Below are 72,089 nucleotides of genomic sequence, written 5' to 3' on the forward strand. Positions count from 1 at the left end.
GAACTTCGATAAATCATAACTTCCTCATACGAAGTCAGATTTGGGCGTTCTATATATATTCGGAAACCTCGTTTCGACTACTACAACATTAACCAAAGATATTAAGTTTATTTTACACTTAAATTTTGACGCTTATTTTTTTATTCTTAATTAATCAGACCACATAATTAAGCAATTAAGCACAAAACACATAATACTCAAATAATACATTCTTATTATTTCAAAACGGGTTACAAAGGTTAACCTAGACTATTATATTGCTAAATATGGCAAGCCCGGAAACACAGGCGTTACAGTACGCAGGGCGTTCGCTTGCGTCACTGCTTACCGCATCCTCGGGCGAAGTGTCTGGTCGACGTGGGCTATCCGGAGCCTAGTATCCGAGTACGCTGGGCGTACGAGGGTACGCAGGGCGTACTCCTTCGGATAAGACTTTGAAGTGCATGCCAAGAACTTCTAAAATGCGTAACTTTCGCATACGAGCTCCGTTTTTGACGTTCTTTATATCCACGCGAAGGTGAGAAAATACTCTACAACTTTCACTTAGACTCTGTCGGCTAATTTTGACTTTATTTTTAATTATATTTTAATTAATAGGTCGAGACACGATATCTTCGTTAAAAATCCATAATTTCTTCATCCGACGTCCGTTTTCGTCAGACTTTTTATTGTTATACTCCTATTGTCGGGCTCTCCAACTTTTGTTTAGGTTGTGTCGGCTAAAGATCGCTCGATCTCCATTTCGAGTTTTTAGCTGTCTACTTCTAGGTTAGAAACTTCGAAAAATCATAACTTCCTCATACGAAGTCAGATTTGGGCGTTCTTTTTACGCATGATCACGGTTTAACGTAATCTACAACTTTAATTTAGGTACCTAAGGCTAAAAATTATTGTAACGAAATTTTGCGTTTTACGTCTATCAACGTTGCCGGTTTTTGCCGCGAATCTTAGATTGGTCATAACTTCTTCGTTATAACTTGGATTTTAGTGTTCTTTATATGTACGAAAACCTTGATACGATTTCTACTACTTTATTTAACCCAAATAAGATTTTTAGGAAAGTTAAATTTTGGCTTAAGTTTGACTGGTGTTTCATTATATTGACTCAAAATGTCGGGTTGTCACAATATGCGTACATCATACCATCCATAGACGGATGACCAGAGCGAAAGAATGATACAAACTCCGGAAGACATGCTTTGCGCTTGTGTGATAGACTTTGATAATGTATGAGATACTAACTTACCACTAGTGAGGTTTATATAACAATAGTTATCATAGTGGCATAAAGGCTGCCCCATTCAAGGCCTTGTATGGACGTAGATGTCGTTCTTCGATGTGTTGTGAAGAAGTTGGATATACTCAGTTAGCTATAAGGCATGTTGGAGATACTCTACACAATGGTCCTGAGATCATTCATGAAACAATATGAGAATATCGTTCAGATAAAAGAATGAATAAATATCACACGTAGTTGTTAGAAAATCTACGCTAACACAAGATGTCGACCCTTAGAATTCAAAGTAAGAGAGTGTGTCCTACTAAAGGTCGTAGTATGGAAGGGTGTCATTCGAATTGGAAAACAAGGTATACTAAACCCCCATCATATCGGACCTTTTGAAATCCTATCAAGGGTCGATTTGGTGGCTTACAAACTGAACTTACCTCAAGAACTCAACAAAGTTCACCATACCTCCCACGGGTTTAATCTTAAGAAGTGTCTCTCTAATGAAAACCTTGTCTTTCCTTTCGATGAGATCAAGGTCAACACTAAACTTCACTTCATGCAAGAGCTGATGGAGATAATGGATCTAAAAATCAAAAGCATCAAACAAAGCCACATACCTATAGTAAACTCCCGATGGAACTCTCGTAGAGGGCCGGAGTTTACTTGGGAACGCAAGGATCAAATGAAACAAAAGTATCCACAATTTTTCAGCAGTTCTCCCTCCATCGGTGGAAGGAAATGATATGGGAACAAAATATTCTAGAACATAATAATTTTGGGATGAAATTCCCTTGACGGGGAGATAATGTGACATCCCGGAATTTAGGTTAAAGACAGAACGGTCAAGTTCACAGTAAATCTCTTTGTAATTTTACTCATTGAGTTTTAGTGCATCTTATCTGAAATAAATGAGTTCATTTCAACTATTACTTCCAAATATGTAAGCTGGCAAACAAATCAAATAGCTCAAACTGCAACCCCAGGAATGTGGGTGAAAAAATGAAATCACGTATTAAACTGTTGCGAGAAAAACAAACACTCTAGTTTCGTAGTACATGTTTCTCTATTTTCGAAAATATAAAGAATGTCCAAAATGTAGTTTGTATGCAAAAGATACGACCATTTCAAAAATACAAACAAGTATAATACTGATTTTCTTAAAATCACTAAAACCATTTCTATCCATTGAGCGACTTGCATACCGTAGATGGAATTTCCAAGAACGTTTTTGGACTCAAGTCATAGTCTGTTATTTAATTTCATACTTGAAATATTTTTAGTAAAAATATTTATAAAAAAATAAAAAAAATCAAACGTTTTGGAATCAGTTAATCGCAAGACCCTAAACTATTGATTTCGACATGATTTCTATTATTGGTAAGGTATTCTAAAAATGATGTAAATGTCCAATACGATGGATGTGAAATTTAACTATGGAAACAACATAATATTTCAAAAATCGTGTGCACCTATTAATACAGGGGTGAGAGACATAGTTTATAAACAATTATAGATAACGACTATAATTTCTATAAAAGACACATTATTTGACAAATGGTCATCAAATAACAAAATGTTTATAAGTTGTGTAATGACAAGGTTATTATATATACATATATATTTTTGGTGTTTTATGCGACTTTAAATGGTCCAAATTAATCATGTATAATAAATGTGATTTCCCCTTACATGAAATTCTCAAGTTTTCTATATGAAATTCTCAAGTTTTCTATATAATACTCACACAAATAAAATTAGTTAATATTAAAGTATATGAGAAAAATGGATATAAATGATTTCTTAAAGTCTCAAACAATCACCACTTGACTATAATTCTATTAGAAGTCTAAATGGTACTTAAGAATGACAAGTTACTATTCTTTCTAGTACCATACTCGACCATGACTTCCCACACAGGCATTCAAAATGATTCAACAACTTACATTGTGGATGTATATTTCCTATTACCATCTAAATTGTACAGCCAAAGATCAAGTTAAAATCAAATCAAATCCTAAATTGTACACCAAAAATAATGTTAAAATCAAATCGAATCTAAGGAGATCAGATTATATAAACAATTCCAAGTTAAATGCACAATGAAATAGCCTCCCTCACCCATCTTTCCCTCGGTGAAGACCTCCCACCGGAGATGTCATCCTCTGGCCAAATAGAGAAGCCACAGCTCTCCTTCCTGTCAATCAAACCACCGAAAACCCCCCTGAGGATCATTGTTGTTGCTGCCTTGTTCCTTCATAAATTGCTGCTAGAAACACCGAACCGAAGGTGTTGTTTTCTCCCAGTGAACAAGGAAGCAGCAGCCTCGTAATTTTTGCCCTCGCCTGTTTCTGTCAATCACCATAGGGGCAACCCTTCTCACCGCTCGTTGTTGCCTTCGTTCCTTCCCCCTTTTTGAACAACTAGAACCACCGGCGATGTTTCCCTGATTAACCCACTTCCCGTTACCTCCTCATGTGCACGTTCAAGTCCCCTTCTTCTCTTTCGTGAATCTCAACAGCCAAACACCCCCACCCCTTCGCACCTTTCCCTCACCGGAGTTGCTGTCGCAGCTTGTCTGTTTCCCTCGGATATGCCTGCCTTCCCTCTCCTTCGCAGATCAATGCTTAAGCAGCCCTTGCTGTTGTTCTGATCTTCTTCGACCTCTACGAATTAGTGAAGCACCGAAGATGCTCCTCCCTCCCGAAGACTGATACACCGATCACCAGAGGCATCTGATTTGCCTTCGTTTGTTACTCTTTTCTCGATCGAACCCCACCAGAGCTTCCCATTTTACCTTTCGTTCATCCGTTCCTTTTCTCGATTAGGAGAAGATGCCGACGACGACTGATGTCGACTCCCACCCTCTGGACTTGTGAATCACCATCGGGCCATCTCTTACTTGTTCATATTGCGTTCCCGTTCCAATCGCTTTTGCTTCGTTCATCTTTCTTTTTCCCTTTGCCCGATCAACAGATGACGAGGGCACCAACACAAATAGCCCTAAGTCCTTTTGAATTAAGAAATGACAAAATGACCCCCTTGTTGAAGCTTTCATTTAAAATAAGCACTTATTTCCCAAATATTGGTTTATTTAAAACAAAACATCCCCCATGGAGATTTCTTAACAAGATCAGTGGAATCCCCGATTATTGATTCCATTTATTCAAAACAACCCCTCCTTTGGTATTTTTTTTTTTTACCAAAACAGGGCTATTCATTTAAATAAATTACCCAACAGCCCCCAGTAGTTTAAATTTGTTACGAAACGGTCCCTAAATATTTCAAAGTTCAAGAAACGTGACTTTGCGGTTTCTCATGTCAATCTTCCCAGAAATAAATGAACTTTGAACAACTCGAACTCATGCTTCAAGGGTGGGTGCTCATGACCCCTTATAATATTATAATTATTTTGGGGGAAATACATGTGCATATATACCTTGTTTATACAAATATATTATCCTTTATGTGAAAATACAATAAATCTAGTTATAAAAATGTTATATAACAATTTAACATATTGTTACAAATAAATTATTATAAACTTTTTGTATACGTATTATGTTTATTTTATCGTGAAATAACTAATCCACACAACAAATGCTACATTATACAAAAATATAGAGTTTTTAAGGGACATTGTATATTATAACAAACACGTCATAAAACTTTGTAGTATTTCAAGGATTGAAGCTATTACTATTCATGTATATTTTTATGTCTAAATACATAAAGTTTATACATTTACATATGTTCATTAATTTGAATCATAAATCTTTATAAAAGCAGGTATATTACACTTTTACATACATACCAAGCATAATCGGCTTTTATAAACTTTATACGATGAAATTCATTATGTCTAGTGACATAACCACAATTAATTTAGGACTGAGAGTTATTCACATACTTTGATTAAGGGCTTTTTAGTGAGACTATATTCATTAACTGAGTCTAAACACTTAGCATACCCACACTACTATAACTGTTAATCTTCGAAGCGGGATACATATGTATAGATCAATAGGGGTTGATATCCCCACCTGCGATTGGTAGCTATAACCTCAACTGATCAATCGAAGCGGGTCATAAGTGTCTATAATTGTTACTACAACGTCCAATGAAGCGTTGTAGGGGGTACATTCAGCCACACAGCTCGCTTATAGGCCTTACTATAAGCATTAACTGGAATTTCTCTCTCTCTCTCTCTCTCACACACACACTAAAAACCATGGGGTTAGTTGCTTTCAAAACTATTTTAAGTACGGAATTACTTATGTAACATTACAGTTTGGTTTTCAAGGATATTCAAAGATTCATTACAAACATAGTTTAAGCATGGATTTACTTATACAAATGATACATTTTGACTTTCAAAGATTCTTTACAAACACGATTATAAGTATCGATTACTTATACAAAGATATATTTTGGCTTTCAAAGACTCTGTGCATACATAGTTTTTACAATTGTTATACATACAAAGATAATACCTTTTAGACTTTTTAATAGTATTATAGATGTTAGCAGAAAACCTATAACTCTCACCAACCTTGTGTTGACCCTCCAAATTACATGTATTCTAACAAACATTCAAGATGGATTGGATTACATGTGACCTAGTTTACTTGCTGTTGTATTATATGCCTATCTGTTAAGGCAATTCATGTACTATTATTATCCATAAAAACCTTGTTTACATGTGACCAATGGGTTGTCAGCAATTCTGCAGACAATTAGTAGTCCTGGAGTTATCGGAAACATATATAACAATAATTAGCAAATAAGACTCAGCTGGCCGAGAATGTATACACTATGATATAGGTAATACAATGAGAAGACTCACTATTGCATATTGGCCCTCATGCAGTACTCTACATCATGATTGGTAGATCACTAATGAATGCATAGCTATATGTAAATATATGTGAGATAGATAGTAGAATAGGTGCTAGAGCCACAACCAAACAAGGAACATGCAAGAAAGCCTAGATCAAGAGTTCTCATGCTATCCTACATGACTGCATACAACCCCTAGGGAATTCAACGAGATGGTCACCAACCTTCTGGTAGTCTAATCAGCATATCACTACTCATATACCCTATCATATAAGGACATACATTGTAACACATAGTATAGTGAGGAAACTCACATGAATCAAAGACTTAAGGAAACACAGCAACACCCTCACACCCTGTATCGATCACTCCCATGAACTGACTAGCACCAAATGAAGAGGAATCCTTAATCAATAACCCATGTCCTTTAATTTTCACCCTAAGTCAAGCTAGTCAACAGTCAACAGTAACACAAAAGTCAACCCTTACCGTGACATGGGTATCCCTTGGCCATGTCGTGGGCATGTTAGGATAAAAAGTCAACATACAGGACACCAACACATCGTTGCAAGCGCATGGCCACGTCGTGGTTTCTAGTAAAATTCCATATTCTTCATTAAGAGCTTAATCCTTATAGATTTGAATTCATAACTTCAGATATAGTCATTTTTAACGGCTTAAAGAATAAACTTTCGAATTTTATCCATTTGGACCTCATCCCAAGGAAAGATCTAATACCTTAAGTCCATTAAGTCCTTAATATGACCAAAAATTGAGCATGGATACTATATAACTCCAAATATGACTCTTTTCTCAATCACTAGAAGTTTAGAGACCATAAAAAGACCATAACAAGCTTTGGAGTTCCTCAAAATCCAAGATCATCCATGGAAGGTACCAAAACCCTACAAAATGACCCCAAACTTAAATCTATAAGAAGAGATGCCAAGGTAAGAAATATATACCTCAAATAACTCATAAATAAGAAGAAGATGTTGGATCCAAGCTTGCTCCTTAGTTCCTTGAACCAAAATGAACTTCCTTCTTCATTAAGTTTCACTAAATTCCAAAGAATAAGCTTACAATCAAGCAAACAAGCCATCAATCATGCATGGAGGCTAGGGTTTCATATTGAAGTGTTAGAGGAAAAATAGGATGCCCTAAACCTTGAGTTTAGGTTCTAAAATATGGAAGAAGCCCTAAGAATCATGGGCTTAGGCTACAGCAGCTGCCACGTCGTGGAGGCCATCAGATGCATGTTTCTTGAAATTATCATGCCACATCGTGGTACTCCATTCACCACATCGTGGCACAAGGATTTTCCTAAAAACCTTACATTTAATCCCTCAAGTCCTCAACTAATATATTCTAGAAAACAGATGTTACAAGTTCTTCCTTCAAATCATTTTTCTCATCCATCACCCTTTCCAGTATTCCTTCCTAATAACATCCTTAGCCGTCAGCTCCTTCGACTTTGATGCAAACTTTTTTTTCTTCTTTTTCAACTCTTGATCAGACTGCTTCTTCATAACCTTTAGACCCATCTTCAACTCCTTTGTACCTATCAGCTTTGAGGTAGTAGCCTAACCTAAATACTAATTTAAATAAAACACTACTAAAGATCTAGAAAGAAAAAGTAGAGACTTATAGACTGAACCAACATGATCACTTTCTGCTTCACTTCAAAAGAATTCAACCCCTCAAATGATTGTTGGCACATCTCAAAAGTGACTTTCATATTCTTACATTGAAGCACGAGAATTCTTAGTTTTCACAACAGGATCCGAAGACAAGAAATCATCAACATTTAAGGAAGAGCTAAGAAGAACACCTGATCGATTTAATCTTGGACATAAATAAAATAAGTTTTATTAGCTCACGTAGAAATCATCAAGTTAAAGAATAAATATACATGTAGACATGTTGATTGATTCAAAATCCTTGACCACCGCAAAAGTACTAAGATCCTCAGAAGGACAATCTACCACTACTCCAAAACTTCTCTTTTCTATAGGAAGCCTCATGAATTCTTGGGTCTTTGCCTTGGTATCCTTATGGGGAGGGCAGAGCTCTACAAACTTTAGAATTGTCCAAGATAGAAGCGTAGAGCTAGAATCTAAGGATAATGTAAAGAAGAAGAGGCCTAGATACATAAGCCTTACCCTCTGTCACCCAATCTTGAGAAAGATGATCCTGTCCATGAGAACTAGTCTTAACAAAGAAATATATATTTTCCAGTCACGATCCAAAGGAGAACTTTTCAAAAAATAATAAGGTTCCTAGTTTTTATCCGGTGGATAGCACCCAAAGGTGTAATGATTGTAACAACTTGCAATTTTAGATAATCAAAGATCCAGACCTTCAGAGTTATTTATGTAACATCTCGATGATAAGGTATTTTCAGTTTTAACCCTATGCACGAAAAAATATTGCATTTTGGCCCTTGTATATGAGAAAGATTGCAGAATTACCCATAGTGGCATTTTCTTAATTTTGGGCCAAATGTTAGTATGTTGGCATACGTCGTGTACATTGGGCGTACATCGCATATGCAGGGCTTACATGCGAGGGTTTCAAACCCTAAAATTTAGTTTTTGGACCCTATTTAAGCATCTTTATGGCCTCCAACCTCATCTCTTATCAGCCTCCAACATCTCCATATGATTTTGGCAAACCCTAATCCACTTTTGAGCACTATTGAGCTTTGTGTGTTTTATTCACTTTGAAATAGAAAGTAAGAAGAGAAGATCATCTTGAAGGTGTATGACTCTTCGGATCCAACATCTCATCAACATTTGTCATCACTTTGAGGTAAAAAGCTCTGATCTTGATGAAGTTTTGCATAGATCTAAGTTAGTCATGAAGTTTGTGGCCTTTTGTTCCCACTAGTTGGGTATTTTGAGTATGAGTTACTCCAATCCATATATGTTGTCCTTTCAAGCATTGTGAAGTGTTTAGAAGCATAAAAATGTAGTCTTGATCATTTCTTCCCTTCCATGCATGTCCTATAAGGTCTTAATGGGTTGATAAGATAAGGGTTTTAGTGTTGAGCACTTTTTGGCCATGAAAAACCATAAAGTTGGAAACTTTATGGTTAAAGATGACATTTTTGTACTTGGATTTGCATTTTGGACGTAAAAGATCAAGATTTAAGCACTTAACACATTAAGAATGAAGCCTATTGCGTACGCTAGGCGTACCAAATGGTACACTGCACATAGGAAGGTTGAGCCCCGATGCCTCGGACCTTGAGTACATCTCGTGTGCATCTGAAGTATTCCTGCATACGAAGCCCGAGTTGACTCAGCTGGGTTGACTCGATCGATCTGTTGATTTTGACTAGTTTTAACCAAGGGTATTTTTAGAAATTTGTTATTAATTTAGAATGGGAAATATTTTGATATTTAGGAGTCAGGTACAGCCAGTTATCAGAGCGGGGATTTATTCAGACTGTATTTAGACTGAAAGGTTAGTTTCCTCACTGTACCATGGGTCGAAGGCACCAATGTTGGCCCACTAGTTTGTGTATCCTGGTTATAGGATAGTGATATACTAGTATATGATTTATTGATAGAAATTTATGATTATTTGTATGTGCTGCTTCTATGTTTACGTTATATGTTACATATGTTGATATATTGTGTTGCGTTGAGGCGGCCCTGCTTTGTCTTGTAGGCCAAGACACATGGGGACGACCGGATAGGTTGTAGGCCCTGCGAGGTGGTCCAGTCAGGCTTGCGGCCTGTAGAACGGTTCATGTCACACCCCAAAACCGGAACGGCGGAAACGTTCGGGGGTGGAGGACGTCATGTCAAGTATCACGAGGTATGTATATGGTAAGCAAGTAATAAACAAACATTTCATTTAGAAAGAAAGTTTTACAATGTGTGTTCACAAAACATAGAAGTCATAAACAAATAACAAAACAAGACTTGAAGCTATAATGCTCCATCTTTTAAGTCCCCAACACAAGCACCTGTATAATAGTCTCCTGAGAATACAAGTTATTTTGAAAGAGTTGATCAGCAATTAAGTTGGTGAGTTCATAAGATTTTAGTGATGTGAGTAAGCTGTAAAATGTGGTTGAAAATGTATATGCACAAGTGATGTAAGCTGTAAGTTCTGTTTTGAAAAGTTCGCCTGTTCCTCTAGAAAATCCTATATTTCCTACTTGAATGAAAGTTAAGTAAAATGGCACTACAAGCCTTTCTATGCATACTAAGTGGGTACAAGTTATATATACTCAGAGTAAATAGACAATCGATTGTACGCATCTGCCCTAAGCTCACAACCCAACGGGGAACAGAAAGTAAGGCGGATAGCACACATTCCATTGGTTATTAGATCCTTGTCATATATAACCCTGGTGTAATCACTTGTAACTCATGGAATTATTTGTAATGTTTCCTTTATATCTAACGAAAAGTTCTTTTAAGAAAACCTATATTTCTTATAGTAAAATATTGACTACAGTGACTACTTTTATAATAGATTTGTTTATACTTCTATATATAATCTGATATCAGGTAGAAAGTTAATTGGGTGAATTTGCCCTAAGTCCACAGTCCAACGGGAAAAAGAAGTAAGGCGTAAAACACACATTTAACTATCTATTGGATATAAGTTTTATATATAAACATGGTGTATAAACTAAGGTGTTATAGAGTTACTCACCTAAAGTCTCTAAAACTGTATTGGCTTAATAAAATGGATTAAGCCCTTATCTGGGAAATCTCTAGTTTTGTATACCAAAAGTACTGACTTTGAAAAGTTAGTTTTGTACTAGAAAAACTTTGTGTTGACTCTGTGTCCTATGACCTGATCCATACCTGGTACCCTTATGATGACTTAATGTATACTAAGCATAGGTATATATATATATATATATATATATATATATATATATATATATATATATATATATAGATTCAGGTAGATAATAGATTGGGTGACCTCATTCCAAGCCCACAATCCAACGAGAACAGGAAGTGAAACGAAGAGCACACATCCTATTAGCTGTCGGAATCTATTAGTATATATGTATCCTATAGTGTATACATTAAGGAATCATAAGATTAGCATTATGGTCCTAACTTTTAAAAGTAGCCTTCCACCAAGACTCGACTGTTTTGAAAGTAGCCTTCTACCAAGACCCGACTATACGACTATTAATAACATTGACACTGGAATTTTATATCCTTCTGTAATTGTCGTAATGACAGTGTAAGTACTGTAGTATTTGTAATAAGCGACTACTTTAAGTACCATTTTTCCTTAATTGAGGGTTAAGGCATAATGTGATGGCTAGATCCTATGCTAAACGCTCCCTTGTCAAGAGATTCTAGGAACTACACGCGACCCCTGCATGAGCGCAAGCCGCGAACATCCACATTACTATGATCATGTATACCCAATATAACTATCACAATGCGTTCAGATTCATTGGTATAGTTAGATCCTGAAAATGTTCCATACTATAGCACCTTACTATGTTCTGTTATGTCATCGTATATTGATATCGTATCTATGTAAACGTATTGCGTTATTATAGACTCATGAACTGGACTGACTCTTTGTGTGCTTCATTGTACTAGAAGTAATGAATAGCAATCTCCTAAACTATACCTATAAGGGAGGAAGGAGTCCATCCCTTCCAACCCACTGCCACATCAGCGCCACATCAGATTTTCTCTTTCTTTTCTCTTCTAACCCTCCCAACCCACATCACATAGAAATCATATCTTTCTCAACCCACTAAATTTTGAATTTTAAAATATATACACACTAATTAAAATCATTCAAAAATAATTAACAAAAATATATAAAAGTAATTCATAAACTAATAAAAGACATACAAACACAAACTGATACAAGTTTTTTTGCTTGAGGTACCATTAAGTAATACAAACAATTATACATGTTCTTGTATTGTTTTAATAATAATAATAATAATAATAATAATAATAATAATAATAATAATAATAATAAAGAAAGGGACGTAAAACAAAAAGTGGCAACTTTAATCATTCATAATTCACTTCACTATGTTTGAAATGAAAATAAAATAGCACTGTGATATATTTTCGATGCATTATTCACAAAAGGATGGGTGGGTTCACCAAACCACCAACATGCAATAAACAATCTAACCCGTTGGAACCGCACGTGCAAGGTATCGTATCTATGCTTTACCTTTGGTACAGCCGAGTCCTAGGTCCCAAACCACTTGTGACTCCGTCCTCCCTAATAGTTTACTAATGCTCTACTTGGACTGTTACTGAAAAGACTCGTTTCTCTACTAAGTTATGCATGTACTTTAAAAACGAAGTTTTGTATAACTATAAAGTAACATAACCTTTAAAAGAGCTTTGAAATGTTTTGGCAACTTATAAATAACATAACTAACATTTTGAAAGATGTATATAACAAACATTTACACAATTATCATTGTGTTCTACTTGTATCCCCCCTTAAAACAGTTAAAATATATAAAAGATTCATTACGGGGTATGAACTCACCTGATGTGGGTGATTCGAACGGGTATGCGTGTAAGGATGAGAAGTTCCACGAATGAAGTCCCGAGACACAATAAGTCCTAAATGATATATCAGGACACATTTTGACATGAATATAGTGTTTATAAACAACTATATGAAAGGAAACACCTTCCGGGACAAGAAAAGACCTTGACCAAGTGTTGGAATCACATGTGATTCAACAAAGGAAGGTAGAATGGCACTCACATGAGTTTACTACCATGGGTTTACAGCCCAAGGGAGTTTGTGGTCGTAAACTCGTGGTTACTCATGTGTAAGTCCAACTTTGAAGGCTATAGATGTTTTAAGGACCTTAGCTCTACCCTAGGATGAGGAAGACCACTTTCTTTGAAGCTTTTGGGGTGTTCACGGCCCTAATGAGTTTACAACCGTAAAATCATGGCCATTTATGTTTATGAGGGTTGTTTAAGGTCCTAAAAGTCATAATGAAGCATCCTAACTTCAAGTCTAAGCCTTAGGAAGTGTTTGTGGCATCAAAACACCCCTAAATTGAGTTTTCGGCCCATGGACCATTTTGGCATGTGTTTGCGGCTGTAATCACCTATGGGTGATGGTATTTTGATTTCTTTGAGTCCTAAACACATCAAGGTAAAGTGCTAGGCTAGTTTCTAGGCTTAAGGAAGGAATTTGGGGCCTCTTTGCACCATAAAAGAGAGTTCACGGCCCAAGAACATCTTTGGCCGTGAACTCTCTTCTAACCCTTGTTTCTTGATGTTTCTAAGGTCTAGACATGTGTAACCTAGTGTACAACAAGTTAGAAGAAGAGTGCTTACGATATAGGAGCTTGAACTAGTCGATTTGGCCAAGAACACTAGTGTGTGTTCTTGGTGTTTCTTGAGTATCTAAACAAACATGATTTTCATGGATGAAATCAAAGTAAGAAGCTAGTTAATAGTATGTGTTAACTAATCAAGGGATAGAATACTCACTCTTTTGAAGATCTGAGGAAGAAGGTTGGATGATAGTTGAGAGAGAACCAAGGAGAATTGTCCAGGGAATGAGAGAAATGACTTAAAATGACCATTTGCCTTATATATGCTCTTGATTTTATGGCCACATGAGTTTACAGCCTTAAAATCATGGTCTTGTGGCCATGAACTCACTTAGATGAGGTTAGGGTTCGTTTTGCTACATTGTGGTTCTAGCGGGTACTTTCTAACACTTATTCCTTAAGTTTATTAGGCTCAAAACTCCTTAGAACGACCTGTAACCATGCTAGAAATTTGTACTAATGATTTTGACACTTAGTTGAGTTGACTGACTGAGCTTATAAAATAAAAAAATTTCGGGTTGTCACAGTTCAGATAAGTTGTAGGCCCTTCGAGGCATTCCAATCATGTTGAAGACTCGTAGAGCGGTCCAAATAGGTTGTAGGCGCTGTGAGGCGGTCTAGTCAGGCTGGCTGCTCATATTTGTATGCTTATATGTTATGTTATGTGTTGGTACATTGGGGGAACTCACTAAGCTTTGTCTTACAGTTTTAGTTTATGATTTCAGGTACTTCAGAGGATCGTGGGAAAGTGAAGTCGTGATCGTGCATAGCTTCCTGCTTATTGTCATTGGGTCTTGGGAAAAACTCTTATTTTGAAATAATGTTTTTAAAACAATGACTCTTTTTGTAAACAATATTGGTTAATGGTTGGTTTTGAAAGTTTTAAACTTCTTTGATTTTTGGAGTGTTACAAGTTAGTATCAGAGCCTTGGTTTGAGAGAATTGGATGAACATTTGTGTGAATCCAGACTCAAACTAGGGAACTGCAAAAAAATTTAAAATGGTTTTCAAAATTGTTTTCAAAATAACCAAGGAAGGATGTGATGTGTACGATCAGCCGGAGCAAGAAAGTATACCCCAAGTTACCCACACCATTATTTGATATTATGTTTATGTTAGAACAACATGCTAGTTGTAGGATAGGGATCTTCATGAATTGTATGATAGAATTTTCTGATATAGGATGCCTTATTTCCTATAGAATTTCCTGCTAATTTATTGTATGACTCTTTCGGGTGTGAATTAACTATTAATTGAATACGTTAAGTAGCATGCCGCATGGGTTAAATAAATTTAGAGTGAAGAATTTGGTCCTATTGTGCTGCTCTTGTTTGAGTATAATCGTTGTAGGGCTGAATCTTTTAATCTAAGATTATTTAAGTTATGTTGCATGTGATTGTATTTATGTTGTAGTTAACTGGCACCAATAGGGTTTGTTTGGTAGTTTATGGTAGGGTGAGGTATGGAATCTAGGATAGCCTAGGGAGTATATAGTACTCATGATGCGTTTACTTGCAAGTGTTGTAAGTTCCATGGACGGGTTATGTGTAAGCAGTCGGCCAGCTGAGTAATGTCTAGCTTTTCTATAGGGAGTGAGAATAGGATGTATGTGTATTCTAGTATGTGTTGTTGGGGTTGTTGTGATGATCTTCTGGGACAAATACAGGTATATGCGGAAGGTAGTATGGCCCTATACTACCGGAAGCACAAGACCCGTATGCGTAACATGGAAGTCACAACCCCTAGAGTTTCATTATTTAGAATAGCTCATATGGTATGAAATACGCGTTATCTGATAATTTATGGTTTATTTTCAGTATGGTGTTCACGAGGGGATCCGGATCAGGAGGTGGAGCGAGTGGCCAGGATTGGCCGTGGTTGACTGAGGACGAGGTTAGGGCATTGATTTCTACTAAGGTTGCGACTGTCATTCGGGGACAGATACTGGAGTTGTTCGGGTCTATCAAGACCGTCATGATTGAGTACTTTCATGGCCGTTATGCTGTAATTTATGAGGTTGTTGTTTCAGCTACCACGATCGTTGCGGCCTCTGGGGTTTGTGGAGAGAGAGCCTTCCAGTACCAGGACTTTGACAATATGAAGCTCCCGATGTTCGATGGGGTTCATAATCGGATCATTGCTATGAGATGGTTGTCCGAGGTTGAAGGATGTTTCTTTATTTACTCCTGCCCAGCTCAGCAGAAGCTCAAGTGCGCCCTGAACCATCTCAGGTTGGGGCAAAGGACTGGTGAAGGTTGGTTGCTAGCTATTATACTCCAGAGCCAAGGTTTGTTGTATCATAGAAGCACTTCTCTGAGATGTTTCGCACGATATATGTTCCATTAGTTGAGAGGGAGAGGTTGGACAAGGAGTATCTGGACTTGAGGCATGGGACTGAGTCGGTGAAGGAGATCACCAAGATGTTTACTGAGAGAGCATTGTTTTGTCCTGACTTTGTTGCATTTGAGCAAGCTCATATCACCTGGTACTTGGGTATGCTCAAGACGGTCATCCTCTGAGGGAGCGGAGTCAGGCCCCAAGGCAGACACAGGCTACTGCAAAGCAGTTCAAGGCCGTTGATATGAGATCTAGGACAAAGAGGGAATGCACTTTAGGAAAGTGCGGCAAGGTTCACCAGGTTTCTTGTCGATCTTCTTTTGGGTGCCACAGATTTGGCAAGGATAGGCATTATGCTAAGGACTGTCTCCAGCAGGTTCCTGCACCGACCACCAGGATCTGTTATCATTGTGAGCAGGTTGTCCATATTAAGGCCAATTGTCCAGCGCCATCTACTTTAGGATCACCATTAGGCGCCAAGGTAGGGCGGAGCCCCCGAGGGCTTGAGGTCACACTTTTTAGCTCATGGCAGAAGAGGCCAGGGCGGTGCCATACGTCGTTACTGGTATGTTTCCATTTATCATCGTGTCAATTATTTTATGGTATGCTTATGTTTATGTTTCTTATTGGTACATTATTAGTGAATTCTTTGCATGCCCTTGTGTTATTCGACTCGGGCGCGAGTCGGTCCTTTGTATCTCAGTCTTTTAGTGGGGATATGACCCTTGGTGAGCTGGAGTGTCTATTGCGGGTTTCTATCGCCAACGAACATGGGATTTATGCATCCAAAGTGTATCAAGGTTTTGTATTGGAGATCTTTAGGGTGCCTTATCCGATTGATTTGATTCCTATCCCCATGGGGGATGTATGCATGATAGTAGGGATGGATTGGCTCGGTAGTATATTCAACATTGTTGTATGGGTTATCTTGTCTATGTGGTTGAAACACAGGTTGGAGAGCAGGCATCAGTTTTGGATGTGCCATTTGTTAGGGAGTTTGCTGATGTGTTTCCGGAGAAGTTACTCGGTGTGCCTCCCAAGAGGCAGGTTGAGTTCACCATTGACTTAGTTCCATGTGTGGCTCTAATTACCAAGGTGCCATACCGTTTGACACTGCCTAAGATACAAGAGTTGTCCTCTTAGCTTCAGGAGTTGTTAGGCAAGCAGTTCATCCGACCGAGCAGTTCGTCATGGGAAGCACTGATATTGTTCATCAAGAAGAAGGATGGTTCACGCCGGATATGGATTGATTACCAGGAGTTGAACAAGTTGACGGTGAAGAACCGTTATCCCCTTCCATAGATTGATGACCTCTTTGATCAGTTAAAGGGTGCATCTTGGTTCTCCAAGATCAATTTGAGGTCAGGGTACTATTAGGTGAGGGTTAGAGAATAGGACATGGAGAATATTACGTTTCAGACTCATTATGGTCATTACGAGTTCGTGGTGATGCCATTTAGGCTCACCAATGTGCATGCGGTATTTATGGACTTGATGATTCGGGTGTGCAGGTTGATGCCTGATCAATTAGTTATTTTTTTATTGATGATATCTTGGTGTATTCCAAGACCAAAGAGCAGCATGATGAGCACCTTCGATAGATTTTAGGAGTGTTGAGGCGAGAACGTTTGTATACCAAGTTCTAGAAGTGTGAGTTTTGGTTACGATAGGTCCAGTTCCTGGGGCATCTCGTTAACCAAAACAGGATTTTGGTTGATCTGGTCAAGATTGAGGTTGTGACACAGTGGGAGGTTCCAAAGTCTCTCTCAGAGATCAGGAGTTTTTTGGGTTTAGTAGGATATTATCGGAGATTTATCCGGTATTTCTCCAACATTTTTGTACCCCTCACACATCTGAAGATGAAGGGTGTGGACTTTTGATGGGTCCCTGAGAAGCAGTCAGCATTTGAGACACTACGACAAAGGTTATGCAAGGCCCTAGTGTTGACCATTCCGGAGGGTGTCGAGGATTTAATTGTATTTTGTGATGCATTCATCACTGGTTCGGGGGCAGTTCTTATGCAGAGGGGGTGAGTGATTGCATATGCTTCTTGACAGATGAATCAGCATGAGGCATGATATCCTAACCATGATCTGGAGTTGGGGCAGTAGTGTTTGCTCTCAAGATTTGGCGGTACTACTTGTGTAGGATTAAGTATCTACACGGATCACAAGAGTTTACGATATCTTATGGACCAGTCGAACCTGAACAAGAGATAGTGTAGGTGGCTTGACGTGGTCAAGGATTATAATTGCGATACCCTTTACTATATAGGTAAAGCGAATGTAGTCGCGGATGCTTTGAGCCGCAAGTCGGTTGGGTTTTCGGCTAGGGTATATGTATGAGGATATCCATTGATTCTCCACTTTTGGGTTTGATCAGAGGGGCACAGGAAAAAGGAGTCAAGAAGAAGAATTGGAAATAGGAGAGTATCAGGGGCGAGATCGACAGATTTGTCACCGATAGTCGGGGATTATTGACCCGGTGTGGTCGCGTATCGGTTTCGGTTTCTAGCGTGGTCAAATAGACAGTTTTGGCGGAGGCACATAAGTCTTGCTTTTCGATACACCCAGGAGCCACCAAGATGTATCGAGATTTGAGACTAAATTATTGGTGGTGGTGCATGAAAAGAGAGATAGCTTAATACGTTGAGAGGTGCTTAACCTGTAGGATGGTCAAGGCCGAGCACTAGAGGCCGCATGGCAAGCTTCAGCCTTTGGAGGTTCCCATGTGGAAGTGCAAACATATCAACATGGATTTTATCACCAAGCTGCCAAAGACTGACAAGGGTTTTGATGTTATCTAGGTCACCGTGGATCAGTTGACCAACAGTGCCCACTTTGTGGCCCTCCGAGAGAGCTCATCAGGGGAGAAATTGGTCGATGTGTATGTTCATGAGATTGTTTCTCGTCATAGGGTCCCAGTTTCCATTACATCAGACCGAGATGTTTGGTTCACTTCACGATTCTGGCAGAAATTCCATGAGGAACTGGGTATGAAGTTGCATTTTTGCACTGCTTATCATTTGCAGACTGACGGCCACAGTGAGCAGACCATCCAAACACTTCAGGTTTGTTCGGGATTTCAGGAATACCCAGATGTTTTCTCGGAGGAGTTGTCAATAGTTCCTTTGGAGAGGCAGGTGGAGTTTTGGGTTGACTTGGTTCCAAGTGCTAATTTGAGAGCCAAAGCACTTTATCGGTTAGCACCTCCAGAGATGCAGGAGCAGTCTACGCAACTACAAGAGCTGCTAGACAAGGGATTTATTCGGTCTAGTAGTTCACCGTAGGGGGTGCCGATCTTATTTGTGAAGAAAAATGATGGGACGCATCAGATGTGTATTGACTACTGGGAGTTGAATAAGCTAACGGTAAAGATCCATTACCTACTCCCGAGGATCGACAATTTATTTGATCAGCTTCATGTCACATCTTGGTTCTCCAAGATCAACTTGCATTCGGGTTATCACCAGATGAGGGTCAAAGAGGAGGGTATCCATAAGACGGCTTTCCGAACTCGTTATGGTCGTTACGAGCTCATGGTGATGCCTTTTTGGCTTACCAATGCTCCAGCCGCATTCATGGACCTCATGAATCGCGTATGTAGACCCATGTTGGATCGGTTTTGTGATTGTGTTTATTGATGACATCTTGGTCTTTTCCAAGACCAAGGACCAACATGAGGAGTACCTGAGGGAGGTATTGGAGACACTGAGGAGGGAGAGATTGTATGTGAAGTTCTCAAAGTGTGAGCTCTATTTGGGCGAGGCGCAGTTTCTAGGGCACCTTGTCAACCAGAACGACATTCTAGCCGATCCAACCAATATTGATCCAGTGATGAGGTGGGAGGTTCTGAGGTCTCCATCTGAGATTCGAAGTTTCCTTGTATTGGCGGGTTACTATTGGAGATTAATTCAGGAATTCTCCAAGATAACGGTTCCCTTGACCAGGCTGACAAAGAAGACTGATACATTTCGTTGGGGGCTTGAGCAGCAGACCACTTTTGAGACCATGAGATAGAAATTGTGTGAGGCACCGATTCTAACCCTACCATAAAGCATGAAAGACATTATAGTATATTGTGATGCTTCGATAATGGTTTTAGGTGTAGTGTTGATGCAACGGGGTCATGAGATTGCGTATGCGTCGAGGCATCTGAAGCCTCATGAGGTGAATTACCTTACACACGATATGGAGTTAGGGGAAGTGGGTTTTTTCCTCAAGATTTGGAGACATTACCTCTATGGGGTCCGTTGTACTATCTACACAAATCACAAGAGCTTGAGGGTTTGATGGATCATCCAAATCTTAACATGAGGCAACGCAGATGGTTGGATGTTGTGAAGGATTATGATTATGAGATCCTTTATCTCTTAGGGAAGGACAACATGGTGGTCGATGCTCTCTGCCGCAAGGCAGTCACGGCTTCGATCAGGGATGTATGTTTAAGGATGATAGTGGTTACCTCTTTATAGAGCATATTCGAGAGGCTCGAACTAAGGCTATGAGGGAAGAGCATCGGAAGAGAGAGCATATTTTGGGACATGTGGCTTCCATCGATTATGATAGCCAGGGGTTATTGACCCTTCATCGAAGGGTGTGGGTTCCACACTGCGGTGGTGTTTGGCAGATTTTGATGGAAGAGGTGCACAATTCAAGATTCTTTATTCATACCAGAGCAAAAAAGATGTATACAGATCTTAGGCTTGATTATTGGTAACCATGTATAAAGCGATATGTGGCATCGTATATGTAGAGATGTTTGACTTGCAGGAAATTTAAGGTTGAGCATCAGTGACCCCATGCAAAAATGGAGTCGTTGGATATTCGCGTTTGGAAATGGGAAGAGATTACGATCGATATTATCACTAAGTTTCCTCGGATGGTGTGTGGAGTGGATTCGATATGGGTCATCATGGATCGGTTTAGCAAGAGTGCACATTTTATCCCGATCCAGGAGACTATCTATGCGAGAATTTGGCAAACATCTACATTCGGTAGGTTGTGTCACGCCATGGGCAACCGGTTTTTGTGGTCTCAGATAGGGATGTTCGGTTTACTTCCAGGTTTTAGAAGAGGTTCACGAGAATTTGGGTACTCGTTTTCACTTCAGCATGGCTTTTCACCCACAAACTGATGGTCTAAATGAGCGGACCATCCAAAAATTTGAAGATATGATGCGGGCATGCATTCTGGATTTCGGTGGTAGTTGGAATATGTTTCTTCCATTACCAAAATTTTGGTATAACAACAGTTATCATGCCAACACTGATCGACCTCCTTTTGAGATGCTCTATGGGAGGAAGTGTAAGACCCCGATATGTTGGGGTGATCTCAGTCAGCGGGTCGTGGGGAGTACTGAGGTGGTACTTAAGATGACCGAGATGATTTAGCAGGTTCAGGGTAGACTTCGGATAGGGTAGAGTCGGCAGAAGAGCTACGTAGACAAAAGTCGGTCAAACTTGGAGTTCTAGGTCACGAATATGGTACTCCTGAAGGTGTCACATTGGGAAGGTGTCATCCGGTTCAACAAGGGAGGTAAGCTGGGCCCCAGGTATATTGGTCCTTTCAAGATTGTAGCCCGAGTAGGCAGAGTAGCATATCAATTAGATCTTCCGGAGGAGCTCGGTCAGATTCACAGTACTTTTGACGTCTCTCAGTTGCAGAAGTGTTAGGTTGATGATTATGCAGTGGATCCATTGGAGGATATTCAGGTGAATGATTGCCTGAACTATATTGAGAGAACGGTGGCGATCCTTAACCAGATGATGAAAAACTTGAGGAACAAAGTTGTGGGGTTGGTGAAGGTACAGTGGCAGCACCAAAAGGGTTCCGAGTGGATGTAGGATCGTGGAGAGGAGATGAGGGAGCATTATCCAGGGTTATTTGCGACAGCAGACTTCGAGGATGAAGTTTGATTCAAGTGGAGGAGAATTGTAATGCCCGAATCGCCAAGTCAAAACTTGTGAAATCATTTTTTTATTATTCATGGACTAGACCTGAGTACGATGGGCATACACAAGGTACGCACCGTGTACTCCCATGCAAGAATGAATCGAGGGTCTCCCCTGCGTATGCGGGACGTACACGAGCTAGGGGAAAACCCTAATTTTAGGGTTTGAACCGTATTTAAACACATTAAGTCCTTCACCTCTTTCACCTTATCAGCCTCCTTCGCCTCTTGAGCCATATATCGAAACCTTAATCCATTTTCCTTAAAGTTTGAGCTTGTGTGTATGTGTGTTTTTTTGTGTGTGGTGCTTAGTGATGAAGAAGAAGATTTGTGAAGAAGCATTGGACTAGAAAGAGCATGTAGATCTAGAGGTTTCTCATCATTTGTAGCTTACTGGAGGTAAAAAGCTCCTACCATGATGACTCCATGTGTTAGTTTGAGTTTAGGGCTTATATTCTTCATATTATGGTCCTTAAGGTGATTCTTAAGAGTATAAGCTACTCCAGAAGAAAATAATGTTAGATCATAGTGTCTCTGATCTCCCATGAGCATAAATATGGATTCTTGATGGGTTAAGTTCAACCATGCAAGGGTTGAAGGTGGTTTCATGAAGTTAGTGCAATATAGTTCAAGATTTGACCCTTTTAAGGCATGCAAAAACATAAAGTTTGCAACATTATGGCTTAATAAACTTTAATAACCTTGGGTCTAAAATTGGATGTCAAAAGCTTTATGTGTTAAGACAATTCAAGAAGGTTGGTTTTCCAACCAGTACGTCGGGCATACTCAAAAGTACGCTGCGAGTACTGGTCCAGCACCTCGCTTCCGGATCAGTGACTTATGTCAGGCGTACAAGTCACGTATGTCATGTGGACATCCGTCTGTGAGCTTGGGAGTTTTGGGCAAAGAATTCGATGGGCTTTTTTCCATGATTAAGCTTGGGCCTTAGGTTTAGTTGTGGTATCAGGTCATTAGTGGTTTTTAGGCAATCATGGGAGATATTGGGCCCATGTTGGGCCTTAGGGTCCTTTTAGTTGGACTTAGAATTCCTTTAGGGCTAGTTAGGACTTAGGCCTTGGTGGGGTAGTGTAACACTCGGTTCCTAGTACGCATTTAATTCTAAGTATTATTGTATTTACCCCGGGACTCAACGAGTTGAAGGCCTAACTCATCGAGTAGACTTGGCTATACGCGCGAATTTTAAGTGACCTACTCGACGAGTCGAGAGACCGACTCGGCGAGTAGGAACTGTCTGAGTGAAACCCTAAATTTGAGGGTTTGCACCCTATTTAAACAACTTATCTCCTCCCATATCATCCTCCATCGTCCCTTACACTTCTAAAAGACCTTAAAATGAAACCCTAGCCTTGTTTGAGTGCTCTTAAGCCATTTTTGTTTATTTTTGGAGGTTGTGAAGCTTGAGAAGAAGAAAGGAGCTTGGGAGTTCAAGTTGAAGCTAGAAGATCCAGATATTGTGTTCCATTTCCAACTCATTTAAGGTAAAAAAAACTTTAATCTCGGCTTTCCATGTGTTTAATCAACTTTAGGGCTTGGATTTAGGTATCTTTAGGGCATTTCTAAGCTATTTTCAGGTTGTGGGGTGTAATGTGGAGTTATGGCTTCAAATCTTGGACTTTGGAAGGTTCTTCTGGCATAAAGGTGCCGACTCTATGGCCATGAGAGCCCCATGCATCTTGTAGGTCTCATTTTTGGTTCTTTTGAGCTTAAAGACCCATGCATGGACGTAAAGTTTGTGACTTTACATGTTGTATCGACCCTCAGAGGTTAGATCTACCCTTTGGATGAGATGAGCTCAACAGAAATCGAGTTTATGGACATGGACTTTAGGAGACTCGGCGAGTCGTTCTTGGGAGGCGGCGAGTCGAGCGTTGGTTCCCCAAACTTTTGTTTCTGAGGAATCTAGTTGAGTCCAGAAGGGGGACTCAACAGAGAAGGACGTGATTATAGACCTGGAAATCATGGGACTCGACGAGTGTATGAACAAACTCGGCGGGTCCAAGGAAATCTCCCAAACCATGAAGATGGACTCGACGAGTTGTTCATACAACTCGGCGAGTCATAGACTGAACATATTCTTATGAGGGAGATGAACTCAACGAGTTCAAGGGGAACTCGACGATTTGATTGAAGATGGTCCTGATTTTATGGTTGAAGGAGGACCCGTCGAGTTGTTGCTTGACTCGACGAGTGGAGTCGGGGGTTGGATCATTTTGAAGGAGTAGGGACTCGACAAGTTGGTACCAACTCGGCGATTCAAGTCAGCTGGAGGTTGACTTTGACCAAAGTTGACTTTGACCAGGACTTGGGTTGACCCCTTGTAAAGGTTGTGAGTACGAATTGATAATTTAATAAGATTTGTCATGTAGGTATTGAGGAGTCGAGGAAAGTTAATTTTCACACCGGGGTCAATGCAGACACTACACGATATTGAGATGAGTTACCTTCCAATAGAAGTGGGTCTAAGGCACCAGGGCTGACCCACTAGTAATTGATTACAGTTGAGATGATTGTCTTTGTGATAATTATCTGGTTGCTATTACTTGATGTGTTCTATGTGCTAGTATGTTATGTTCTATGTGATAGTGGTATTAGGAGGGAATAGTCCCCCGATCGGTTGTTAGGACCGAATGGTAGGTCGGACACCCCAGATATGTCTGACAACATGTTTATGATATGTTATTATGTGATACTACTAGGGGTGAAATAGTCCCCGTGACCGGGTGAGATAGACCGGAGGGTAGGCAGGCACTCCAGAATGGCCTGACATTGGTAGTCGGCACCCCAGAATGGCCTGACATGGGTAGTCGGCACCCCAGAATGGCTTGACACGGGTAGTCAGCACCCTGGAATGGCTTGACATGGGTAGGTCAGGCACCCCATAATTGTCCGGCAGCATGTATGATTGTATAGTATGTGATATGATGGGGGAACTCCCTAATCTTTGTTTTTATAGTTTCAGTTTTGGTTTCAGGTACCTCTTCATCCAAGAGGAAGGAGTCGGCGGCGTAGCAGCGCATCACACACATGATTCCGCAATGAGTTTTCTAGGATTGTATTTTGATTTTTTTTAATAATGTTCGATATTTTGATTTTGAGACATGTTCATGATGGTTTACGGATTGATATGATATCGACAATGTTTTCAGTAAACGATTTTATAAATTACTTAATTAAAAACAAAAATTTTGGACTTGAAATTTGGGATGTTACAAGTTGGTATCAGAGCCTTGGTTTGAGGGATCCGGACACACCCTCGGGGGTGTCTGGACTCAAATCGAGGGCTTGAAAGATTTTCACAAGAAAATAGTTTTCTAAAATCTAAGTTAATGAATTTTGAGAAAGAACAAGGTGTGTGATGCGTGCGACCAGCCAAGCGCGAGTAAGTTTTCCCCAAGATATCCATACTTGTTATGTTATGTTATATGATATGATTATGAGAACTGCATGCTAGATTAGGGCTAAGGATCTTGGGGATGCCTTGTATGCTTGTTATATGATTCTGAGAACTGCATGCTAGATTATGGCTAAGCATCTAGGAGACACTACTAGAAAAACAGCCTTTTATGACGCGAAAATTACGACACTCATTGATTTATGTTACGCAAAAGAGAGTTACATTAAAAAAGTGTCATCTCTTCAAAAAATTTAAGGATTTAGGTCACGCATTATTGCGTGCCCTTAAATTAATGTCTCATGTAAAAAAATTAAAAACACAGAGGGCACTTTATCTAAAATGTGCGTCCTCTGTGAATGTCGCTTTATATTTTTTTTAAGAAACGCGCGTCTCCTTCGACTTAGAGGGAAAATGAAATCCCCAAATTTTTTATACCCCTACCTTCTTCTCCCTCGTCTCCACCCCTCACCCACGTCCACTGCCTTCAATCCTCGTTGCCTCGGACTATGCAGATTAACAACTACGATTCATCAACCATCAATCGAAGCTACCAATTAAACAAGCCCTAATCGACACCTCCACCTTCTCGTCTCTCCTTCTCCACCAGGTTTTATCGTAACTCTATCCTCCTCCTTCTAGTCTCTCCTTCTCCATTGACGACACCTACACCGTTGTCACGATCTATTCCAACACCCACCACAGTCGAAATTGATGAAACCATACCTCATCCTGCTTCTAACGCCTCAAAATGGATTGTATATGTCGATGCTTCTTGTTTTTATATATTATCCCATTTCTTTCAAAATCAAATCGACCCAAAACCCTAGTTCTTGTTTTTCAAATCAATTTCAATTGTGAACCTCCGACTTCATTGGTTTGAAGAAAAATATATTGGAAACAGTGTATCAGAATCCAGTAGTAGCGGTAAATGGTGAGAACGGTTCATGGATGAGAACTCAACAATCTTAGATATTACACAAAAATGGCTACACGAAGACCGGAACCATCCCAGTCACCCCGCCCCACCGTGTCGCCATCGTCTATGTTTCTAGGTAATCATATTGTCACACCTTAATTTTTACCTCTCATGTATCTGTGCGACTTTGATTACTTCCTTGGATCATTTGAGGTTCCTTTTTTATCCTTCTTTTCCCCCAATGTTTCAATACACATGTGATTAAATTACACACGGGATCTCATTGTTTATTCATTTAATTGGAAGGTATGGTAAGGGTTAGAATCTCTCAAGTAAATTATTCCCCTGTAAAGCTATTGGTGTGAAATTTCATTGGTTTTGTTTCAGATCATTTATAAATACTTCTGAAAGATACTCTACACAAACTCAAAATGCAGGGCCTTTGTCTATATTAACAAAGAAGTTAAGTAGTTGGAATGTGTATTATGAATGGAGAGGCATCCCTTTAGATTCTCATGTTGCTCTGCGTCTTCAATGGGTAATGTAATTTCATATACTTCATACAATGTTTGTATTAGATTTAGTGTATATGGTTACATACTTATATTTTTGTGTTTTTCTCATTTAAGCCATAAAATTTTACTATTTTGGTTTTATTTCCAACCATTGACCATATATCAAGCAATTCAGATTGCTTCCGTGAACAGTTGATCCCTGAAACTACTGATGAACTACGCACACACTACCTAGGTATTTTCATCACTTTCAAAACCTAATTTAGCTTATTGCATATAGATTTTTTTGGACCTGCTGTTCCACATGCATATAGATTTTGTTGGTAGGTTCTAGTAACAAAATACAACTACATTTACATATCCCGAAGCTCATCATCAGCAATTAAGTATCTCTTTTTGTTCTATATATTTATGTTACTTTCTAGTTCTTATCATGCTGACTTTAGTGAGGTCAAAAAGCACAGTGGTTGTTCTTCCTGGAGATATTCATACATATACCTCATCCTCATCATTGAAAGTAGTGCTTGTTTACTTACTTTTTTTTTAATTGATTGATGCAGTGGGTTCATCAGAGGGCCTGGAGAGGACCCGAAGCCTCTAACATTTTCATTCCATGACAAGTACAAACAGGGGCCCCTGTTATCAATTGTAAGTAATGTATTTCTAGCACCTATTTTATCAATTTAGCCACTCATACTCAACTATTATTAAAATAATCATAACTAATTAATTAATAAATAATGTTTGTAATTATGCAATGCAGGTATGGAGCACTGGAAGTTGTGTCACCTACCCCCTCCTGATTCATTCCCATTTCCTTGATTAGCTTAAGCCCAACCCCACCCACCTATTTTCAATTGTCTTCACCTGTACACTTTCTCTCCAGCTTTGCAATAATCACGGGCATTTGATTTGTAGAATATTATCAGAAGGAATGGAATCTGTGTCAAAGGATTTACTTATATATATATATATATATATATATATATATATATATATATATATATATATATATATGATGGGATATTTTGGCATTTTAACAAATCTATTAATATTCTATCAATTTAACCCCTCGTCTGGTAAGTATCCTATCTTTATTCTTGTAACACCATAAAAATTCGACCAATTTTTCACTTTTCAAAAACATAATAATTCATTCATAATTACTTTCATAAACAATATATCAATATTATCTTAAAACAAAATCCCAAGATCATATCATAATAAACTCCGATGGGTGTGTACGAATCATGTCGGCGCCTTCCCGTGCTCCTCACTAGTACCTGAAACACATAACACAAAACACTGTAAGCACGAGGCTTAGTGAGTTCCTCAAATACCACGCATAACACATACTAGCCAGTCGAGGCCATAACTCTGTGGGCCCTTGGGCCCCGAACTCTGTGGACCCTCTGGTCCTAGCTCTGTGAACCTTCCGGTTCTAACTCTAATATACTCTGATATACATATGGCATAAATCACATAGAAATAATGCAGTGCAACACATCACATAAATAGCATACAATAACTCTGTCACATAACTCTAATTACCACTCAAGGTAAAATATAGTGAGAAGACTCACCTCAGATGTCTCGGTAAATCCCTGACTCGGTAGCAGTATAGTCTAGCCTCCTCCTAATCACATATGGTAAGATAAGCTCATAAATATAACTCTCGATACTAGACCCCACCCTCTCTTAGCATCCTCAGATGGGTAAAAGACCATTTTACCCCTCTCTTGAGTCAAAGACCCCATTGTTGACCAATCCCTAAAAGTCAACAAAGTCAACAGTCAGACTTTGACCTGACTCGTCGAGTGTACTTGGGAGACTCGAAGAGTCTACACGTGAACTCTACTCCTCTGATTCTCTTTTGACTCACTGAGTCACTCACTTAACTCGGCGGGTCACTCTCTAGATTCACAGTCTCGAGACAACTCGACTCGACTCGTCGAGTCTGTTCATGGACTCGGCGAGTCCAAACCATGCTCACTTCCAATGGCTTCCTGAGGTCAGATCTGATGCTCTACTCAATAGATCTATCCTTTCTAGTCCCAATAATCATGTAAAGTTCGAAGCTTGATGCCCATGCAAAGGCTCCAAGGTTCTATTTGAAGAAATAACCTCTAATATGGCATCCTAAGTTCATATTCACCATCAATCCACATAAAGCTCAAAGGAGTAAGGTCTCTGCACCTCTATGGGTCCAGATTCAGACCATAATACGAAAAGGAACCATATACTCAATCAAAACCATTTACCAAAGGGTCTAGAAAACCCTAACTCTATAAACCATCACCAAAACAAAAGATGGATCGAGATTATACCTCAAATAAGCACTCCTGAGCTCAGAATTCCTCCAAAAAGCACCTCCTTCAGCCTCCTCTTGATCTTGATCACATTCTTCTTGCTAAACCAATGATAGAAAGATCAAATATGGCCTCTCCTCCTCACAAACGATTTAGCTCACTTAGGGTTTCTCTCAAGGGACTGGTAGCCGCAATGGGAGGCTATGAGTGCTCTTAAATAGGCTCCAAAACCCGGGAATTAGGGTGTCATTAAACATCACGGACTCGTCGAGTCCACTCATGGACTCGCCGAGTCCGGTCATTAATCCGGATGAGAATTTGCGACCCTACTCGGCAAGTCTAAGCACCAACTCGCCGAGTCCCTTCACAAATTCCAAAATAAATGGATAAAAATAATATACCTGGGAATTCGGATGTTATAATTATACCCCACTAGAATCAAACTTCATCCTCGAAGTCTCACTCCGCAAACAACTCTGGATGCTGCTCTCGCATCTCTCGCTCCGGCTCCTAAGTCAACTTTGACCCTTTCCGATGCTGCCACTGGACCTGCACCAAAGGCACTTCCTTGTTCCTCAGAACCTTGATCTTCCGATCCTTAATCGCCACCAGTCTCTCAACATAGTTCAGGCTCGCATCCACCTGAATATCCTCTAATGGTACCACTGCCGACTCGCCGGCTATACACTTTCTCAGCTGCGACACGTGGAAGGTGTCATGTATCTGACCCAACTCTGAAGGTAGCTCCAAACGGTAGGCTACCCATCCTAGTCTTGCGATCACCCTGAAAGGTCCGATATATCGGGGCCCCAGCTTGCCCCTCTTCCTGAATCGGATCACTCCTTTCCAAGGAGAGACCTTCAAGCTTGGACCGGCGCCTGTCCGCATAACTCTTCTGGCGACATTTGCTGGTGTTGTAGGAAAACTCTGCCAAGGGCAAATACGTGTCCCAACTCCCACCGAAATCCAACACACATGCTCGGAGTATGTCGTCGAGCGTCTAAATCATCCGCTCACTCTGCCCGTCAGTCTGTGGGTGGTATGCAGTACTAAGATGCAGCCTCGTACTAATTCCTCATGAAATTTCTTCCAGAATCTGGAAGTGAAGCGTACATCTCAATCTGAGACAATCGAGATCGGCACTCCATGTCGCGATACCACCTCCCTCACGTACATCTCTGCCAACCTCTCTGCAGAAGAGCTCTCGCTGATGGCAAGGAAATGAGCGTTCTTTGTCAACCTGTCTACAATCACCCAAATTGCATCGACGCCCCTCGCATTCCTCGGCAATTTGGTGATAAAATCCATGGTAGTATGTTCTCACTTCCACTCGGGAATCTCTAGTGGCTGCAGCTTACCATGTGGACGCTGGTGCTCGGCCTTAACCCTGCAACAGGTCAAGCATCTCTGTACAAACCACGCGACATCCCTCTTCATACAGGGCCACCAATATTCTCTCTTTAGGTCCAAATACATCTTAGTGGCCCCGGGCTGGATCGAGATCCTTGATCGATGCGCCTCCTCCATCAAAATGGTATGCGTTCCGCCCACAAACGCTACCCAAATCCGACCCTGAAATGTCATAAGCCCCCGGCTATCGGTAACGAACTCCGATGCTTGCCTGATAACCCTTTCTCTCTTACGGTTCTCTGGTCTCACGGCCTCAGCCTGGGCCCCTCGAATGGCGTCAAATACTGGGGTCATCACCGTCAGCCTCATACAAACATCCTGTATTAGGGTGCCTTTCGCCCTACGACTCAAGGAATCAGCTACAACGTTAGCCTTGCCCGGGTGGTAAAGGATCTCGCAATCGTAATCCTTCACCACATCCAACTATTTCCTCTGTCGCATGTTCAGATTGGGCTGATCCATTAAATACTTCAGGCTCTTGTGGTCCGTGTATATGGTACACCGAACCCCATACAGATAGTGACGCCAGATCTTGAGGGCGAACACCACTGCCCCCAACTCCAGATCGTGGGTGGGATACCTCATCTCATGAGGCTTCAGCTGCCTTGATGCGTATGCTATCACATGCCCCCTCTGCATCAGCACCGCTCGCAGCCCAGATATCGACGCGTCACAATACACTACGAAGTCCTCCATCCCCTCCGGAAGGGCTAACATCGGGGCTTCGCATAGTTTCTGGCGAAGTGTCTCGAAGGAGGCCTGCTGCTCTGGGCCCCATGAAAAACCAACACCCTTCTGGGTCAACTTGGTGGGTGGCACGACGATCTTGGAGAAATCACTGATAAATCTCCGATAATAACCAGCCAACCCTAGGAAACTCCTGATCTCGGTAGGTGACCTCGGCACCTCCCAACTCATCACTGCCTCAATCTTGGCCGGATCAACCAATATCCCTTTCTGGTTAACGAGGTGCCCTAGGAACTGGACCTCTTGTAACCAGAAATCACACTTGGAGAATTTGGCATAAAGCCTCTCCGATCTCAAAACTCCGAGGATCTCTCTCAAATGTTCCTCATGCTGCTCTCTGGATCTCGAATACACCAATATGTCGTCGATGAACACGATCATTGAGCAATCCAACATCGGCCTGCACACTCTGTTCATGAGGTCCATGAACACCGTCGATGCATTGGTGAGCCCGAAAGGCATCACCACGAACTCATAATGCCCGTAACGAGTCCTGAACGTTGTCTTCTGGATGTCCTCATCTCGCACCCTCACCTGATGACATCCAGACCTCAAATCGATCTTGGAGAACAAAGATGCTCCCTGTAACTGATCGAACAAATCATCGATCCTCGGCAACGGGTAACGGTTCTTGACCGTCAGCTTGTTCAACTCCCGGTAATCAATGCACATCAGGTGTGAACCATCCTTTTTCTTGAAAAAAAGGATAGGTGCTCCCCACGATGAGCTGATCGGCCGAATAAACCCCTTCCCCAGCAGCTCCTGAAGCTGCGAGGATAACTCCTGCATCTCTGGAGGCGCAAGGCGATAGGGCGCCTTGGCGATAGGTGCAGCCCCCGGAACCAAATCGATGTTGAACTCAACCTGCCTCTCGGGAGGCACTGTAACAGCCCGAAAGCCAGGTTAGTTTTATAAACCTTCTATTTTGGAGAATTGTCAAATTAGTCCCTTAAAGATTGAAAGGTGTATTTGGTGAGTACGTTGGGCGTACTGGGGGTATGCCGCGCGTACTCACGTGCTTATTTTGTATGCGGGTCCATCCGGGTACACCGGGCGTACCCAAGGTTACGCTGGGCGTAACCGACCCATATGCAAAACCCTAATTCCTGGCCTTGCACTATAAAAGGAACATGTAGTCCTTTTTCCTAGCTGCCATACACCCTTGAGTGAGTCCTTGGAGAGCTGAGATTCATGCTTTGGCTTGTGGGTGTGTTTTTGAGCTTGAAGTTATCTTTTCAAGGTGAAGAAGGAGAAGAAGGAGCCATTGTTGGAGCTAGAAGTTGAAAAACAAGTGTAGATATGAGCTCTACAGTGGTTGGAGATCGTTTCTGAGGTATAAATCCCAAAGCTTTCCTTGTTCTTCATAAGTTTTGCTTGTTGGACCATTTTTAGGGTTTTTGGTTCAAAGTTGGACATTTTATGTGCAAAGAGTCTCCATAAGCTTAGATCTGACCTTTTCTAGTGTAATATGTGTGGAGGAGTCATAAAAATCTAGTCTTGGATGTGGATCTTGTGTCATGCATGAGTTATAGCCTCATTATGGAAAGAGGAAAGGTGTTTTGAGCACAAAATGACCCTTACAGCCATGCAAAGGCTTAAAGGTTTCAACTTTATGGATTAAGACACATTAGAGGAGTCAGATCTGAAGTTTGGATGCAAGTCTTAGCCGATTAAGACCTGAATGTGTTGGATAAAGAAACTGGGCATTACGCTGGGCGTAATCCCAGTACGCGCCGCGTAGAGGGTTACGTACCCCGTTTCTGGAAAGCAAGGGTACGCCCCGCGTACTGCTTGCTATTGACTTTTGTTGACTTTTAGGGTTTTAGTCAACATGTGGATTTTTGGGTCAAGGAGGGGTAAAATGGTCTTTTACCCTTTTGTGGAATTTTAGAAAGGAAATAGTATAGCCTTGAGAGTCGTTAATGATTTGGAATAATTATTTGATTTGATTAGGCGAGGCTAGGTTGTTGTGGCGAGATTCAGAGATTTCGAGCACGTGAGACGCTAGACATAATACGAGGTGAGTCTTCTCACTATACTGTACCTGGAAGGGTACCTATGTGTGACCGGAAGGTCTGGTATGTTATGAGATATATGTATCGTATGAGTTGCCTGTTTCGTATGCGCTATGTATGTGATTTGTATGCCATGTTGATATGGGCCGGAAGGCATTATGTTATGGGCCGGAAGGAATTATGTTATGGGTCGGAAGGCATTATGATGTGGACCGGAAGGTCAGAGATTTATGGACCGGAAGGTCGACACGGGTAAGACCGAAAGGTTTACCGGGTTGGGACAGAAGTCCCCTGAGAACACATGGACAGGAAGGTCATGGCCTGGAAGGGCGTAAGTGTGTAAGTGGTATATTGGGGAAGTCACTAAGCATTTATGCTTACAGCAGTTGTTTTATGTGTTTCAGGTACTAGCGAGGACCGTGGGAAGGCGTCGGCATGACTTGTACACACACCCGCAGGCGGATTTGGATTTAGTTGATCTTGGGATTTGACATGTTTTGAATCATGACTATGTTACATTGGATATTTTTTATGTTTGGTTTGGAATGAAATCATGTTTTACGAAATGAAAATTTTGTTTTGAAAATTACGTTGTTACAGGCACACCCGGTAACTCCTCCAGAAATACATCCGGGAACTCACGCACTATTGGAACCTCATCAACTGACCTCGGTCTCTCTGAATCAACCCTCGTATCCATCACATACGCTAGAAATCCATTACAGCCTTTCTGTAGACTCTGCCTCGCTCTAGCGGCTGAACAAAATGCCGACCCAAAACGTGTACCCTCGTTGTACACCGTAAGAACTCCCCCACAAGGATCTCGTATGGTCACCAGCTGTCGCTCGCAGTCGATGACTGCTCCAAATCTGCTCAACCAGTCTATGCCCACGATGACACAGACATCTCCCATCGCGATAGGGACTAAGTCAATCGGAAACTCCACTCCGAAAATTTCGAGTACACAACCTCGAATCACCACTGTGGCATACACCGCTCTCTTGTCAGCTATGGAAACTCTCAGAGGCCGACTCAACATCTCTTGACTAATACTGATGTGATGACTAAAAGCCAAAGATAAAAAAGACCGACTCACACCCGAGTCAAATAACACCAAGGCAGGTACAGAACTCACAAGAAAAGTACCTACGCATATCATAATATAAGCATAATATCTCAACATAAAAGTAAATACATGAAAGAATACATACCAGCCACGACATCGGGCGCTGCGCTGACCTATTCCACAGTCAACTGGAACGCTCTCCCTCGTGCCTTCGGTGCCTCAGCCTTTACAGGCCGACTGTCCATAGCTCTCACTGCAACAGGGGCAGATCCCTGAGAAGCTCCTTGAACTGTCCCTTGCAACTGTGGACACTCTGCCTTCCGGTGTCCAGTCTGGTTGCATTGAAAACATACTGCAAATCCCTTGGGGCAATCCTTGGCCATATGCCCTTCCTTTCCATATTTGTAGCAAGACCCTGCTCTGCATACCCCATCGTGGCTCTTGCCGCACTTGCCACAAGTGCGGCCCTTCTGACTCCCAGATCTCGAATCAGCGGGCTTGGCCCGCTTGGCTACCGGCTGAGACTGCGCCGGTCGCCGATCCCTCCCCTGAGACTCAGCATCCTCCCTAGCCTGGGTCTCTAGCTCGATCTCCTCTTCCGGGCATTTGCCTGAAGCTCAGCAAATGTCCGGTACGTCGAGTTCGCCACGAACTCCCATATATCCCTCCTCAAAATGCTCAGATATCGGCTCATACATGCCTGCTCGGAGGACACGTGCTCTGGGCAGAACATCGCCCGCTCATGGAACATCCTCGTAATCACTGTAACAGACTCGGTACCCTGCTTGAGGGTCAGAAACTCATGCGCCGAAAGCTCCCTCTCCACCTGGGGAACGTACTCCTCTCGGAACATAGCAGTGAACCTCTCCCAGGTCACTACAGCAAGCTCGGCAGGCGAGTAGTGTGCCGTCACAAACTTCCACCAGTCCTTCGCTCCCAAGCGAAGTTGGTTCAATGCGAACCGGACTCTCAAATGCTCTGGAGATGAGCAGGTGAAAAAACACCCCTCGATGTCTGAAATCCACTTCATCGCTGCAATCGGGTCTTGGGTCCCATCAAACTCCGGTGGTTTTGTGTTGCTGAACTCCCGGAACAGCAACGTATCACCACCCTGCGGTCTAGCCACAGCTACAGCTGCAGTGGCCACAGCAACAGCAGCCTCAGAAAGAGCAACATATCTCTCATCAAATGTCTCTATCAGGGTGGTCTTGATAGACCCGAACATCTCTGGAATCTCAGTGCGGATGGCAGCAGCCACCTCATCATGAATCATCTGGCGGAGCTCCTCGTCGCTCACACCCCCTCCACTAGTCCTTGGTTTGTGGCTCGTCCCCACCATGATGCCTCTCTAAAATACAACACAAGTTATCAGAAACTCGCTCGGGTGTACACACACTCGATATCCCAATCCTACTTGATCTTTGATACCCTAAGGATTCTTACTTGGGCTGCGTACTGACCCGGTGCCTTCAGTAGTACGGGCCTAATACTACCGACCACATCGCGTCAGCATTCATCCCAAGTCTTCCTCCCAGAGTCCCAAATTCCAAGCACTCTACTCTCTCAAATCTCATGCTACTCACTAGCTGATCTCTCATATGCTCCTTGCTGGTATCTAAACACTCCCAAGCATCCCTAGCAGCAAAGCTCCTAGACTAAGGCATCATATATCAGGCCACTCTATTCCTAACAAGGATACCTAGTCTACTCTAGCATGTATCATAACATCATATATATCGTAACACTTATTACAAGGGTATTTTAGGAAATCACCGTTCGGGAGCTGGCTGATCGTACACACGGCTCTGCTCTGTTTTTCTCAAAACTTTTTGTTTAAATTGTTTTGTTAAAGAAAAATTTTCCCCAAATCCTCAGTTTGAGTTCAGATACGCCCGAAGATGCATCCGAATCCCTCAAACCAAGGCTCTGATACCAACTTGTAACACCGTAAAAATTCGACCAATTTTTCACTTTTCAAAAACATAATAATTCATTCATAATTACTTTCATAAACAATATGTCAATATTATCTTAAAACAAAATCCCAAGATCATATCATAATAAACTCTGATGGGTGTGTACGAATCATGTCGGCGCCTTCCCGCGCTCCTCACTAGTACCTGAAACACATAACACAAAACACTGTAAGCACGAGGCTTAGTGAGTTCCCCAAATACCACGCATAACACATACTAGCCAGTCGAGGTGATAACTCTGTGGGCCCTTGGGCCCCGAACTCTGTGGACCCTCTGGTCCTAGCTTTGTGAACCTTCCGGTTCTAACTCTAATATACTCTGATATACACATGGCATAAATCACATAGAAATAATGCAGTGCAACACATCACATAAATAGCATACAATAACTCTGTTACATAACTCTAATTACCACTCAAGGTAAAGTCTAGTGAGAAGACTCACCTCAGATGTCTCGGTAAATCCCTGACTCGGTAGCAGTATAGTCTAGCCTCTGCCTAATCACATAAAGTAAGATACGCTCATAAATATAACTCTCAAGACTAGACCCCACCCTCTCTTAGCATCCTCAGATGGGTAAAAGACCATTTTACCCCTCTCTTAACTCAAAGACCCCATTGTTGACCAATCCCTAAAAGTCAACAAAGTCAACGGTCAGACTTTGACCTGACTCGTCGAGTGTACTTGGGCGACTCAGTGAGTCTACACGTGAACTCTACTCCTCTGATTCTCTTTTGACTCACTGAGTCACTCATTTAACTCAGCGGGTCACTCTCTAGATTCACAGTCTCGGGACAACTCGACTCGACTCGTCGAGTCTGTTCATGGACTCGGCAAGTCCAAACCATGCTCACTTCCAATGGCTTCCTGAGGTCAGATCTGATGCTCTACTCAATAGATCTATCTTTTCTAGTCCCAATAATCATGTAAAGTTCGAAGCTTGATGCCCATGCAAAGGCTCCAAGGTTCTATTTGAATAAATGACCTCTAATATGGCATCCTAAGTTCATATTCACCATGAATCCACATAAAGCTCAAAGGAGTAAGGTCTCTAGACCTCCATGGATCCAGATTCAGACCATAATACGAAAAGGAACCATATACTCAATCAAAACCATTTACCAAAGGGTCTAGAAAACCCTAACTCTATAAACCATCACCAAAACAGAAGATGGATTGAGATTATACCTCAAATAAGCACTCCTGAGCTCAGAATTCCTCCAAAAAGCACCTCCTTCAGCCACCTCGTGATCTTGATCACCTTCTTCTTGCTAAACCAATGATAGAAAGATCAAATATGGCCTCTCCTCCTCACAAACGATTTACCTCACTTAGGGTTTCTCTCAAGGGACTGGTAGCTGGAATAGGAGGCTATGAGTGCCCTTAAATAGGCTCTAAAACCCAAGAATTAGGGTGTCATTAAACAGCATGGACTCGCCGAGTCCACTCATGGACTCGCTGAGTCCGGTGATTAATCCGGATGAGAATTCATGACCCTACTCGGCAAGTCTAAGCACCAACTCGCCGAGTCCCTTCACAAATTCCAAAATAAATGGATAAAAATAATATACCTGGGAATCCGGATGTTACAATTCTACTATTTGTCCATTTCTACATATCTAAACTATGATTATTGAATATTTACATCTTTTTTATATATGATATCTGAAATGTTCAGGGACTAAATCACACTCCTTTTAGAGCTTGCAAACTGAAGAGGTGAAAAGGAAATCCAGAGTTTTCTACAGGCTGCAAAATGGTATGTACTATGTAGTAGTCCTTTCAATGTGTTACCGTTTTTTTAATCTTTTTTTTCATTTTTTTTTTAACTTTTTCTCTAATCTATGCAGGATGTGGATGCACTAGAGATTCTAACAGTGATTGGAAAGATTCCATTTTTATCAGAATTTATGAACTCTCTGTACGAGTGTCAATACAAATCATTCTTTTGTGCTTTTGGTGAGCTTATGTTATAACTTTTACATGTTGATGAGGGTTATTTTGGTAGTGGTTTAATTTAATAATTTATAATGATATTGGTTATTTGCAGTTAGGGTCACTAAGCATATTAACTTGGATCGGTATTTGCATCCACACTTTTGTTTTTACATGAGAGAGATCAGGACAGTTGTGTATTCTCAGTTCTTGGAATCTTACAAGAGTGTCACCATTGAAGCCATGGCAAAGGCGTTTAGTGTCACAGTTGATTTCATTGATCTGTAAGAAAATTATCTAACATTATTTTTGTTGAATTATTTGTTCCTATCTGTATCATGAGGGTATTCTGGTCTTTTTAACAACGTGTTTATGATTGTTTGAATTTGGTGTGGGAAACAAGGAGCTGTCACTATTCATTGCAGCAGGGAAGCTTCATTGCAAGATCCACAAAGTAGCAAGTGTTTTGGAAACCCATTGGAATACTTGCTTTGTCTCTCTCATGAAGTTTAATCTAACGATAATATTTTTTTTAGAAAATGCTGTGTTTGGATCCAAGCAGAAGAATTACAGCGAGGACAGCACTAGAGCAGGAATACTTTAAGGATATCGGGTTCGTGCCATGATTCACTTCACCAGGTTAAGGTCATCTTCATGTGCAAAACTTAAAACCCCTCAATGAATGGATTATTAGCGATATGTGTGTTGTTTGTTTTTAGGTGAATTTTTTTTTTGTTTTTTGTTTCTACCATCTTAGGACACGATGACTTATAAGTTTGTTTCTTGCAAATCCATTCTCGAATTAGCTACCTCTTCATCTGAAACGTTGTTTTTCTAGTTTAAAGCAGCGGGACCATAGTCGATTACCAGCTTATGAGCTTCTGTTGGGTTCTGTTGGGTTGAAGCAGTGGGTCCACAGCCGATTGGTGTCACTCACTACCGGTTATGACCCTGTGTCATCGAGGATCTTAGTTTACTTATTGGAAGGGTAGTTTTGTAATTATTTGGTGTGTTGTAGTTGATGCTTATTGGATGACTGAACGTTATCGATAGAAGGGTAAATTAGTAATTACTAATTTATTATTTACATATAATACACATCAAGCATTTTTTTGCTGAATGAACGTTATCGATAATTCATTGTGTTTTTCTTCTCAGCTTACATGTGAGCCACACATGTCTCATGGAATGTTCAATTTTGACTAAAAGGTAAATTATTAGTCTTGTATGCTTTACAATTTTTCCATTTTTATTAAATTATTTCATTTTATTGTTAATTGTTATTTAAATTTGTATGCAGGGATTCACAAGAAGTGGTATTGTGCAACAGTAAGTTGAAGCATATAAGTTTCTATTACAGAGTTCATAACTATGAAATTCGAACTTAGAACCTTTAATCAGATGCAACTACCAACAACACTTAAACAATTATAGTGGAAAAACAAATTAAAGCTATATATGAAAGAATTTGCTTATTTGATTTTAAACTTTTGCACAGGTCCAGTGGAAGAACATAAGTTGTTTATGCAGTAGAAAAGAAATACTAATAGTGGATGGAGAGTGTAACGCCTGTGTTTCCGGGCTTGCCATTTTTAGCAATGTAATAGTCTAGGTTAACCTCTGTAACCCGTTTTGAAATAATAAGATTGTGTTATTTGAGTATTATGTGTTTTTTGCTTAATTGCTTAATTATGTGGTTTGATTAATTAAGAATAAAAATAAGCGTCAAAATTTAAGTGTAAAATAAACTTAATATCTTTGAATAATTTTGTAGTAGTTGAAACGAGGTTTCCGAATATATATACAACGCCCAAATCTGACTTCGTATGAGGAAGTTATGATTTATCGAAGTTTCGGCTTAGCGGTGTGCAGCCCGAAATACTCGATTTGAGATCGAGCGGTTTTTAGCCGAAGCAATCTAAATGAGAATCGAAGATCTCATTGTTGGTATCAAAGCGATAAAAAGTTAGGCGAGAACGGACGTCAAACAAAGAAGTTATGAATTTATAACGAAGTTTTTCTGTCGCGGCCTATTAAAAAATAAATAATAAAAATAAAGTCAAAATTAGCCGACGGAGTCTAAACGAAAGTTCTAGAGCGTAGTCTCACCTTCGCGTGGATATAAAGAACGTCGAAAACAGAGTTCGTATGCGAAAGTTATGAATTTCCGAAGTTTATTAAATATTTTGTAATTAAAATTAATCTTTTAATCCGGCATTATCCGAAGACGAGTCACCGGTCCGATCCAACGTACGCCCCGCGTACTCCGAAGAGTGTCGACAATTCGGATGACGCATGCAGTGACGATTTTGGAAGCAGTACGCAACGCGTACTGCAGTACGCCCCGCGTACTCCGAGGCTCCAGCCTCCTATAAATAGGAACTGAAGGCAGCCGAGTCTTTTGCCAATTTCCTCTCTTCTCTCTCCCGTTTTGCATCGTTTTGTGTGCCAGAAATACCCCGAAGCCCCGGTATCATACTCGATCCCCGAGGCAAGTCCCGAGATCCCGAAGATCCCAAGAAGTGCGGTTCCCGAGCCGAAGCTCTGCCCGCGAGAAGTTCGATTTTTGTGAAGATCTTCCAGATCTGCTGAGGATTACTACTTCTGCAAGTCGTAGTGTTGTCCGATCATCTTCTGATCAAGTGAGTGTATACTACCTTTCATAAACACGATAGTAATACAAGTATGGTTCAAGTGTATTAAGTATATTGTTGTTTATAGGTGTGAGTGTGTAGTTACCTTCTTCTAACACATAAATATTAAGTATTTTCTGTAAAATACGTGCTATGTGTATGGTATATTGTTGTTTATATGTGTGAATGTGTATTCACTTTCTTCTATCTCATAGATATGATTTATTCTCTATGAGATACGTGTTATGTGTGTATGTGCCTCATCTGTTATGTGGAATATGTGTTGATTAAAGCATGCTATGCAGGTTTTCAAAACTATGTATAAAAATGTATATTTTATCTACTAATATGTTGGGTAGAACATGGGTAGATAGTTGGTGTGTAATAAACAGATGAGAGGCCTCGTTGTTGTTTGATTTAGTCATCTAGCGGAGTTTAGATGACGACCACATACTTTTCTAGATAGTCTTGTGGAAACATTAGCAGGTTCGCCACCTGTAGGTGTTAATGAACTTGGGTGTTCATTCGCTGTACTCCATCCCCCTCATGGTTGCCTTATTTGACTTATATTGCTGAGGTACCCCCGAAGCATGTGTTGTCACCCCGATGAAATATTCTTAAACTAGGTCCCTTATGTTAGTTGTTTTAGGGACATAAAGTGAGAATAACGGGAATGGGTAATTGGGTTATTGTTGGTTGGTGGAAATTAAATATGATTATTTATTGTGGGTTGAAAACCCTATATGCTCACCAGACTCCCAAGCCCGACCCACTCAGTTTTATTTGTATTACAGGAAGTGGCGCGAGGGCATAAGATGGATGAACCATCAGTTGTTTTGTTTACAAGTCTGTATCTGTTTATATTTGTTGAATGACTTGTAATGTTATCGTTTATGCTTATTGGTCTGTATCGGAACATGACACCCCGAGTTTTGATTATAATGAAAATACATTTCTATTATGAAATGCTTTGGTAAAAATTGTTTTATCATGTTTTGTTTTTGGGAACAAATTCCGCAACTCTTTCAAATCAAAAGGATTTACTCTGAAAATATTTTAAAAGCATAAATGAAAATCGGTCTTTTCTGGCCGAGATTTTGGGGATGTCACAGAGAGTATCCAGGACCAACAATGAAGTAATGTAGTATTAGGTTATATAGTTATGGAAAACCTCTTAATAACAATGTACAATCAGATCCCCTTAATACCAATGTGTTCCAATTTTTTGACATGATGTTATGGATGAAATTGATTGTTTTGGTATATATTTGTTTCCATATTCTTGTATTATGCGTAAATGAGTGTTGTAAAGACGCGTCGTAAATGTATATCGCAAATGGTTCCTGAAGTTCATGACACACAAATGCGTGTTATCTTCATTTATGACAGGGGCTTTAATGATACGCAAACCGCGTCCTAAACATGTGTCATAAGGTTACGACACGCAAATGCGTGTTGTCTTCCTTTATGACAGGGGCTTCCTTGATACGCATTGTGCGTCGTAAATGCGTGTCATAAATGCGCGTCGTCTATAGACGACGCGCAAAAGCGTGTCGTCTCTCATTATGACATGGCCCTCCTTGACACACATTTGCGTGTCGTCTGAGTGTTTTACGACACGCATTGCGCGTCGTAAAAGGTTGTTTTTCTAGTAGTGAGGATACCTTGTATGCCTGTTATATGATTATGAGAAGTGCATGCTAGAATAGAACTAAGGATCTAGGATGGATGCCTTATATGCATGTTGTATGAGCTTATTGAGCTGTATGCTAGGGCTGTCTAGTCAGTAGTAGGATAGCCTGATTGGGTCATGTTTGATTTGGTTACTCAATGCACGAATGTTGCTTGCTTTGTGCTTATAGGGGTTCTAGTTAGCCTTAGCTAACTAGTAAGTGGATATGTAATAGTATTAGCAAACTAGTTAGGGAAGGAGGGTAGGGACTCCTTGTGCAGCTGATGGAAGAGAGTAGGTCGGAGAGGGCCCTAGGTCAATCCTCGGAAGAGATTAGCTTGGAGAGCAGAATTGGTAGAAGGAATTGTTGAAGTCAATGCAGTCCTTGAGGAAAGTACGGATAGATGTGGAAGGTAGTATGGGCGCGTACTACTGGAAGCAGAGGATTCGTACTCCAGTTAAGGGGGGGTGAGATGGAACCAAGGACCTGGAGAGCGTGCGAGACCTCTCGAGAGTATGTATGACCCTGACGTTTACATGTTTTATTTTAGAATGGTGGTTACGCGTCATGGTGCGGGAGGTTCAGGGTCTAGATGCGGTTCTGGATCAGGATCGGGTGCAGGATCTGAGCAGGTTGATGACGGACTACGCGAGTTCATCACGTCTGAGATCACGAGAGGTATCCTTGAGGTGACCCCGGTTATTTTCGGATCGATCAAGGAGGAGATTGTTGAGCTGATGGAGGATCGCCTCCAAGCATTCAGGAGTGACTTGGCGTCCAGCCAGTCGGGTACGCGCACACTGTCCTTCAAGGACTTCCGAGGGAGTGATCGCTAGACTGTCATGGGGCAAAGGACCCCATTGTAGCCAGGAGATGGATCGCAGACATCGAGTCTGCGCAGTTGACGAGCTTCTTCCTGGAGAGGTCGAAGGTCCACTTTGTTGCGGGTTGTTTGAGGGACAGAGCTAGGGATTAGTGGGAGTCAATCGGTGACTCGCTTGGAGCCCCAGCCATTGAGGCTATGACTTGGTCAGAATTTGTGACCAGGTTCAGGGTTGAGTTTGCGCCAGCTGTGGAGCTTCAGCAGCTGGCCAGGGAGTTTCTGGATATGAGACAGACTACGGAGTGAGTGGTGGAGATCACCGCCAAGTTCCGAGAGAGGGCCTTATTGGTACCTCAGTATATAGGGGATGAGGAGATGCGAAAGACCCGCTATCATGATATGTTGAGGGCTGACATTCTGGAGCATGTCAGCTATTCAGCTTGCCCGACCCTGGAGTCCATGATTGCCAGGGCGAGGGAGAGAGAGAGAGATTGATTTAAAGCACCTCAGGAAGAGGAAGGCAGAGACATAGCAGAGTATTGGGGTTTCGGGGAAGAAACCCAAGGGATCCGAACCTATGTCGAAGGGCCATCTACGCTAGAGCCGGTGCAGTAAATGCGGCAGGCCGCATGTGGAAGCTTGTGTCTCTTGCACTTAGCAAGAGGTTTCCTGAGTCTTTGGGCATGTTAGAGTGCCCCCTTGAGGTTGAGATTACGGACGACTGATCAGTGAGGGCATCGGAGGTTTTCATAGATTGTTTTCTGAGGTTGTATGAAGAGTGCTACTTGGTAGATTTGGTTACCATACCATTGCAGGGGAACAAGGTTATCATAGGGATGGATTGGTTGAGCCTATAATGGGGCGATGATCGACTGTGCGCAGCAGTTGGTGCGGATCAGGACCCCAAGTGGGGGAGAGCTGGTAATTCAGGGTGAGAAGCCACAGCAGGGACCAACTCTATGTTCAGCAGTGAGAGCTAGGCGCTATCTCCAGTAGGGGTGTGCAGGGTATGTCGCCTATGTCTTGGATACCCGGGAGGAGGGTAAGGCGACGGTGGGTGATGTGCCAGTGGTACGAGAGTTCGCGGATGTATTTCCAGAGGAGTTTCCTGGAATACCTCCGGAGAGGTAGGTAGAGTTCAGGATCGACCTAGTCCCTGGTGCGACTTTGATAGCCAAGGCACCGTATCGGCTGGCTCCTCCTGAGATGCAGGAGTTGTCTACACAGCTGCAGGAGCTGTTAGACAAGGGATTCATTAGACCGAGCAATTCACCCTAGGGAGCCCCGATTTTATTTGTGAAAAAGAAGGACAAGTCGCATCCGATGTGTATAAATTATCGGGAGCTGAATAAGGTAACGGTGAAGAACCGTTACCCACATTCCTGAGGATTGATTATCTCTTTGACCAGCTTCAGGGAGCATCTTGGTTCTCCAAGATTGATTTGCGTTCAGGCTATCATCCGATAAGATTCAGAGAGGAGGACGTGTAGAAGACTGTTTTTCGGACGTGATATGGTCACTATGAGTTCGTGGTGATGCCTTTTGGGCTCACCAATGCTCCTGCTGCGTTCATGGATCTCATGAACTGTGTGTGTAGGCCGATGTTGGATAGGTATGTGATTGTTTTCATTGACGACATCTTGGTTTATTATAAGACGCAGGAGCAGCATGAGGAGCACTTGCGGGAGGTTTTGGATTCTTCGAGGAGGGAGAGCTTGTATGCTAAGTTCTCCAAGTGCGAGTTCTGGTTGCGTGAGGTGCAGTTTCTTGGACACCTTGTCAACCAAAACGGGATTTCGGTTGACCCGGCCAAGGTAGAGGTTGTGATGAGTTGGGAGGTTCCAAGGTCTCCATCTGAGATTCAGAGCTTTCTGGGACTGGTAGGCTATTATCGGAGATTCATTCAGGACTTCTCCAAGATATTCATGCCCCTGACCCGGTTGACGAGGAAAGTCGTGATCTTCCGTTGGGGGCCTAAGCAGCAGGCCGCATTTAAGACGTTGAGGCAGAGATTATGCGAGGTGCCAATCTTACCCCTTCCATAGGGCATGGATGATTTTGTAGTGTATTGCGATGCGTCCATCTCGGGTTTGGGCACGGTATTGATGCAGAGAGGGCATGTTATCGCTTTTTCTTCGAGGTAGCTGAAGCCTCACGATGCGAACTATCTGACGCATGATTTGGAGCTGGGGTCTGTTGTTTTCGCCCTCAATATTTGGAGTCATTACCTCTATGGGGTTCGTTGTACCATTTACACGGACCTCAAGAGCCTAAGGTACCTTATGGATCAGTCGAATATGAATATGAGGCAGTGTCGGTGGCTTGATCTGGTGAAGGATTATGATTGCGAGATCCTCTACCATCCGGGGGAGGCCAATGTCGTGGCCGATGCGCTTAGCCGCAAGGTAGCACCAATCAGGGATATATGTATGAGGATCATGGTTATGACTCCGCTGTTGGAGCGGATTCGAGAGGCCCAGCAGGAGGCCATGAAGGAGGAACACCATAAGAGTGAGCGTATTGTGGGTCAGGTTTCCTCTTTTGATTATGACAGCCATGGATTGTTGACGCTACACCGTAGAGTGTGGGTCCCATATCATGGGGGTGTGCGCCAGGTCTTGATGGAGGAGGCGCACAAATCCAGGTTTTCTATTCATCCCGGGGCGATGAAGATGTACAGGGATCTTCGTCATGATTATTGGTGGCCTTGCATAAAGAGGGACGTAGCTTGGTTTATTGAGAGATGCCTGACCTATAGGAAGGTCAAGGCCGAGAATTAGAGGCAACACGGCAAGACCCAGTCATTGGATATTCTACTGTGGAAATGGGAGGACATCACTATGGATTTCATCACAAAGCTTCCCAGGACTGCGCGAGGAGTGGATTCGATTTGGGTCATTGTGGATTGATTGATCAAGAGTGCCCATTTTATACCGATCCAGGAGAGCATCTCGGCCGAGAAGTTCGTCGATATCTACATTCGAGAGGTAGTAGCTCGACGTGGAGTGCCAGTCTCAGTGATTTCGGATCGAGACGTGCGGTTTACTTCCAGATTCTGGAAGAAGTTTCACGACGAGTTGGGTACTCGTCTGCACTTCAGCATTGTTTCTCACCCGCAGATGGATGGTCAGAGTGAGCGGACCATCCAGACTCTAGAAGACATGTTGCGGGCATGTGTTTTAGACTTTGTAGGTAGTTGGGATACTTACCTTCCATTGGCTGAGTTTTCCTATAATAACAGCTATCATGCGAGTATCAACCATCCTCCCTTCAAGATGTTGTATGGGAGGAAGTGCAGGACCCTGATATGCTGGGGTGAGGTGGGTCAAAGGGTCATGGGGAGTACCGAAATTGGGACGAAATCAAAATTTGAATTCGCTTTTCGTGTCGTGTTCATGTCATGTTTAAAAAACACAATGTCGTGTCCAATCGTGTTTGTGCTTACAAATCCACCCGAAATTGACATGGTTGAGCATGTGTTTGTCGTGTTTTTCTTGTTTGTCGTTTTTATCGTGTTATATATGATTAAATATGAATTAAATAAAATAATAGTTATGTAATATTATCTTTGTCGTGTCGTGTCGTGTTGTCATTTTTTAGTTGGTTCGTTTTCGTGTTAGTGAAAAAAACACAACATTGTGTCGTGTCGTTTTTGTGTTACAAAAAACATTGTCGTGTCATGTCGTGTCAGACAAAAACACGACACGACTGCCCAATTTGACAGCCTTAGATATTCAGGTGGATGACAGTCTGAACTAAATCGAGCAGCGAGTGGCGATCCTTGGTAGGAAGTCGAAGGATCTGAGGAACAAGAGGGTGGAACTAGTAAAGGTGTAGTCGCAGCACCGCAAGGGCTTGGAATGGACTTGGGAGCCGGAGGAGGGGATGAAGGAGCACTACCCCGAGCTTTTTCCGAACTCAACAACAGACTTCGAGGACGAAGTCTAGAATAAGTGGGGGAGATTTCTAACACTCGATTCCTGGTACGTATTTAATTCTAAGTATTATTGTATTTTACCCTAAGACTCGGCGAGTTGAATGCTTAACTCGTCGAGTAGACTCGGCTATGCGCACGGATTTTAAGTGACCTACTCGACGGGTCGGGAGACCGACTCGACGAGTAGGAGCTGTCTGAGTGAAACCCTAAATTTGAGGGTTTGCACCCTATTTAAACAACTTATCTCCTCCCATATTAGCCTCCATCGTCCCTCACACTTCCAGAAGACCTTAAATTGAAACCCTAGCCTTGTTTGAGTGCTTTTAAGCCATTTTTGTACATTTTTGGAGGTTGTGAAGCTTGAAAAGAAGAAAGCAGCTTGGGAGTTCAAGTTGAAGCTAGAACATCCAAATATTGTGTTCCATTTCCAACTCATTTATGTTAAAAAAAGCTTCAATCTTGGCTTTCCAGGTGTTTAATCAACTTTAGGGTTGGATTTTGGTATATTTAGGGCATTTCTAATCCATTTTTGGGTTGTGGGGTGTAATGTGGAGTTATGGCTTTAGATCTTGGACTTTGAAAGGTTCTCATGGCATAAAGGTGCCAACTTTATGGCCATGAGAGCCCCATGCATCTTGTAGGTCTCATTTTTGGTCCTTTTGAGCTTAAGACCCATGCATGGACATAAAGTTTGTGACTTTACGTGTTGTATCGACCATAAGAGGTTAGATCTACCCTTTGGATGAGATAAGCTCAACAGAAATCGAGTTTATGGACATGGACTTTAGGAGACTCGGCGAGTCGTTCTTGGGAGTCGACGAGTCGAGCGTTGGTTCCCAACCTTTTGTTTCTGAGGAATCTGGTTGAGTCTAGAAGGGGGACTCAATAGAGAAGGGCGTGATTATAGACCTGGAAATCATGGGACTCGACGAGTGTATGAACAAACTCGGTGAGTCCAAGGCAATCTCCCAAACCATGAAGATGGACTCGACGAGTTGTTCATACAACTCGGCGAGTCATAGACTGAACACATTCTTATGAGGGAGATGAACTCGACAAGTTCAAGGGGAACTCGACGAGTCGGTTGAAGATGGTCCCGATTTTATGGTTGAAGGAGGACCCGTCGAGTTATTGCTAGACTCAACGAGTGGAGTCGGGGGTTGGATCATTTTGAAGGAGTAGGGACTCGACGAGTTGGTAGACCAACTCGGCGAGTCAAGTCAACTGGAGGTTGACTTTGACAAAAGTTGACTTTGACAAAAGTTGACTTTGAACAGGACTTGGGTTGACCCCTTGTGAAAGTTTTGAGTACGAATTGATAACTTAGTAAGAGTTGTGATGTAGGGATTGAGGAGTCGAGGAAAGTCGATTTTCACGTCGGGGTCAGTGCAGACACTACGCGACATTGAGATGAGTTACCTTCTAGTAGAAGTGGGTCTAAGGCACCAAGGGCGACCCACTAGTAGTTGATTGTAGTTGAGATGATTGTCTTTGTGATAATTGTCTGGTTGCTATTACTTGATGTGTTCTATGTGCCATTATGTTATGTTATATGTGATAGTGGTATTAGGAGGGGAATAATCCGCCGATCGGTTGTTAGGACCAAAGGGTAGGTCATACACCCTAGATATGTCTGTCAGCATGTTTATGATATGTTATTATGTGAGAGTAGTGGTGTGAAATAGTCCTCGTGACCGGGTGAGATAGACCGGAGGGTAGGCAGGCACCCCAGTATGGCCTGATATGGGTAGTCGACACCCCAGAATGGTCTGACATGGGTAGTCGGCACCCCAAAATGGCTTGACACAGGTAGTCAGCACCCCAGAATGGCTTAACATGGGTAGGTTAGGCACCCCGGAATTGCCCGACAGCATGTATGAGTGTATAGTATATGGTGTGATGGGGGAACTCACTAAGCTTTGTGCTTACAGTTTTAGTTTTGGTTTCAGGTACCTCTTTATCCAAGGGGAAGGATTCGGTGGTGTAGCAGCACATCACACACACACACACACACACATAATTCCGCAATGAGTTTTCTAGGATTATATTCTGATTTTTATTATTGTTCGATGTTGTGATTTTGAGACATGTTCATGATGGTTTATGGATTGATATGATATCGAAAATGTTTTCAGTAAATGATTTTATAAATTACTTAATTAAAAATGAAATTTTTGGACTTGAAATTTGGGATGTTACATGTAGGCCCAATAAGGCAAGGATTAAGCAGCCTTGGTGTCCTTAAAGTCGGGATTTAGGATTCGGGTTCATGGGTTGGATTATTGACCTTATTTCTAATTAGGGTTTCGTTATTTATGATTTAGTGAGAGGATTTCTTGAGTCAGTAGCCCGAGTGTGATTTGATATCTTCAATCTGAGGTGAGTTTCCTTCACTGTATCCGTGGGTCGAAGGCACCAATGTCGTCCCATTAGATTTTGTTTGTAGTATGATGATTGTCTTCGTGACAATTATCTGTTATGCATGTATCTACTTGATGCCTTTGTGACTCTTATTGTTATGATTATATGTGTTAGTGTTAGGGGTGAAATAGGTCCGATACCAGTTGAAAGATACTGAAGGGGGTGAAATAGACCCAGTACCGGTTGAAATATACCGAAGGGGTGAAATAGACCCAATATGTTTTTTTTACTATTATATATGTATGGTATGGGGTATTTTGGGGGAACTCGCTAGGCTTTATGCTTATGGTTTTCAGTTTATGTTTCAGGTACTTTCAACTCGAGGGGGAAGGGTCCGGCCTGATCGCACTACATCCACCTATGTTTTTCCGCATCATGTGATTTTGGGATTTTGTACTCTGATAACATTTTACTATGATATAATGTTGACTATTTTGATATGATTATCATGTTATTGGAATGAACTTAAAATGAAAAATTTTATCTGAAATTTTTGGATGTTACAATGACATGTCGACAAAACAATATCAAACAATAACCAACAAACACAGGTAGTCCTACGGATCTACCAATCTAATCACATAACCAGTGAATACATATCTCAGCATAAGAACACACAATAAAATAGGATACCAAATCCAATGGGTTGGCCTTGGTGCCTTCGAGCTATAAGTATAGTGAGGAAAACTCACCTCTAAGTCTGAACAAATAGCTAAATAGGTCTCTACTCCGAATATCAGCACTACCCATCACATAGTAATCAAATACAACTTAAAATACCCTTAGGTCAAACTTGGTCAAATCTTGGTCAAAGTCAAAAAGTCAAACTTAGTTAACACAACTGAGTACGCCAAGCGTACTTAGCTTGTACGCTTAACATACATGAGTTTCAACAGAAAACACGATGTTGACCTGGTACGCCCAACGTACCATTTCGTACGCCCAACGTACGTTTCCTTTACTAAATCCTTCTATTAAAAGCTTATTTCCTTAAGCTCTTTCATCCAATTCTCAGATCTAGCCCTAAACTAATGTCCTTAACCATAAAGTTTCCAACTTTATGGTATTGAATGGCTAGTAAGTACCTAATAACAAAAACCTTAACTTCTCAACTCATTAAGACAACCTAGATCATGCATGGATGGAAACTAACAATCAAGATTGCATTTTTATAACCTTAGACACTCCAAAACGTTTGGAAGGACAATCCAGTTGGGTCTAGAGCATGACGTACTCAAGAACATCATTGTTTAGGGACAAAATCACATAATAACATCATACAAGCTATATCTAACGAAATAAGAATCAAGGTGTGAAATTTATATCTTCTAGAGATGTATGAGGGTGCAAAAATCCAGATTCAAGTTTGTTCCAAGCTTATAAGTTGTTCTCTTTTCTTTCTTCTTCCTCTATGAACACCAAAACACATACAAATGGCTCAAGAATGCTCAAAACGAATTAGGGTTTGCAAAGGTCGAAGTTGTGGCTGGAGGCTGATTAAAGAAATAGGACTTGGGACTTAAGGATTCTTAAATAGGGTCCAAACCCTAAATATTAGGGTTTGGGATTTCGGCACGTACGCCCAGCATACCTAGGGTTACGCCCTAAGTTGCACGGAAATGGATACGGCAACAGGAAACGGATACGGAACGGAAACGGGAAACGACAAAACTCAAAAATTCAAGATACGGATACGGCATAGATACGGCAATATAAAAATATGAAAAAACATATATATATATATATATATATATATATATATATATATATATATTAAAGAAATTCCAAAATATGTAAAGTTTAAACTCCAAATGTACTAAATATTTCAAAAGTTACTAATTATCAATAATCAAATCATTTTCAAAATCCGGTTCATCTAATGAGAGATCTACAACCTACAAAAACCCGACATCTTCCATTGAATCAAAAGCATCTCCACCCCACATCCCACATCTTTACATCATCTTTTGGAGTCCTTGACAAAAGTCGGAGATTATTGTGGATGAGCACGACTTGTAGTCAACTTGTTCCTTTTAAGCTAGTGAATAAATGCATAAGTACTCCAATTACGCTCAGCACAAGAAGAAAAACAAGGTTGTCCAAGTAATCTAAAAGCCAAAGTCTGGAGAAAAGGAGTTTGAGCACCAAAGTTAACCCACCAATTATTGGGCTCCATAGTAGCCATCTTTGAAATGCTTGTTAAATCTTCAAAAGGACCATTATTCATTGAAAACATTGCATACTCATCAAGGACTCTTCTATACTCATCATCATTAAGAAACAACCTTCGAAAACATTTCATCCTTTCTTGTGAAATTTCTCCATCCCTATGTAGAGCACATCTTGTAGAATCCTCCATTAACCATGCATCACTATAATATTTACAACATCCAGAAGTTAAAACATAAATATATAATTGAAATCAAGTGTACAATAAAAAATCTTATACCTTGGATGTAAAGAGTGAGCTAAACTATGTAGGGGAGTGTTATTCTTCACCCATTGAGCCACTAAAATACGATGCACAACGTCATAAAAGCACCTTATTTGAGATGTCGGACGTTTTTCTTTCTTGTAGATCTCAATCTTCACTTTCTCAATCATAGAATCCCACATCTGACACACCAAGTGTAAACATGGCTTGTCGGTGTCACAAGCTCTAATCATCTCATATATATGTCCAGTGAAACTAAGAATAAATGCTACTTTGTCCCACCAATCATCATTGAAAATATATTCTTTCACAGAGTTTTCTTTCTCAGTATCGTCTAATCTATAAGAAGACCATTCTTCGCTTATGACCATAGCTTGAAGACCCCTTTTGATAAGTTTCAATCTCTTAAGCATCACAATGATGGAAGCAAAGTGAGTGTCAGCAACAGAAAGCAGCCTAAGAGTAGTAAACTTGGTGAAAATCGAGAGTCTCATGCTGTGGTTCATGATGAAATTTTTTATTGCAAACGCCTCTTCGTAAACTTCTTTTATCCAGGGACACTGGTCATATGTTAGTTCATTTGTTTCCACATTCCTTGGTGAACAAATGTTCTTCAAAGCAAGATTAAGCGTATGAACAACACATGGTGTCCAATAGATGTGAGGAAACTAACTCTCTATAATCTCTCCATCCGCCTTACAATTTGCTGCATTGTCAGTAATGATTTGCACAACATTTTCATGACCAATTTCATTAATGGCTTCTTTCATCAATTCAACAATAAAAATCTATCTTTCACTTCCCCAAAACAATTCACTGCCTTTAGAAACAAAGGACCATTACCTGAGGTAGCCATGAAAATGATTAGAGGTTTTCTTGTAGGATCACTCCAACCATCACTCACAATAGTCATGCCTTTTTCTTTCCATGTAGACCTAAGTGGCTCCAATAGCTTGTGAACATTATCTTTTTCTTTTTGTAGTAATGTTGTTCTTAGCTTATTATAACCAGGAGGTACATAACCATCAATTTTGTTGTTAGCAGCAAACTGAAAATCCCTGACATAGTATGGATTTCTTGCAAGATTAAAAGGTAAACCTCCGGTATAAAACATTATAGCTATTTCTTGATCCAGTTGGTCCCTAATTTCAACACCAAAATCTCTTTCAATAGGTGTTGAAATACCTTTTCTTTTCTTAAATCCAACAGCGGCTTCACATGACAACTGGACTTCTTTCGCTTGTGACTCGGTTTTCTTCTTTTCATACACATCTTCTAATTGTGTCATGTTAAGTTTGTTAGTTGTTGTTGCTTTCTTGCAAATAGAAATCTCAGTACCTATATTCAATTAAAACAACATGATTTCAAGAACACACATAATAACCTTGACATTCTCAATTAAACAACATGAAAAAAATAAGGTCATCATTGACATTATAAATTCAATTACGTTACATTGATCAAAACAAGAAAGTGAATCAAAAACCTCTTAATCTCTTACTTCTTTACCATTGTTCATGAATAAATAGTTCTATTGAATAACATTAATCAAAAGTGCAACAAATACATGAATCAAAACAAAAATCGCAGCCTCTTATTTCATTACAATTATTAGTAAATCAATAGTTCAATACTTCAATACAATAACATGAATCAAAAATCACAACAAATGCATGAATCAAAACAAAAATTGCAGCCTCTAATTTTAATACTTTACAATTTTTCATGAATCAATACAATAAGTCAATAACATAAATCAAAAATCGAAAATTACATAGACACACACACTAATTTGAATAATAGATTGCCTTTTATACCAAGCAAATGTGCTCTAACTCTAGATTATATGATCCTTGTCGGGTTTCACTGCAAAGGTTACACTTGAACTTCCAACATCCTCCTGCTCCATCAAGTTTATCGAGTTTACTCACAAAGTCCCACAATGGAGGTTGGTCTACTGATGTAGATGATCTTTGTGTTTTAGTTTCTTGTTCTTGAGAAGAAGCCATAATTGGTGAGTGGTGAAAGTCTAAATGATTTTAGAGTTTTTTTTATTGTCCTTGACTTCTTGTCTTCTTGATCGACGAAACAGAGAGGCAAGGGCGCAAGGCAGCAGCGATCGCTTCTCTTAGGCTGCTTTCTGTTTAGCAATTAACCGTTTAGGATTCTTTAGTTGCATCGTGGGTTGCAATTGACTAATTCTAGGGTATTTCCAACCACTATAGGTCTACAGCCCATTACTATATTAGCGCCAATTAAAAGCCCATGCAAAAGAAAAAGAAAAAGAAAAAAAGAAACGTGAACGAAACTTAATGGAAACGTTTCTGAAATTGTTGATACTTGCCGAAAACATTTCTCGGTCGTTTCGCCGGCGTTTCCGTTTCCCCTGCGTTTCAGATACGGGAGCGGCAGCTCTTAGGGCGTTTACATGCATCGTTAGCGTACATGGTGACGTCCCAAAAATTACAAAAATGTCATTTTGGTTCAATTTGCCACAATTCTCATATCAAGGAATACTTAGGGTTAAAAATGGAAATACATCAACATCAAGATGTTACATTGACTTTAGCAATAACTACCTTCTATGTGTCTTTCTTGTCAAAAATATAATTATCCGCCTATAGTGACATTGTTTCATCCAAATACCTTTCAATTTGACCGGAGGGTGTGGGAGGGAAGCTTCCTTCACTTTTTGTGGGTCATACCCTCACTTTTCTTTCCCCCGCCTAAAAGCTTCCCTCACTTTTTTTTTAATTTTTTTTAAATAAATTTCATACATATATTATACTCATTTTGTAGATAATTAAAAACCATGAGTTTTGATATATTTTTTATATTTTTTTAGTAGGTATATAATTTTATAAAAAAAATAAAAATAAAAATAAAAATAAAATAAAATAAAACCTGACCAAAGACCAATAGCATGAAGGGAGAGAGTGCGGCACCCTCTCCTCCCATCTCTTTCCCGCAGCTTTTTTCCCTCATCCACGGAGTGGTGTGCAAGAGTGAGAGAAGCTTCCCTCACCCGTTTCCTGCATCCACTCCGTCCAACCTTACAAATCTTATTTTTGGAGCTACCACCGTTGCACAGGACTTATAATTGGACGTCCTTGTATGGACCTACGATTTTTGTTTCGGGCCAAACACATGTGGTTGTCTAGTCTTAGTTACCCCTCAAGCATGCATATGTGAATATGCAAACAATTTAAATGAACCAATCCAGAGTTCCCAAACCTTCTTAGCAATGGATTTCACATCAACTTTCAAAGCAAACCTAATAAATCCATATCTTTTATCAAAACTTGACAATTTTGGTGATATATACACATCAACGACAATCCCCATTTTCTCACACATCTTCCATAAATGAAGTCGATCAACAGAAATTGGGAAATTGGAAATGTAGATACTTTTGGAAATTGCACTCACTGACTTTACATTTGATGAGATAGAACCTAATTTCTCTTGCCGATCATCAGTTATCCGATTGAATACGTTTCTTCTCTGCCTTCATCCCGCCCTTTGCCATCCATCACCTTCCGTCATGATGAAAGAACATTGACATCGTTTGTGCCCGACGTCACGTTTTTTTGAATTCCAAAATCGTCAGAGCACTAGGTTCAAACTACAAGCTATATCAAGTTCTATGTAAATATTTTGATGTCCCTGTTAAAATTGTGCGTGTCTGGATTCTATATGCATATATTCTGCAATATTTCGTCATTATCTTCAATTTTAGTTATGTCTTATTACCAAACAAGAGATGGAGATCCATTAACGAAGATAAAAATAAATAAATAAATACCTTGTGTGTGACTCTCATCAAGGCTATTCATGGTCACGATGGGGGTGTCATACAATTGGATGGGAATTTTTGTGGTCATAGTGTTTGGAAGAGAATTAATAATTCAATTAATCAGTTGCATGAAACAAGAATAATTTTGTTTTTGGATTATAAGAAAAGGAAATAGAGAAACTACATCTTTTGGGGATGAAGTTTGAATAGAGATGCATCATTTGAAAATTTATTTCATCGACTTTATGCATTTGAACGAGAGAAAGATTGTTACATAAAATATCGTTGGGATTATAGAAATTGGATATTGAAATTGTCACAATTACTATGATGACCCATTGGATCTTATCGAACTTTCGGAATGCTTTGATCATTTGATGTCAGGTTCAAATAGTAAAAAAACGAGAATTTTTTATTCGATTGTTGAATTTCCCGTGTGTGTATATATATATATATATATATATATATATATATATATATATATATATATATATATATATATATATATATATATATATATATATATATATATATATATATATATATATATATATATTATTTCTATCTACTTTGCTAGTTGTTGATATATATAACCATTTAATTATTCCATTATAAAAATGTACTTTTAAGGCTAAACCCCGTCTACTTTGTCATTTGATCAAAATCGATCAAGTGCTCATATATGTTGATACGTTAACGAGAAATATATCATTATTAAGCGAACCTTATATAGTCGTTACTATAAAAGCAAAAATAAAATACTACACAGAAGAGAACTTGTTTTTTGCTTGCAAATCAGATTAATAAGAAAGCATATTGACATAAATAAACCATGAAAACATGTGTTCTTTGAGTATAGCATTATTTCCTTTTTCTCTAGTGTCGTACAAGTCTTAAATGTCAATTTTTGTCGCATATAATTTTTCTCTAGTGTCGTACAAGTCTTAAATGTCAAATTTTGTCACATATAATTCAACATGTGTATATTTGTACATCATGTGTTCCTATATAAAGAATGTCATTACTTCATTTGAAGTAGCCTTATGATTTTTATGACATTTAGCCGATTTTATTTTTGAATTCTTTTTTGTTCGACTCAAAGAACCCGATGAAATGCTTTTAGTGTACCCTAACTAAAATTTGTTTATAAAATTACAAATTTAACCATTTTCCTTAATTATTTTACAGAAAATAACAAAAAACCCAGCATTACAAAAATAATCATCAAAATTACAGATTGATTAAAGCAATTTGCGATTTTGACATTTAATCAATAAAGGTACAAGCATTTACAGCGTATGTGTGCATTATGAGTTGTACATTCACAGATCCACAACCACCCACGATTTGTCCTCTTTTAGAATATAAATTCCTAAATTTTTTTTGAAAATTGAAACTCTTATTTTTGTTGATTTTAAAAGCTATGGAAATCAAACCTATCATTTTATAAATAAAAAAAAATTGCAATCTAATTCCAACTTACCTTTTAACAAATCAGTCCAAAAGTTTGATAGTTGTGTCGATTATGTTCCTTATAAAAAATAAAGTAAAATAGTAAAATTATACATAAGGATTATGCGTTTGTCAAAAGTTTGCACCTTAATTCCAACTTATTTTTTTAACAAATGTGTCCAAAAATTTGGTAGTTGTTTCGATTATAGTCCTAATAAAAAAAACAGTAAATTACATAAATGGTCCATGTGTTTGACAAAAGTTTGCACTCTAATTCCAACTTATTTTTTTAACAAATAAGTCCAAATTTTAAGTTGTTTCAATTATAATCCTAATAAAAAAAAATAGAGTATATTACATAAATGGTCCACGTGTTTCACAAAAGTTTGCACACTAATTCCAACTTATTTTTAACAAATGAGTCCATAAGTTTGATAATTGTTTCAATTATAGTCCAAATCAAACATATGAACATACAAACAATCTATCAAATTCCAATGTTCAAAACAAGAACCCTAACATTCAAAACTATATCAAGATAAAATCACTACATTATATAGAATGAGTACATTCTGTTCCAAATATATACATATAATCATGTATTGTATCTCGTATAAATTGATTAAATCCAAGCTAAAGAATTTCATTTTTCATCATTTCATATCACAATTATGTAGATGAAAAACTCCATGGACTACTTAACACATGCAACCACACAGAAAGACAAATAGTCATAACAGTATATGATTTTGTACTCACATACCTGTAAACTTCACGCCCTTTATCAATGGCGTCATCATGAACTCCATCAACTTTTCTTTTCATACCTGATGATAATTGATCCAAGAAAAACTCCAAGAAAGATCTTACAGTTGCAAATGTCACACGCCCAGTTACATCAAGAACAAGCTTTCTGTTGCTAGGAACTGCTAAAGTTGAAGAGATTTTGTGAACAAAACCTGAATTGATTTGACTTTTTCTTGGTTTGATTCCGTTTAAAACAAGTTCTTTTCCTTTTGCATCTGGATTTGTAATCACTTGGTGGGATGTTCTTACGAGAGTCTCGATTGCTCCATTGGTGAAGGAAGTTAAGAGGTCTCTTGCTTTTTCTTCGTGTTTGGGGTTTGTGAAACCTGAGAGGATTTGTTCGTATGGGTTTACATCCATGGTTTTATCGAGGTAAACTGTGACTAATGTGCTTACGAATTGTTGGATGCAATCGCCGATTAGTTTCTTGCATTTCTCTTCTGCTATTACATCTACAAATTTCTGGATAGAGGTTGAAGTTTCTGAGATTCCTGAGGTGTTTGATTCGTTTCCATTTCCGGTGTAAATTGCCATCACCATGTTCTTAGCGAAACTTCCAACAACAATGGAGGCGAAACCAGATCCAGAAGGAGAAAAGAGTTTATCTAAAGCTCTGTCTGAAAAACTGTTACCTGGATCGGATTTTCTTTCCCCAACTTTGTAGCCTCGCAAGATTCCCACAGTTAAAGCTCTTGTAACAGTAATGATAGATTCTGAAACTTCATCGGATCTTGTGATTTTCGACAATTGCTTCAGACTGTTTGGGATTTCGTCTGAATCAGATTGTATGAACTCTTTCAAGTCCTTTGAAACGACTCCTATTGTCTCTGCGGAATCACCAAGTAATTCAGCGATTGAAGCTAACGAGCCTAAAACCTTTGCGAATCTCTCCCTCTTCTTCACCACAGAAGGTGAGTTGTAAACCCTAAACGCTCCGTAACTTGAAAGCCCTAACGCTCCGATGAGAAGAATCCATTTCTTTCTCTTTCGAGTGTAATCCAAACTCTTCTTCACGATATCCGAATCCAAGCTCTTCTTGAAAAGATCCAAATCCATATAACAAACAACTCCGAGGATTTGAAAGAAACTAGGGTCTTAATTTGATTTACTGAATTAGGAACTAAGGGAATTGAAATTCCTTGATGATAGTTGACCTAGGGTTTTCAATTGTCAATACGATAAACAGATAAATTCGTAAAATCAACATATACATACACCTAAAACGTATAAGTATCGATGTGATTGTGTGTATTTATGTGTGATTCTACGAACCTTGAACGCAAAGGGCGGGAATGGAGTTGCAGAATCTTTGCGTCGTCGAGTCTGCTGCAGACCTACGTATCAATCGTCTCGATCTGATCCACTCCGAAAAATCCGTGTTTATAAAAGCTGTTAAATTCCACTTCAACTCCCTTTAGTTTTGAAAGTTTTAGAATTCACCTCCATACATTTATTGCTAACAAAATTTAGCATGCATTAGAACATGGTAATGTTGGCATTACAAGAGAATAAGGACGAGCAAAGGTTCAGACCCGGTTTGAATCGGATCAGGAACCAGTTGATGGTAAATGTAGAATTGGAAATTGGATTTGTCATAAGGACGAGAAAAGGTTCAGATTCGGTCTGAATCAGATCAAGAACCAGTTGATGGTAAAAGGAGATTCGGGAATTGGATTTGTCATAGCCTAAATCGGTTCTGATGTCGGTGTCGATTTTCAGTTTCAAAACCAATTATTTTTTTTCCAAATTAATTTTCTAACTGTTAGTTTTATCATATTCTTAACTATTTTACACTCAAAATCAATTTCTGGTTTCTAAATAAAAAGAAAAAGTAGATTCTTACATCTTATCAGCATTAGATTTTTCTATGATTTTATACGATATTTTACGATATAATTGCTACTGAATTTCAATGTCAATGACATTTTCCAGTCCTTATGTTCAATCATGATTTTTTTAACCATTTTACATTCAATATCAGTTATGACTTTAAAATAAGAAGTAAAATAGACTTTTATATCTTTTCAAATGGTACAAACCTTATGTTTAGTGGATACAACAACTACCTGATTTGAAGAACAATGTCACTTTCTATTCATCTGTTTAAGAAAATTTTAACCATTTTACATTCAAAATCAGCTTCTTACTATAAATAGAAACAACGCAGACTCTTGTATCTTTCAAATGACATTGACCTCATGTTCATAAGACTTTTTCTATGATTTTATATAAATTTTACAACACAAAATATCAAACAATTTTATTTTCAAATTAGCCTTGGCTCGGTCTAGTTTTTTTAATGGAACGAGTAGAAGTTCACTTGGTACTATATCTAGGCATATAAAATAAATTATGTTGGCCAGTTATACATATTTTGCATTTAGGTTTTCTCTAATATGGTCATTTTCTTCTTATAAAACCTATTTATATATATATATATATATATATATATATATATATATATATATATATATATATATATATATTATCATAACATAGTGTGATTCTAAATCAAACAAGGTATGGACAAAATTATTATTATTATTATTATTATATAACAGGGGGAAACTTTGAATTTTAGAATCAAACAAGGTATGTTGGTTAGTTGAAGATGAAGTTGGGGGAGTAAGTTTGCCTTTGAGCTATAATTCAAAGCCTAAGAATGACAATTTTCTCATAGATGTTTGGAGGATAGGGGTATGTTACTGGATGGGTTACGGTTTAAGTCGTATAACTCTGTAATGTGTGGATATCGATGACGATTGCAATAGATTAAGGGCCCACTCCAGTAATGCCAAATGCCAACCGCCCAAAACTATTATTCGGTCAATATCGACCCTCTACCGAGTTAACTCATAATATCAATAACTTAGTTTTAAAATAATTACATTCATACCCATTAATTTTACTCTTAACATTTGGATTTATGAAATCGGTTTAGAAACTAGAACCAAAGATTCATGAAGTACTCCTTAAATTGCATTTAACTTTCTATTATTATAACTATATAAAACTCGTATATTACACAAGTTTATTAAAAAAAATCATATAAATCATTATAATTTTTTAAAATAATTACATTGATACCCATTAGTTTTACTCGTAAAATTTGGAGTTGTAAGTCCCGATTTCAATGATCCAAACCAGTGATCAAACATATAGCAATCAATCAGAATAAGAATGGAGTAGAGGAAAGATTAAACCAAGCATGCACACGTTAATATCACAAAAACGCCAGGTACACCTTGGATACACACACATACGTCATCCTAAAACTGACACAAACACACTCTATTTATTGGACCACCAGCTGTACACGCGTTGTACAGCCGTACACAGGGTGTACGGCTGTACACACGAGTTTGATCGTACATAGCCACACAACAAGCTACAAACACCATTACAAAGTCCAAAATCCTATCAAGACCTATACAAGATGGATGCCTAGCCCAAACCACTATATTATGACCTATCAATTTCCCCCTTGATTTGAGGCTAGCATAGACTTGGTCTTCAATCTTTTGGTTTCTCGAACAGCCTTAGGTCAGATTTTCCCATAGATCCCAGCCAGAGCTTATCCTTGATAATTGTGGCAACCATTCCTGTAAATTCTTTTGCAGAAGCCTCCATGATCTCCCTCCTACACACGATTTGATGACGGGCCAAAGTGTGAATCTCTCTCTCTCTCTCTCTCTCTCTCTCTCTCTCTCTCTAAATCTCAGAAGATCCTTAATGCTAACGAGCCTAAGAACTCCTTTGTTTTTTAATTTTATGGCTGCAGTTGCTGTTTCATCATCAAAAGCCCAAAAATCCATATCATCAAGATATTCATCATGAAAATGTTGTGGGATTGGAATCTCCTTCAATTGGTTTGTAGCTGGCCACAACATTATCTTCATCGGTTTGTCAGTTTCAGGATCAAGAATATCTTTGTCTTTTCTAACCAAAGCTTTCGCTGTCTTCATCATGGGGAAATTATCTCTGACCTATCTATCTAAAAATTGTTTAAAGTTGAAAGCATTAGGATGCTTTGAAGGATTGTGGAATGGAGCCCTTGAGAGTTCAGAGAGATCAACCTTTGTCCAGGAGTTGAAGTCATGAATGCTTTTATAGTACTCTGTATTTCTAGAATTTCTCTTAACCACCCACAATTTAAGTTCATGATCATATGCCCACATTTTGATCCTTGTACGATCACCAAATTTTCTCTTTTCAAGATCTGTCACAGTGAGTTGAGGTTCATTTGCTTTACGATTCTCATTTGAGTTCTTCATGAAGAACAAACCTACTTTCTTCTCAGCTATGAGTGTTCTCTTGCCATGTTTAAATGTCATCCGGGGATTGGCATTCACAGGCTCTTTCTCAAACAGATTGACAATTCTTGTTGTTCTTGGGGGTGGTTGATCAACAGGATTTTCGCTTTCGGAAGGCTGGACGGGAGCAGTGGGAGGATCTTCAATACCATGAGGCTGTTGAAACAAGGACTGGAACTTATCACCAAAAGCTTCAAATAATTTATTCTTCAAGCTGAAGTAGAAAGCAGTCAAGGATCCAAGATTAGTTTGCAAATCAAAAATCTATTTTGACTTCAATGCATTGTCTACTTCAAGCTCAGCGATCCTGACATCATGTTTCCCAATCAAAATGTCCTTCTCAATATTTTGCTAATTGAGAATGTCGATTTCTTCTTTGAGCTTGGACACAACAAGATCAACATCCCTTGAATGACCTTCCTCAATAGATATCCCTTTTCCACGCGAGGAAGGTTCTGAATTATGTTGTGCCAAGTGCCTTGCTAGATTGATGGAGGCTTCATCTAGCGACCTTGTAGGGGAGTATCCTTGAACAGCGGGAGATGTTCCAGTTTCATATATTGTACTTGGGCCTTGTTGGGTAGGTACAAGTGGTGCAATAGCTGTTGTGGTGGTGATTGTGGATGGAGCTGGCAGTGCTTGATCTTGAATAAACACTCCCTGCCTCGGATCGAGTCGTCTTCTTTTTACAGAAGGCAGGGAGGTTTATGTTGGTGTCGGATCACTTGTGGATGGCACAGATGTAGGAATAGCAGAATCAGGAGGAGGAATCCTTGAAGTTGCATCCCTTTGGATTGAAGTATCTTCCATCGATCTTGACGTATGAGGCATAGTTTCGAGAGTCTCATCAGCAACCCTAGTCTCAGTTGCTGATTGAACAACTTCATTGACCCTTGTAAAGAACCTGTCAACGAAATCCGAACTTGTACCAAAGTCATCATCTTCAAGACCAAGGTTAAGGGGGATTTCCTCATTGTTAAAGCCTGTAAGGTCCATGTCCTTCAAAAAAATCATCAACTTCGTCATCATCATTTACCATCACATTATCCATTAAATTTTCTTCAAACTCATCCTTATCATCACCATCTCCATCGTAATCACTCTAAACCTCCACGTTTTGCAATTGGTCATGCTCCTCTGCCATGATTGTGATAGGAGGAACACGATCTTCTTCGTTTTCATGCTCTGAAGCCGAGATAACAACATCCTCAGTTTCCGTGGGGCTTGAGAGATCATCAGACTCAAAGTGATCACTTTCTTCAGCAAAGATTCCAAACTTGATCAGAGGATACTTTCCTTCAAAATTAAACTTTCCTTTTCGATTTTGCTTTATCAATCCAAAGGCACTTGAACCAACAGACTTAAGGTCCAAGGTCTCTCCTCCTCTTTCTAACTCTGGGTACATGAGATTGAAGATTAACTGAAGAAATATTGGATACATGAGGAACTTATCTCTTTTTTTTCTGTCAATGTTCACAATCATCTCGTGTAAAATAAACTTTGAGAAGTTGAACTCTATTCCTGAAGCTAAAGCAACAATTGCACCGGTGTTGATCATAGAGATTTCATTAGCTCCTGATTTCCGACCGGAGATACGGCTCACAAATACATGAGCTAAGTATCTCCAGTACGGAAGCCATAATTTCTTGAGAGTGGGAGGGAAAATCCCCTCGTATCCCATTTGATCCAGAATCTCTTCAGTCTGATCTAGATCAATCTCCTTCGGGAATTCAGGTTCGTCACTGATCTGCAAAGTTTCTCGAAGGATTTGTTCAGTAACCAAGACTTTCTTTCCTCGCACAGAAGCTTCCAGATATTTTGTGCCCTTATCATCCTTTATCACAGCTACGTTGCTCCAAAACTCCTTAACCAATCGTTGATAGATGACCGGACTGGTGGTGAGAGCAGTGAACAAGCAGCATCTTCTTAAGCCATTGACTATGAATTGGAAATCGGAGTGAGCCTCTGGAGGATCAACTAGGTAAATGGCCAAGTTGTGAACTTTAGCAAATTCAAGACCTGCCATATTGATCTGCACAAAACAAGCTAAGTGAGAAAAACACAAAAAAAAAATTATCAATAAACATCGAGTGTTTTCCCATTTGACAGTTAAATTAAGCTTTCAATGGAGAAATTTTCATTTTTAGGGCAAAATTGGGGTGTACGATCATACATGGGAGTCCAGCCGTACACTGGTGTCAGACCGTACACGCCTCATTGGTCCCAAAAACCCATTTTTCCTTCAATAAACCCTGAATTTCTGGTCGATTTTGCTCAAGAATAACATCACAAGGGTCGTTAATGAGATACCTACACAGATGATTGGTTAATTTCAAGAAAATCGAGAGTTTTTAAGACTTTAAGAGAGAGAGAGAGAGAGAGAGAGAGAGAGAGTTCGTCGGGTGTACGACCGTACTCAGATGGAGGGAACCAAGGGAATCTTGGGTAGTGGAGTGGTGCAGTGGAGAAAAATGGACCAATAGCATTCCAGCAACACTTGCGAGGGTGGAGCTTAGTCACGCAACACTTGCGAGGGTACCCGTGCAACTGCACACCTTTGGGAATTTTGGTCATTTTGTTCACCATTTACCTTGGGGGATTGGATCTTTCAGATACACTTCGATTTTCCACCATCGTAGACCACTAGAGGCAATTTTAGAGCTTGATACTCATTTTTCTCATCTTTCTAAGTAATTGGTAGTTTCTTGATGCAATTATACTTTTGTGATTGTTATTTTGTTGCCATGAGTGGCTAATTTCTCTATTTTGGTTAACTTTGGCTAAAACCCTTGGATATTTGTGGGTTTTTGAAGGATTCACGCTTAATTGTCATTTATCTTATGTTTATGATTCTAGTTCATATTTCTTATCCATGTTTAATACTTTGATCATGAGCTTGGTACTTAAATGTGCAATTATTGGTTTATTTCTTTGGTTTAGCATTTAATCATTGAATTTACTTAGAACAAAGGCTTTATGATGGTATAAATCATCACTAGCTTATGAATCATGACTCCTTTATGGACGTGTAAGCATTGACATCCTCTAGAAATTAGGATTCCTTCATTCTTAAGGCTAATCAACTTCTTGGGTTTAATTGCTTCAATTAAATCCTTGATTTTGATTTGTAACACTCCAAATCAGGTACACCTTTGAAACCCTTGAAAATGAATTAATTGGAAAAAATGGTCCCTCTCGTACGCTGGGCGTACCTTTAGCGTATTATGGGAGAAGGATCGCGAAGGAGCCTTGCGTACGTGGGGCGTACGTAAGGGTACGTCGGACATACGGAATAGAGGGCTAAAACCCTAAATCTCAGACTTGACCCCTATTTTAACACCTTTTAGCCTCTTAGACAAAACCCTATCGGTCTCTTTAGCCTCATTTCTTCCACATATAGCTGATACATTGTGTGAGAGAGTTTTGAGCTTAAGGAGTGGGTTTTTGTGGCCGTTTTAGAGTTCATTCAAGAAGGAGAAGTTGTCAAGGAAGCTTGGAGTGTCATTTGGCTTAAAGAATCTGCATATAGTCGACCTTGAGGAGCTTTTGGTGGTATAAAGCTTGGACCTTTCCATCTTAATCACTAGATCTAGCTAGGGTTTTATAGTTCTGTCCCTTTGGTTGATTTTTGGACCTCCTCTTATGAGTTAAGCAACTCCAGGGGATGGAAATGACAGATCTGAGGTCCCTTGGTCCTTTTAAATCATAAAAATGGAGTTTTGGTGGGTGTTTTGACCTCATGCATGGGTTAAAAACGTTAGAAAGGTCTTAATGGGGGTGTTGGGAGCACATGAGGCATGCAAAGGAATAAAGTTGCCAACTTTATGCCGTAGGTCGTCTTAATAAGCTTAGATCTGACTTTTGGATGTAAGGGAATCGGGTATTAAGCACTTAATGGAGAAAGTGCTTAAACTGTTAAGTACGTTGGGCGTAACCTAGCGTACGCCACGCGTAAGCCCTAGAGACGTAGTATGTTGCGTGTACCAGGGTGGTATGCTAAGCGTACGCTCCACAGATGGACTTGGAATTTGTTTTGGGCCTTGATCTATTGGGCCTCAATTGGTTATTGGGCCAGGGCATATTTTGGGATGGTGGGCCACTTCATCTGTTTTGGGCCAGGGATGTTATGATTGGGCCTTATTGGGCCATGAGGCCTATTAATGATTTTTTTGGACATGGACTTTGGGCCCATTAACAAAGGAAGAATATTTGGGCCTTTATGGAAGAACTTGGGGTTTGGGTTTCCCTTTGATCAAGTGAAGTCCTAACATTGGTTAATATTATTATTCAGTGCGGGTGGTTGCGGACAGTTAGGAGAGCAGCTTTTGGATTCTTCGGACAGATGTGAGTCTTCTCACCATATCAATGGGTCTAAGAGACCAAGGCCGAACCATTTTATAAGATGCAGATTGTTGATTGAATATGCGATATGATAGTATGACATTTTCATGGAAGACCATGTGGGGGTTCCCGTGGCATTTGGTATAAGACCTTAGTGGGTTTCCATGGCATCCTAGTATATTTGCTTGTATAGTTTGCATTGTGTCTTGTTGGTAGGAAGACCTTGTGGGGGTTCCTAAGGAAGGAAGACCATGTGGGGGTACCCATGACAGATAAGACCACGTGGGGGTTCCCGTGGCATTAGGTGTAAGACCCGGGAGGGTTTCTAGGGCTTCCTTATATGTTGTATGTATGGATTATGTGATATTTGTAGCTTATAGCTAATTTGATATGTGTTATGTGGTTTGTGTGTGGGATATGCTTTGGGGGACTCACTAAGCATTAGCTTAAATTTTTTGGATTTGTTTCAAGTACATCTAAGCCCAAGGGCAAGGGCAAGGCTTGATGGCGCGGCGTGCACACTCTCACCGACATTTTATGGGACGCTGATGTTTTTCTTAAATAAAGTTGTAATGAATGTGGATTTGAAAAAAATTGTTTTGGGATTTCATGGTTTGTGGAAATGGTTTGACTAATTAAAATTGAAAATTTTCTTTTGAAAATTTGGGTTGTTACAAGTTGGTACCATAGCTTTGGTTTGAGGGATTCAGGCACACTCTCGGGTGTGTCAGGACTCAAACTAAAGAAATGGTAAAATTGTTTTAAAAAATAACATAAAAACCTTTTGAAAGAAAGGAAAAGAGGAGAGTGCAACGCGCGTGATCATCCGAGCTATGTAAGTAGTTTCCCCAATATGTTAGCCATGTTATACTGATATTTGAGCTTTGTTGATTATATGGAACTTGCTATGTGTATGCTTTTAAAATTGTATACGGTTATGAGCTTATAGGCTCAGAATGATTGACTTGGCCTTATTTCCTATTCCTTGTCTGGTTGTGGTCCTAGGGTAGAATCTTTTATTCGAAAGTCTATTTGATCCTTTTCTGTGTATAATTTGCATGCATAAAGGAAACCTATCATGATTGGTTTGATTGATATGAGTAGGGTAAATCTTAGGACAATATGAGATTGATGTATACGGTAGTTGTGGAATATGGTTCAGTTTTGGGACGAATTGGAGTTATCAGGTAAAGCATTGGGGAAAAGTACAGGTAGATGTGGAAGGTAGTATTGGGCCCGTACTACTGAAAGCACAGGACCTGTACCCGAACCAATGTTAGATCTGACGACTTCAAGGAGGACCGGTGTGGGAAGATCCCTTGTATGGAAATCCTGATCGTTTATGATTTATGACTTTTCAGTTCAGCATGGTGGTGACACGATTTGGAGCAGGGGGATCAGGATCGGGATCTAGATCCGAGGCTAGATCAGGCGACACTACCGATGTGATTGATGAGAGGCTGTGCGAGCTTATTGCAGCCGAGGTTACTAGGGGCATCCTTGACGCTACCCCCGTCATTTTTGGGATGATCAAGGAGGGCATGATGGAGATCATGGAGGAGAGACTCAAGGCATTCTGGGCTGAGATTGTTGCGGGTCAGGTTTGGGCTCGAACTCCCTCATTTCGAGAGTTCAAGGTGTATGGAGCGCCAAAGTTTTTTGGGGCTAGGGACCCCATTGTTAGCCGACGCTGGGTGGCGGATATCGAGGACGCCCAACGCATGATTTCTTGCCCGCATGCGGCAAAGGTGGGATTTGCTTCTTGTATGCTGAGAAATATGGTCCGGGATTGGTGGCGCGAGGTTACAAGTCAGGTGGGAGCAGCCGGTGTGGCTGAGATGACCTGGGCCGAGTTTGTTCAGCGATTTAAATTGGAGTTTGCAGCAGCCATTGAGGTGCAACGACTTGTGAGGGAGTTTCATGACTTGCAGCAGACCACCGAGATTGTGGCGGAGATCACCGCCAAGTTTCGAGAACGAGCTTTGTTGATTCCACAGTACACTACCGATGAGGACATGTGGAGGATGAGATATCATTCCATGCTGAGGGATGATATTCGGGAGTTTATGAGTTTTACATGGTGCAAAACCCTGAATGGGATGGTGGAGAAGGCACGATAGAGGGAGATGGAGTTGGACTACCGCACCAAGCGGAAGCCTGAGCAGGCACAGACAACAGTAGGTCAGGCTAAAAAGCCTAAGACCTCAGATTCATCTAGTAAGGGCCAGCAGGGCCGTGACCGATGTGCCAAGTGTGGGAGATCTCATGGAGGAGTTTGTCGGGGGTCAAACCCGGTGTGTTATATGTGTGGTCAGTCGGGCCACGCAAGTAGGGACTACCCAAGGAAGGGCTTAATATGTTTCCACTGCAACCTGAATGGCCATAAAAAGGTCGACTATCTGAGGTTGCAGGGAGGGGGAGGAGCGGTGGTGGTGCCTGCACCCGCCACACTGAGGATCACCGATGGCCACCCTGCTAAGGAGGATTCCCCGGCAGTGAAGAGCTGTGCATTTCAGCTGACTACCGAGGAGGCTCAGGCAGCGCCAGATGTTGTGGCTGGTACATGTCTATTATTCTTTGTTCTTATTATGACTTATGTGTACTATATGCTTGTATAGGGACCTTTTTGGTCAATGATATGTCTGCTCATGTCTTGTTTGATTCGGGTGCTACCCGATCGTTCGTGTCACTTACACTTAGCAAGAAGTTCTGGGACACACCAAGAACTTTGGATTCCCCGCTCGAGGTGGAGATTGCAGACGACCGTATTGTGAGTGCTACGAGAGTGTATTAGGATTGCTTCATGAATGTGTTAGGCGAGAGGTTTCGCGTGATTTGGTTCCGATACCTTTGCGGGGGCTGAAGGTGATTGTAGGGATGGACTGGTTGGGGGCCAATGGGGCCATGATTGATTGTGAGCGCTAGTTGATTAGGGTTAGAACCCAAAGTGGGAGAGAACTGGTTATCCATGGTGAGAGAGCCTCGCAGGGGCCAACTCTCTGTTCGACTGTGAGCGCTAGGAGATTTCTGCAGCAGGGTTGTATAGGATTTCTAGCTTATATCTCAGATATGAAGGTAGAGACCGCAATAGATTTGAATAGTGTGCTGGTTGTATAGGACTTTCAGGATGTTTTCCCCGAAGAGTTACCGGGAGTGCCTCCGGAGAGGCAGGTGGAGTTTCGCATCGATTTGGTGCCTGGTGCTGCTTCGATAGCAAAGGCACCATATCGTTTGGCACCACCTTAGATGCAGGAGTTATCTACGCAGCTTCAGGAGCTGCTAGACCGAGGGTTCATACGTCCGAGCAGTTCCCCGTGGGGAGCACCGATCCTTTTCGTGAAAAAGAATGATGGATCGCACATGATGTGCATTGATTATAGGGAGCTGAACAAACTAACAGTGAAGAACTGTTGTCCGTTGCCAAGGATCGATGATTTGTTTGATCAGCTACAGGGTGCGTCTTGGTTTTCCAAGATTGATCTTCGGTCAGGATACCATCAGATGAGGATTCGGGATGATGATATACCAAATACAACTTTCAGGACTCGGTATGGGCATTATGAGTTTGTGGTGATGCCGTTTGTGCTCACCAATGCCCCTGCAACGTTCATGGATCTCATGAACAGGGTGTGTAGACCGATGTTGGATTGGTCGGTGATCGTTTTTATTGATGATATTCTGGTTTATTCTAAGACCAGGGAGCAGCATGAGCAGCATTTGAGGGAGGTGCTGGAGACCCTGAGGGCGGAGAAGCTTTATGCAAAGTTCTCCATGTGTAATTTCTGGCTGCGGGAGGTACAATTTTTGGGGCATATCATCAATCAGGAGGGCATTTTAGTTGATCTAGCCAAGGTTGAGGCTATGATGCGATGGGAAGTACTGAAGAACGCATCAGATATTTGTAGCTTCTTGGGTTTAGCAGACTATTATCAGATATTTATCCAGGATTTCTCCAATATTGTTGTGTCATTGACTCGCTTGACCAAGAAGAATGTGACCTTTCGGTGGGGCACAGATCAACAGACGACTTTTGAGACCCTGAGATGGAGGTTATGTGAGGCTTTGATCCTAGTACTCCTTGAGGGGTTGGACGATTTCGTGGTGTACTATGATGCATCGATTTCAGGGTTGGGTGGGTACTGATGTAGAGGGGGCACGTGATAGCTTACGCCTTGAGGCAGTTGAAGCCTCATGAGGCGAATTACCCCACTTACGAGCTGGAAGTGGGGGCAGTGTTGTTCGCCCTCAAGATTTGGAGGCATTACTTATATGGAGTGAGGTGCACCATCTATACTGATCACAAGAGTTTGAAGTATTTGATGGATCAGCAGAACCTCAACATGCGACAGAGGAGGTGATTGGATGTACTAAAGGACTATGATTGTGAGATTTTATACCATCCCGGGTAGGCCAACGTGGTCGCCGATGCCTTGAGCCGCAAGGCGGCAGGTTCCTCGATTGGGAATGTTTGTTTGAGGATGACCGTGATCTCTCCTTGAGGATGACCATGATCTCTCCATTGTTGGATATGATCAAGGAGGCCCATGTCGAGGGGGTGAAGAAGGAGAATTAGAAGATAGAGCGGATTTGAGGCCAGTATCCTTTGTTCGTTAAGGATAGTCGTGGCCTTTTGACGCAGTGTGTCCAAGTGTGGGTACTAATGTCTGGAGGAGTGAGGAAGAGGGTATTAGAGGAGGCACACAAGTCCAAGTTCTCTATTCATCCATGGGATACAAAAATGTATAGAGACTTGAGACTGAGTTATTGGTGGCCCTACATGAAGCGGGAAATCGCCTGGTTTGTGGAGCGGTGCTTGACCTACAGGAAGGTCAAGTCCGAGCATCAGCGGCCTCATGGCAAGGTTCAACCGCTACCCATTCCCCTGTGGAAATGGGAAGAGATCACTATGGACTTCATCATGAAGTTACCTAGGACGACGAGGGGTGTGGACGCCATATGGGTGATCGTAGACAGACTGACGAAGAGTGCCCATTTCATTCCGATTTCCGAGAGTATATCCGCGGAGAAGTTGGCGGATATTTATGTACGAGAGGTGGTGGCTAGACACGGGGTGCCAGTGTCGGTAGTCTCTGACAAAGATGTCTGGTTTACATCTAGGTTCTGGAAGAAGTTCCACGAGGAACTGGGTAATCAATTGCATTTTAGTATGGCGTATCACCCCCAGACTGATGGTTGGAGTGAGAGGACGATCCAAACACTAGAGGACATGCTCCGAGCATGCGTGTTGGATTTTGGTGGTAGTTGGGACACGCACCTCCCACTGGTAGAGTTTTCATACAATAACAATTATCATGCCAGTATCGACCGACCTCCATTCGAGATGTTATATGTTCAGAGGTGTAGAACCCCGGTATGTTGGGACGAGATTGGACACCGGGTCATAGGGAGCACTGACGTAGTGCTCAAGACTACCGGGCTGATTCAGCAGGTGCGCGACCGGTTGCGGGTCGT

The 72,089-nt window shown here is 40.6% G+C and overlaps 2 protein-coding genes across 2 annotated transcripts; both read right to left on the reverse strand.

The window, feature by feature from the left end:
* Positions 1 to 51,512: 51,512 nt before the first annotated feature.
* Positions 51,513 to 52,402, reverse strand: LOC111903132 (uncharacterized). Its single transcript, XM_023898917.1, has 2 exons — positions 51,924 to 52,402; positions 51,513 to 51,846 (listed from the first exon to the last, which is right to left on the reverse strand). The coding sequence occupies exons 1-2, from the start codon at positions 52,400 to 52,402 to the stop codon at positions 51,513 to 51,515; spliced, it is 813 nt and encodes a 270-aa protein (XP_023754685.1).
* Positions 52,403 to 57,689: 5,287 nt separating this feature from the next.
* Positions 57,690 to 59,383, reverse strand: LOC111903116 (protein PHLOEM PROTEIN 2-LIKE A10). Its single transcript, XM_023898904.3, has 2 exons — positions 59,236 to 59,383; positions 57,690 to 59,117 (listed from the first exon to the last, which is right to left on the reverse strand). Exon 2 carries the CDS (start codon positions 59,017 to 59,019, stop codon positions 57,826 to 57,828), a length of 1,194 nt encoding a protein of 397 aa, XP_023754672.1. The 5' UTR covers positions 59,020 to 59,117; positions 59,236 to 59,383; the 3' UTR covers positions 57,690 to 57,825.
* Positions 59,384 to 72,089: the final 12,706 nt, after the last annotated feature.

Source organism: Lactuca sativa, chromosome 3 (assembly GCF_002870075.4).
Source record: "Lactuca sativa cultivar Salinas chromosome 3, Lsat_Salinas_v11, whole genome shotgun sequence".
NCBI classification, from domain to species: domain Eukaryota; kingdom Viridiplantae; phylum Streptophyta; class Magnoliopsida; order Asterales; family Asteraceae; genus Lactuca; species Lactuca sativa.

Coding starts and splice junctions, on each gene's coding strand:
- LOC111903116 (XM_023898904.3), bottom strand. CDS start 59,019: ATGGATTTGGATCTTTTCAAGAAGAGCTTGGATTCGGATATCGTGAAG.
- LOC111903132 (XM_023898917.1), bottom strand. CDS start 52,402: ATGAGACTCTCGATTTTCACCAAGTTTACTACTCTTAGGCTGCTTTCT. Junction 51,847..51,923: donor GCTCACTCTTTACATCCAAG/GTATAAGATTTT, acceptor TAAATATTATAG/TGATGCATGGTTAATGGAGG.